Source organism: Coptis chinensis, chromosome 7 (genome assembly GCF_015680905.1).
Source record: "Coptis chinensis isolate HL-2020 chromosome 7, ASM1568090v1, whole genome shotgun sequence".
In the NCBI taxonomy this organism is placed as follows: Eukaryota; Viridiplantae; Streptophyta; class Magnoliopsida; order Ranunculales; family Ranunculaceae; genus Coptis; species Coptis chinensis.
Genome location: NC_141462.1, coordinates 31,266,501 through 31,338,589, shown reverse-complemented (window position 1 = coordinate 31,338,589; position 72,089 = coordinate 31,266,501). Strand labels below are relative to the sequence as shown.

The 72,089-nt window shown below is 39.2% G+C and overlaps 2 long non-coding RNA genes across 3 annotated transcripts; both read right to left on the bottom strand.

Annotated features, from left to right (window-relative positions):
- Nucleotides 1-33,053: 33,053 nt before the first annotated feature.
- On the bottom strand, nt 33,054-35,592 carry LOC147487116 (uncharacterized). Its single transcript, XR_015201976.1, has 2 exons — nt 33,954-35,592; nt 33,054-33,555 (listed from the first exon to the last, which is right to left on the bottom strand). It is a non-coding gene; the product is annotated as an uncharacterized LOC147487116 (long non-coding RNA).
- A 7,509-nt stretch (nt 35,593-43,101) lies between these two features.
- On the bottom strand, nt 43,102-52,343 carry LOC147487115 (uncharacterized). 2 transcript variants are annotated; one of them, XR_015202706.1, is made up of 7 exons: nt 52,211-52,343; nt 52,039-52,103; nt 50,742-50,812; nt 50,352-50,404; nt 49,895-50,269; nt 46,919-49,404; nt 43,102-43,486 (listed from the first exon to the last, which is right to left on the bottom strand). It is a non-coding gene; the product is annotated as an uncharacterized LOC147487115 (long non-coding RNA). The 2 variants fall into 2 exon arrangements; XR_015202705.1 differs by having other exon boundaries at nt 43,103-43,486; nt 52,039-52,343.
- Nucleotides 52,344-72,089: the final 19,746 nt, after the last annotated feature.

Below are 72,089 nucleotides of genomic sequence, written 5' to 3'. Positions count from 1 at the left end.
ATCATCTCATCCCTTCTCTATTCAGCAAAGGATTTCAGATCACAAGGCACAGAGGAAGATCAGGGGATACTCGGAATTTCCCCTACAATTGTTATCAAAAAACAAACCAAACGTGGGGTGATAGAGGCATTTGCGAAACTCACTCGAGTTCAGAAGCAAGAGAACTACCCAAAGTAGTGAGCTACTTTGTAGAAAGAGGAGGTCGCGTGATCAAGGAGAAGAGGAAAAGCCAGAAGAAAAGGGCTCGAGGTCAAGTGTTTTGTGAAGCTTCCAGTGAATCAGTAATGGAGAGGAACACGAATAAGCTGGTGACTAGGGAAGAAATGAACTGAAACCATTTTGGTCAAAAGCGACCCGCAGGTGGTGCTGGAACCTCTGGGGCTGGTGGGTCCAGTAGGCGATCTGAAGGGGGGAGAGGGTCTGGAAGTGGTCCCTTCGACATGGAAGAGATTGAGTTCATTCCTCACGAGCGAAGCAGCTCTCTGAAAAGGAAGGCTGATACGGTTGAGTAGAGAGCTGCTAAGGTTGTCAGGGTTGCGGCGTATGTGATTAGAGGTGTGTCTGGTGGTGAACGAGTTGGGGGTAAAACCTCTCATAGTTCCAGGTTGAGGGATGTTCTCGACCTGAGCATCTTGGATTTGGAGACCTTTGGGGTCGGTCAGAGCTAGCCACCAGTGCCTCGAGAGCACAGCTCGACGGTGAGGTTGAAGGTCCCGAGTTAGGCGAGTGGGAAGTCTGTTGTGGCGGATGACGACTTGGATCGCCAAGTGGTGTATGTGGACGACCAGGGGGTGTAGCAAACTTATGTCAACTACAAGTCGAGTAAGATTATGGCCTGTATGATTGATTATATGGCTCTTGATGGCAACCGCAAGGAGGATTCCAGGACCTTCTTTGAAAACTTGAAACGAATGGATCCGCTCTCTTTGTTTGGTAAGTGGCGCTTTTTTTGGGGCTTACCCATTAGTGCCATTCTTGAATTTCACGAAGTTTCTGTTGTGGTATTTTTGTGTGTGTAGCTTGTGAGCGGATACCAGAAGTTGAAAAAGATCGCTCAGATTGCTGAATCAGAAAAGGAGATTGTAGCAAAGCTGAAGGAGGAGTTGAGGAACACAGCATCAGAATGTTTGCTTGGAGAAGATCCTGATAAGCACCGAGCTGGAAGGAACGAAGTTGGAGCTTAATGCTACGAGGGCGGAGCTTAATGCTACGAGGGCAGAACTTGACAGGGTGACTGGTTACACCCAGCATTATAAAGACATCGCTCAGAAGGCTACTGAAGGTTACAAAGTTCTGGATGTTGATTAGCTCGAGCTGGAGGTAGAGTACAAAGCTTTCAAAGAAGAGCATGAATGCAGGGCTCCTAATACACCGGTGTTACACGTACTGGGAGATACATGTGATGCTCCTATCTTATCTGCAACTGCTCTGGAGGTCGCTCCTAAAGCTGATGAGGTCTCACCTGATATGTCCTTGGAAGGGAATGTTGCTAATACAACCACTGTTGCTGGTGATGGGGACACGATGGAGGGCGTACTGGAGCCCCTGTCCACTAAAAATATGTCTGCTGTTTCTTAAATTGGAGATTTGTGAGTGTTTGCTCGTATGTTGATCTTTGTAAGATGTGATACATTAGAGCTAGTTTCCTGGAGTAACCTGGGCAGTTTGCCTTTCTTAGTAGGTTTTCTTTGTTGTACTTCAAACGACGTGGCTACCTAGATTGTTCTGGGGAGTTCATGGAGTGATGAATGTTGGCTAACCGAGTTGGATTTCCTGAGTAAACTCAGTAACTCGGTTAATAGATGAACTAGGGCCTGAGTTTGGCCTGGCAGTTCGTTCTTTTGCCTTTATGAAATGCATGCTTCTGCTTCTTGCTTATTTCTGTGATATTTTGAATGAGATCTCCCTGATATTATTGTACCTGTTTAGCGTTGTAAGCTTTCCTTGGTAAGAGTTGGTGAGGCTAATTAGCTTGTGATCCTGGTTGAGTGTCCTATTTTTTAATCGATCCTAGTGTTGTAGGTCCAAATAGTGATAGGTATTAAGGCCATGTAACCTGGGAGGTCGGGGGAACGTCTTGTGCATATGAAGCATTTCCCCTGTCAGAGCGTTCTGTGGAGAGAGGACCTTAACACGTGCGTGGCACATGTGGGAATATGAACATTTGGAGATTCAAAAATGGTAGTCGCCAGGTGGCGCACCGTTTGGCGTTTCAATGTATTTATGACATGTCTTGGGAAGGGACACAATGGAACATAAAACGAACTTGTGCGAGAAGTTCATAGGTGTTGGTTCTGCATTTTCTTCAAGCTGTTTCTCCAAAGTTCTTGTGCAAGCTCTTTGATTGTTCCAGGTAGGTGTCTTTCATTGTTTCTTCTTTCATTCTTGTTACCTTGCTGAACATTGGGTTGTCTTTAGAATACTCGATGGGCAGGCGACGTGGAGATACGCATGATGATGGAGGGGCGAGGGAAGCTTCTCCCCTTGTGATGGATGATATTGAATTTGTGCCTCGTCGCCAGTGTGATCGTGGTAAGTGGAAGTCGGTTGCTTCTGACTTGAGGAGCAGCAAACGGTCCAAAGCTGAAAGTCACTTTACTGCTGGTTTGCGTGAGCGAACTGGAGGTATAGTGTTCAGGTCTCCTATTCGTATGGATAGAAACAACCTGAACACGGAGGACCATGGTGTACTGGGCAAAGGAAAAGGTGTTGCTGGAGAGAATGCTGTGACTGGGTCTTTGGGGAAGCGTGTTGGTGACTTGGGAAGCGAGTTCTTCTATATGGGGAAGACATGGAAGAAGCGTATGGTTAAACGCTCTGACTGTAGCTTCCACTCGGCACCCATAGTAACTTGTCTTCTGAAGGGGATTGTGTTGGATGGTGACAAGGAAGAGCTTGGAGATAAAAACTTGGGGATGACTCTGGAGACCATGGACATGGCGTGTTGCTTGGTAAGCTCTTCACCTTGCATTTGATGGATCCAGCGACATCATAGGATGGCATTGTAGGACAAGTGGACGTCCAGAATGCTGAATCACGTGGTGATGCTGACCTTGTCTTCTCGAGATCCAACAGAGATGGGGAGTATGATGTCGCCAATTGGATCAACTCGAGAACCATTGAATCCATAGAGAGGGGCTATTGGATCTATGAAGACCGATCTGGGCAGGTTCATCTCTTTGATGGTCTGATAGAACAAGATGTCACATGAACTACCTAGGTCAACCAAGACATGTTTGACTGTCCAGTTGTTGATTTTGATGTGGACAACTAGGACATCATTATGGGGGGAGGCAAACCTTGTTGAGGTTGGCCTCGGTGAAAGTTATGTCGCTTGAACTGCGTGGGGCAGGTGCTGCCTGGGAGGAGAACTGATAGACATCCTGGAAAGCACCTATGCATATCTTTTTTCCTCTAGTGGATGTAACAGAATCATCCTATAACGTTACATACTGGAAAAGATCAAGAAAGTTGCTATGGGAGCGAGCTTGACCATTGTGGAAAGCTGAAGATCTGCTACACTCTCTGCGAGCCATGAGCTTATGGCGCAGATCACCATCGACGATATTAGTATAATGCTTGATATGACCCAACTCGATGAGGTCTTGGAGGTAGTGCTTTAGCCCCCAACACTCATTAATATCATGACATTTTGCTCTATGGAAGGCACAGTAGGGCTTGCCTGGTCGATCCTCTGGCTGCCGCACTTCAATTCGGTAATAGGCAGCTTTCTTGATCTTTTCCAGTATGTAATTGGGAGATCAGGTGAGTACAGTGAACTCTCAGCTGTTGGGCGTTCTGTTTCCAAACTTCTGTCCTTGTTGTCTGGGTCACCTTTTTAAAGGTGGGGCGTCTTCAGAGATTGCTGCCACTTGTTGTTCTTCTGTTAGGCCTTCACGTTTTAGGCCCTCTTGCAACTTGATATACTTGTCTACTCGAGCATACAGCTCAGATAAAGTTTCTGGACGTTCTTTCAAGAGCGATCTAGAAAGCGTTGTGTTATGTACACGGTAGGCGTTGGTGAATGGCAATGTGGCAAATGACTCTTTGAGGCCGCTTTCCATGCATAGCAGTTCGGTTTTGAAGCGACCTAAGAAGGCACGGATGGTTTCATCTTTGCCTACTGAGAGCTGGAAAAGTGAATCTAGGTCTGCTTTTTTATGCTTGTTGTGGACGTACTGGCTAGTGAATAGATCGGTGAGATTCTTAAAGTTCTTTATTGAGTCTGGCTCGAGTGAAAAGAACCAATCGAGAGCGCCATCTTTCAGTGGGGCGAAACAAAACGGCGGCAAAGGAGATGGTCGAACTCACAGGGCACTATAGAGTGTGAGGCTCTGAATGTAGCGAGCCATGTGTTGACCGGGGCATGTGCTGCCATCGTACATTGCAAAGCATGGTTGGATGAAATCCAGCGGGGAAGGTTTACTGAGTACCTCAGCAGTGAAAGGGGATGCTCGGTACGTCTTTAGCATCTTCTGAATGATCCGAGTGGTGTCCTTCTTGACTGCACTCTGATCGATTATTTGCGACAGCTCGTTAATCTGCTGATTAACTTCGTTGATACCATCTTCTGCTATGGCACCAGGTGGATTTTGTGCGTCCACTTGTGCTTGTAATGCAACATTCTCCTGCCTGAGCAGGGTGATGTGCTCGTGCATTGTACCTAGTTGACTTTCTAAGCTCGGTTTTTAGCCGAGGGGCTTGCCATGCTTTGTGGGCTTGAGGAGTTTTCTTATTGAGTGATTTGTGAAAGTTGCAAAAGTTTCTCAAGAAATCGGAGACCACGGCGGTGCCAATGTAAAAGTGTTATTTAGTTTAGTCTAAACAATATGTGGTTAAGGTAGAGGAGATGGGGATAATAGATTGGAAAGACCGAAGTTAAGTTTCGAAAGGAACTGCTACATATCTATCTCTCATGGGGAGAGTAGAATCAAGTCCGGCATAGTTCATACGGATGGTATTTATAGTCAATGAGCGTGAGGATCCAACCAATATGTGGTTAAGGTAGAGGAGATGGGGATAATAGATTGGAAAGACCGAAGTTAGTTTGAAAGGAATCTGCCTACATATCTATCTCTCATACGGGGAGAGTAGAATCAAGTCTGGCATAGTTCATACAGATGGTATTTATAGCTGATGAACGTGAGGATCCAACCAACATGTGTACTGACAAGCATAGATGTATGGTTGGGATTGAGAAGGAGTGTATGGATGGTGTTGGTAGGAATTTTATAATGATGGGGAGTGGTTCTGATGGTTAAGTATTTTATGGTAATGGATTGTGTAAGTATGGATTTGGTAATGATTGCATCTAGAAGAAGGATGATGTCATTAGATGGAACGTTCTGCGTGAGGATGTGCGAGTTGAGCTACTTTGGAGCGATCTCATAGATCGGGTGCTTGAGCTGATGATGTGCATTGCTCTGAAGCCCCATTTCGAGGAAGGGCGAGGCATGAGGTCGGGTATGGTATTTCCGTTATCTTTGGACATGTGCACGATATTCCTGAATGAGAATATCACTCCCTCCACAGTTCCATAATCTATGACTTCATTAGCAATAAACAAAACATCAAGGGATTTGTTTATCCCCATGAATGCACCACGAAAGCGTGATCGGAAATGAGTGAGTGGAGTACTTTCTTGATTCTAGAAGTCAACATATCTTAGAAATAATCTTGTATATTCCTCCTATCAAGCTTATAGGATGATAATCACCAATAGAAATGATTCCTTCTTTTTTAGGTATCAATGACAAAAAGGTGGTGTTATTCCTCCAATCCATAAAGGCTCTATCCTGGAAGTCTTCCACAATCGCCATTATATCATACTTCATCACATTCCAAAATCTTTTGTACGACCCTATTGGGAACCCGTCTGGTCCTGGTGCCTTGTCACCTTTAAGATTTTTAAGTGCTTGCAGCACCTCCTCTTCAGTAAAGTCTGATTCCATCTCCTCCCTTTGTTAAACATAGAAGGTGTCAAAATGTAGGTCATTGAGTTTCAGCCTGACCTTAGTCTTTTTCCAAGAAAAGATCATTGTAAATGGAAACCACATGATTTTTATGGCTCACCTTTATCCTTGCTATTAGCACCATAATTGAGAGGCATGACAAGCTATTTACTCTTTGTCTCGTATTACTAGCCATGGCATGAAAGAACTTGGTATTAGATTGTCCATCTTGGTAGATTTTTGTTCTCGATTTTTTCTTCCATTTTATCTCATCCAATCTAAGAAGATATTGGAGGTCATCTCCTAACATGGATCTCTCCACTAACTCATCATCAAATAGGGTCGTTATTCTCTTTGTTATCGAGAGCTTCAATTTTTGGCCATTCTTTCTTGATTTTTCTATCAACTTCGACCAAAACCCTATTTTTTACACACTCTAAGCTTTGTCTTCATCTCTTTAATCTTTCACCACCAGATATAGCTAGGAGAGCCTTCAAATGTCATGTTTGATCACCATTCCTTAAAAAGATTGTCGAAGAACTTATCTTCAAGCCACATGAGTTCAAAATGAAATGGTGCCAATTTTCTCAAGGTCTTATTGGTTTCCAAAAGGACTGCTCTATGATGTGAATTGAATTTTGGGAGGGCATGAAGTTTGAGCTCCGATCCGCAAAATGATTATCCCACTCTATGTTCCAATGAATCAATCAAGCTTAGAGAGCATCGGGTTCACTGATTAATCGACTATGTGTAGTGGCTCCTCCAGGGGATATTCTACAAGCTCATGCCTAGGGCTTAGAGCAAGTCCAATGAGGGGCTATATGGGTTGCTAAAGGCAAATATAACACCCCAACCACAAAATGTCATTCAATGGGGCTGCTAAAAGTGTCTTAAATTTGGAAGGAGTAAAAAAACCAAAGTTAAGACCTTAGCCTAGCAACTGCTATAATAAGTTCGGAGGCGGGACGACATAGTTTCTGCCATCCGTGTGTTAAATTTACGGACGCGCAAACCGGTGTCGTCTAATCAAAAAAATTTCAAAAATAATGGACGGAGGGCCGAAACTATGTCGTCCCAGTATCATTTAGCACTTCAAAATAGAAAACACAATTGGATTGGTTTTTATTTTGGGGAATAAAATTTGGTGAGCAAGCTAAAAGGCCTATGTTGCACTTTTAGCAACCCAATTTAGCAGCTCTCCATTGGGCTTGCTTGCTTTAATGGGTTTAGATAACACTACACAGAATTTGAGAAAAAGGGCCTCCTATGGAATGCATTGAGGAAACATAATATGAATCTTTTATTGTCGGATATTCAAGACTATATGTGGGGGTCGCGTTTTAAGTCAGATTCCTAAGACTATGCATAATATGGATGATATGTTTGTTAACTATAAACTAATAGTCTAAACGGTTGGGGATCTTTATAGAAAAACATATAAAAGCATATACCCCAAACAAAATGAAATGATGCATTTTGGAGTGTAAGATGCAAAATGATAAAGGGAATGCTTATGTAACCCGCCATGGAATGTAGGCAATAACCTCGTCATAGTTGAATTAATTAAAAAGAGTGAGAGGTTGGTAGTAGATTTTCTTTATGAGGCTAAAATGATGAGGAATAGGACATACTAGGTTTCTCAACTACTGAAATGATGGACTCTTGCATTTGTATATTGGGCAAAGTCTCCTTATTAGGAGGATTGGAAAAATTATGAAGTATTTCAAAGGCTGATTGGTTCAAGTCTGCGAATGGAGGTTGTATTTCAAAAGGTGTTAAATTGGGATGGTGATGGTTGGGTGATAGTTCTTCATATGATTTCGAGGACTCAAAAGAATTAAAATCATCTGGTTTTGGCATTTCCACAAGATTGTGGTTCATATACTCCAATATTAAGGATGTCAAAATTTGTTCCATCGATAAGTCTTTAACGATCAAACTAAAATTAGATCCACTCTCCACCATAAAATGAAATCGACCTAGAGATGTGGGCATGTATTTGGGATCAATACTTCGGCGTCGTCTATGAAAATGAGCGAAGTAGAGATGTAGTGATTTGGTAATAAAAACTGTTGAAAAATGATTCTTGCATGAGAAGCATGATTAAGCTCTCTCCCTGTTTCTCTATTTTTTGTTTACCTACATATAATCGCCGTAGTAATTTACATTATTTGCATTACCGTTAATTTAATTAAAACCAACTAAAAAGAAACCAAAAATCCTACTCACCAAAAGTTGTAATTCCGGTTGTGAACCTATCGAGCCACTAAGGTTTGGGCGATCCTTACCGACCTATCCTACCAAACCCATGTGAGTAAGGTAACTTGACTAAAACGCACGACTATCTGGACGTTGGACTTTGGACTTTGGACTTTGGACTTGGGTCTTTGGACTTGGACTTTGGAGTGTGGACCTCGGACTTAAGAAAATAAGTGGCGAAAACCAATAAGCGTTGATTAAAATCGCATTTATCAAATGGGCGCCGCACGATGAAGGACTCTGGACTTAACGTAATAACTGGAATACATCCATAAAACCCCTCCCTACCTCCTCATCTTTTAATTTTCATTTACATATACAATACTAATCTTTAAAGTCTCTTTACCGTAACTCTTTACCCTAACTTTTTCTACTAACAAATATCTGTGAGCCAAGTTTTGTTTATTTTCATTAGCACAGTCTAAGTACTCCGTAGGAATTTGAAGTACTAAATAGACAAAAGAGTCTCGGACGAGACTGAATTAGTAAACGCATAAGACTAACACGGAGTATCAACCTCCGGTTTTCAGTCTGAGAGCCACTTTCCTTTTCCGGTACTCTTTTGGGCTCTTTGGTCCTGTTTTTCTAGTAAGCATAAGCTTGGGAGTAGTCGATCGCTATACGAGGAATCGCGGGACGCCAGGTTTCAAACTCTTAAACTCCTCAAACCTTGTCGAGGATATTATTTGCTATAACCTGTTATACCTCATATATTTGTATGTTGGCATGAGAACTCCATGCATGTAAAGGTGGTTCGTCATTACATATTCACGTAACACAATTAATATGATTCGAATATATGTTGATATATGCGTAGCGTCAAACCACCTGCTTAAAATATTTTTGTATGTGTATGTTACATCAATTCACGTACGCGGTATTCAATTGCATGAGTTCATTCTCGACATTTCCCTAGCTCACGTATAACTTACATATAGTTGCACGTATATGTAATATAGATTTGCATGGGTAGACTTTCTGCGTAAACTAGTATATGTTAGTTAGTTACTATTTTGGCATCTATCGTTTGTAATTGCATATTTCGTAATCACGTCTCCATAATACACTAATTACGTAAATTAAAAAAAATAATAAAAATATATAATAAAAATAAAAATAATAAAAAAATCATAGTAATTAAAAATTTCATCTAAATCATCTTATTAACTCCCCGCATAATACACCATCATAAATCATCATCCTATTCCATCAGTGCCTAGGAAACTTGAAAAAAAATTGGGGGTTGCCCTAATTAAAAGAACGTGCTAGCACGAACAACCTCCCTCAATTCTCTCAGGTAACCTAGGCTGCTGGAATATTCACACGTTGTCCTAGCTTCCCTACTCGAGTTAGCAACAGCTCAGGAAGACGTGCTTCAACTCCCTCCTTCCTAAATTCTAAAACCTCCAGTCATTATTCGTTCCTTATGATCCTTAAATTAAAATTTATATTTGTATGAGACTACGGTCTGGTAAACATAAGAAATTAGAACTTACATATTGTCGTCAAAAATACAAGAAACAACTGTTTATGTTATCTCCTAGACATAGTTCCTCCTCAAGTAAAATCAACCTCGTCAAACATCTCTGCATTTGCCATTATCTCCTTTAATTATGGTGAGGAAAATCTCACGATCGAAAACCCCTTCGATTTCTATCTTGCCTTTACGAGGAAGGACTTGCTTCTGTAGATAAACTCGATCGCGATTGTAGGTGATTTTCGTGATTCCGCCAAACATTTTCGGTTTGTTACCTGTTTACCATGGTTTAGACCATGAAAAACTGTACAATCATCTTCGTCGGATGCAACAAGTAGTCACCACTTTTCGCCATCCGACCGTTACCAACGAACAAGTCTTGCTTAGGTTGTTTCCCTTCACCTTAGCTGATAAAGCTTCAGTTTGGCTCGCCGGACAAGCGCCGCAATCCATTGACACATGGGCCAAACTTGTTCAAGCATTCATGATAAAGTTCTATACTCAGAAGAAAACTACATAAATGCTTCAAAAGATTCAATTCTTTTGCCAGCACCCCAAGGAATCCTTTTCGGAAGCGTGGAGCAGATTTACTGGTCTACTTCTCGAATGTCCCCATCATCAACTCGACACCGATGTATTAGTCCGTTCATTCTTTAATGGTCTCTCTGACCATCAAAAGGAAACATTAGATATCATGAACGGCCGGTTGTTTCATGGACAAGGGCGCCTTGAAGCATACACTTTTCTTGAGAAACGGGGCTTCCACCGGCACCCATTGGGAAACACTGATTCTTCTAGATCTTCTAAAGACACTCCTACCAAAGTTACGTCTATGTTCGAGGTCAAACCCGATCCGGAATTAAAAACTCTAATCGAGTCCCTAAACAAAAAGGTCGATGCTCTTTCGGTACAAGTAAATGAACAAAAACCCAAACAGGTCATGGCTGCCAACGCTTCCCCATGCCCTCTTTGCTTAAGTCCCGGAAACGCCGATTCTTATTGTCCTTTGGTATACGAGAGTGTCCTCCCCAACCTTCTGAAGAGGCTTGTGCTTTCAACATCCCTAATGCACCTTGGCGACAACATCCGAATTTAGCTTGGGCACCCCCGTCCAACAACAAGCTCCTCCAGGTGGCAACAACGTTCCCGTACGACCACCCGCGAACTACAATTCCTATCGTCAAGGAAATCTTCCACAATTCCAGCAAAGGGCAAAGTAATTTTCCCAACCCAAATATAGGGTACCAAAACAAACGCAACCTTGTTCCCGCTAATCAAGGATATGGCTACCAAAATCAACCCGTGAATAATAACCGTGAACTAGTTCTGCTGCTCCTTTGGTACAATCTACGGTAGATAAAGCGGTTGAAACTTTTCCCCGACATACATGAATCAACAGAATCAAATCCTAGCTTCTATCCGGTCTCTTCACCTGTTAGCTCGGGATAAAAGTCAAAAGGGCGTGTTCCCCTGGGCAAGCGGTTCCAAACCCTAAGCCTACAAACACTGCCTTTGAACTCAACAATGCACCGGGACCTAGTAATCCAAGCAGGGGTGAGGTAAATGCCATTACCCTCTTCGTTCGGCGAACCATCGACAATAATATCGTATGCCAGACGAGGAATCGACAGACCCCCGACTAACGCCCTTCCAACTCCTACGAACCTATAACGGACGAGTTGTACCTTCAAAATCTACACAACCGTCCCTAGGAAAAGATACCACTGATCCTTACACGCGATTCCGCCCAAAAGCTCCGTTCCCTGCCCGTTTGGTAAAGAACAAACATGATGAACATTTTGATGAGATCCGTGAAACCTTCAAAAATTTGACTATAAACTTACCTTTCCTAGATGCGCTAAAGCATTTGCCGAAGCATGCCAAGTTTTTGAAGGACATGTGCACCACCAAACGACTTCGAATGTACCTCAACAAGCATTCCTCACTGAGCAGTTTCCCTCTATTACCACTACCAATAGTGTGGTAAAGTACAAGGACCCAGGTCGACCAACTGTACTATGCACGTTGGGCGACAAGTATACCGCTACTGCACTTTTAGACCTAGGTGCCAGTGTTAACCTACTTCCCTACTACTTATTTAAGCAGTTAGGTCTTCATGAATTAAAACCTACCAATATGACTCTGCAACTCGCGGATCGCTCCATCAAGTACCCAAAGGGCATAGTGGAAAACGTTATAGTTAAGGTCCAAGATTTTTACTACCCAGTTGATTTTGTCATTCTAGATACTGAAGTAGCCTGTGACTACATCCCTATCATCTTGGGACGTCCTTTTCTTGCAACTACCAATGCTCTCATAAATTGTCGGGACGGTTCAATGACATTGTCTTTCGGGAACCTTTCTGTCGAACTCAACGTGTTCAAATTAATGAAACAGTTTCCCGATCCTATAATGGAGGGTGAGATTAGCCTGGTTCATAGTCTGGAACATGATTATTTCACAAACTCTTTTCCCCCAGACGAGATACACCAATTTCTATCTTTTGATAATCCGGAGTTTGACGATGACTCGTACATAAAGGATGTCCATGCATTATTAGAGTCAATACCACTATTTGACCCTAATCTTTGCGTTAACCGGACGATTGAAGAACGGATTCGCTCTTTTCCATTGAAGAGATGATCCCTCACGAATCCTTGATCCCCAATCCTCCAACTCCGGATTTAAAACCTCTACCCCCTGATTTGAAGTACGTGCATCTCGATCTCGATGGTAGTCACCCTATAATAATTTCTGCTCACTTGACTACAGACGAAGAGGCACGTTTGATTCATGTCATTCGTGAACACCGCTCCGCTATCGGATGGTCCTTAGATGATATCAAGGGAATAGACCCTAGCATATGCACGCATCGTATACATCTTGATGACGGCACAAAGACATCACGAGAACCACAACGCCGCCTTAATCCCACCATGAAGGAAGTAGTGAGAGAGGAAGTTCTACGTTTACTTGATGCGGGTATCATATACCCTATCTCAAATAGTGATTGGGTTAGTCCTATCCACGTTGTTCCCAAAAAGTCCGGCATTCAAGTTGTGCAAAATGAAAATGGTGAGTGCATCTCCACTCGCATTCCTTTGAAATGGAGAATTTGCATTGACTATCGCAAACTTAATGCCAGAACCCGTAAAGATCACTTCCCTCTCCCATTCATTGACCAGATGCTAGAACGTTTAGCCGGTCATGCTTACTACTGTTTTCTTGATGGCTATTCCGGATACTTCCAAATTGTCATCGATCCCGCCGATCAAGAAAAGACAACTTTCACGTGTCCCTTTGGAACCTTTGCATACAGACGAATGCCTTTTGGTCTTTGTAATGCCCCAGGCACTTTCCAACGCTGCATGCTTCACATTTTTAGTGATATGGTGGAACGTTATATGGAAGTCTTCATGGACGACTTTTCCATTTACGGAAATTCCTTTTTAATTGTTTATCCAACCTTTCTAAAGTATTAATGCGTTGAAGAAGAAAAATCTGGTACTCAATTGGGAGAAGTGTCATTTCTTGGTTACCAAAGGACTTGTTCTAGGTCATATTGTTTCAAAAGACGGGATAGAGGTTGATAAAGCTAAAATTGTTAAAATTTCTTCGCTACCTTTCCCACGTACAGTTCGTGATATCCGTGCCTGTTTAGGCCACGCTTAGGTTTCACGGGGAGATTCATTCAGGATTTTTCTAAAGTTGCTTGACCCTTAACCAATCTCCTCCTTAAGGATGCAGATTCGACTTCAATTTCAATTGCAAACAAGCTTTTGATACTCTAAAACCGCTCGACTACCGGCTCCTATCATTCAACCCCCGATTGGTCTCAACCATTCGAATCGATGTGTGATGCTAGCGACTTTGCTATTGGTGCGTGCTAGGCCAACGACGTGACGACAAACCCATTGTCATTTACTACGCTAGTAAAACTCTTTAACGACGCTTCAACATAATTATACCCTAACCTGAGAAAGAGTTCCTAGGCTGTTGTCTATGATTTGGATAAGTTTAAGCCCTTACCTAGTTGGAACATCGACCATCGTATATCTCGACCATGCAGCAATTCGGTACTTACTCACGAAAAGGACTTAAAACAACGATTGTTCATTTGGATCCTTCTCTTACAAGAATTCACCTTGGAAATCAAAGACAAGAAAGGAACCGAAAATGTCGTAGCCGACCATTTATCAAAATTTTGGTTAGTGACATCGATAGTGATTCGGGAAGCTATCGGTGATTCCTTCCCGGACAAATACTTGTACTCTATTTTCTCATCCCATGGTACGCGGATATCGTTAACTACCTAGTTCGAGGAAGTCCCTCCTTTTGGTCACGTCCCCGATCATAAAAAGTTCTTATCCATCTGTAAAATATTATTTTAGGATGAACCCTACCTCTTTAAGTATTGTTCCGACCAACTCATTCGTCCATTTGCATTCCCGACCGGGAACATACCGGCGTATTATCCTTTGCCATGAACAATCTTGCGGAGGTCATTTTGGTGGGTAGAAAACTGCGGCCAAGGTGTTACAATGTGGTTTTACTTGGCCTACCCCTTTTCAAGCGATGCACACGAACATTGCATAGCTTGCATTCGTTGTCAGCACCTAGGTCGAATTACCAAACGAAATATGATGCCCCTAAATCCTATCTTGATTGTGAAAATTTTTTGATGTTTGGGGCATTGATTTTATGGGACCCTTCCCTATTTCTCAAGGTTTTCTATACATTTTAGTATTTTGTAGACTATGTGTCCAAATGGATTGAGGCACTCGCATGTCGCTTAAATGACCATAAGAATGTCGTGAGATTTGTAAAAAAACATTTTTCTCGTTTTGGTGTTCCCAAAGCTATTATCGATGATGGGGGTACACATTTTGTAACAAAATTTTTGGGTTTTAATGAAGAAATATGGAGTTACTCACAAGGTTGCTACTCCATACCACCCACAAACGAGTGGCCAAGTGGAAGTCTCCAACAGAGATAAAGTCTATTCGGAGAAAACTGTCAACCCATCAAGAAAAGACTGGTCTCTCCGCTTATCGGATGCCTTGTGGGCATACCGAACAGCATTTAAGACACCTATAAGGATGTCTCCTTACCGCATTGTTTTTGGAAAACCTTGTCATCTGCCAGTTGAACTTGAGCATCGTGCCTTTTGGGCCATCAAAAGCCTCAATTACAATATCATCGAGGCGGCGAAGCGAAAACCGCAATTAAATGGCTGGAGGAGATTGAGTGATGCTTATGATCTCGAAATCATACAAGGCTAATATGAAAAGAGTGCACGACAAGCACATTTTGGCGTAAGGATTTCAAAATTGGCCAAAAAAGTTTTCTTGTACAACTCCGGATTACACATCTTTCCCGGTAAATTGAAAAACACGATGGTGCGGTCCTTTCATTCAGGTCGGTTTGTGAAACATTATGGGGCAATCTCTTTGCTTAATCCAAAAGATAACAAATAATTTCAAGTCAATAGACACGCGCCTAAAACATTACCACTAATTACGCTCACGGATGTTGAGCGGACTCTTCTTGAATCCGATACACCGACTAGATGTTTCATTTGGCGTACTCAATCTTGTTTCTATAGAGTGCGCCATTTTGGTAGCGGGCCATCTTCTATCTTATGATCTCCAAAGTTCTTTGAAGTGTGTGGTTGCAAGCGCCCGGAACCTTAGTCCCGCGAAAACTCTTTTTAACTCAGTATAAATGTCTTCGCAACAACACGAAAGCAAAGCGTGCTTTTCGGTAAACGATGGGTACCTAAAATTTCACCTCCTTCCTTCTCTTCCCTTTTCTACTCTCTACCTCGCGAACTTCAGCTAATAATTTGGTGCAAGTCTCACTCATCACGAATAGGGAATGGTCGTAGTTCTTTTGCTCGTAAACGACGTGCACGAAGGATGGGCTGGTGTATGCATTGCCAAACACCCTTCTATCTAGGCCCTGACTTCCTGTCCGATACTAGCCAGTTTAAGGTATACTTTTGTCTAACACCAGCTCTGTGCAGGATAATCTTCGTCGCCGCGCCGTTTCTCCCACAGGTTGGGACTCGTCTTGAAGATCTGACGTTAAAAGACTCGCCTTGTAAATATGTTTATATTGTTGCCTTTTCCCTTTGCATTAAGTTTTGCACATGGGATTCATGTCAAACCTCAGATGTTGCATACTTGGAACACAAACGGGCAATGGATTCCACCAGACCAACCCTAGAATTGGTTACTTTGAGTACCTTGGGGCGGTTTGAGGATAGCCATATGTAATAAAGGAAATTTTATTAGACCGTAGCGCGCACGGTCTAGGATGGTACTGTCCTGCCCCTAACCCCATAATACATAGAGGTGAAGCCACAGTCTGGCGGGATTGGGTTCGCTCCAGAGCCGATAGGATAGTTGTCTATGATTTAAGATGGTGACTCCCCTGGACATCCAGTGTTTTTCACGTATATCTCCCTTGTATGTAAATAAAACCTTTGTTTATAAATAAAACACTCTCCTTCTTCTTTTTTTTTTTTTTAAAAAAAATTGTGAATTTCAAGAATGACTCATACAATTGGATAGCATTTTTCGTACCGATCGTTTTGGTATCTCATTCGTCCAATTCGGAGTCCAAACGAGTCGTGGGTAGGCATTTAGATTTTTTAGGTTTAAATCGGGCTTTAGGCTTGATTTGGGCTTCGAGAAAATTTTTGGCCCAACCAAAATATCGATTTCTTGGTCCATTTAAACCCAAAAAACCCGATAACACGCGTCACATTTACATCACTCTTCTTCCTAAAAAACCGGATCTTGCCCCCTCTCGATTTAGTCTCGCACAAGACAGGCCCACACTAAAACCAGGTCTCGCGCGAGACCCTCACATCTCCGACCAAGTTTTCCTTCCATCAGATCATCCCATTTTTTTCCCCTCATCAGTAATCAATAGCCATCCTCTCTACGATCAAAGAATGGCGAAAAACAGACGACGGATTTGTGTGGAAAGAAATTTTGGAAATTTGTTTGAAAACGGGATGTTTTCTCCATTCTTTGATCACGAAATTCACTCTAGAGGATGGGAGAGTTTGTTATATGCCAATGGAGGGCTTTATTCCAAGGATTTGGTGATGAAATTCTACGACAATGGGAGCTTTAATGGCGACCATTTTTGGGTCACCGTCGGGGTGTGCGCCACGAAGTCACACGTGTTGTTTCTCTCGGGATCACGGGCATTCCCCGTCGACGCGACCGCGTCGACTTCGGCAGCAGTCCGTGTACCCACAAACTTTACGACCTAATGCTCGACACGCTTAATCGAGGGAGAGTACAACATCGGCGGAAATGCGCGGCGTATCGGTTTCGGTGCGACGGAACCACCGGCAATGACTCAATGGTTGGGACTGAACGTCATTGGCACCTCGAAGCCTTCGGACATCAACAAGACCTTCCTCCACCTTCTCTGGATCCTCCAGGAGCGAAAGGGTAAATTCTGCATCGTTACCTTTCTTTTTGATATTATCACACATGCCACTCTTAGGTCAGCCCCCCTTGCCGTTCTAGTAACGCAAGTTATGATTAATCTGGGTTTTCTGTCTGCCACCCCACTACTCCCTATACCACAATATGAGAATATGCTTGTTTTCAAGAAATGCATACAGGACCCTTGGGAACCCACAGCACCGAGGGCTGCCGAGCACGCTAGCGTAGGATCCTCTCACCCACCATACTTTGATGAGACTGCCATGAGTAAGATCACCCAACCTATAGAGGCCCTACGTGCTGTGAACAGTGGTCTGAGAGACATGTACACTCGCCAGGTATCGATGAGACGTACCTTGGGCGAGTTAAGGACAGATATGACCACTCGCCACGAAGTCGATGACGCATAAAGATGGGCTTAATTCCAAAGAGGAAATGAGAGCCTCCATGACTGCATTTCAAGACAATATGCTTTTTCGCCGAACCGGTTCAAATGAATGATCATGGCGAGCCAAAGATCGATTTCGTGCTCGGTGATGGATACTCTTGGTGATATCCAGAGCAGTTAGCCTCCACGGGGAGCTCATATCGCGACGTCGCCGGGACTCGGTTCTTCTTCGCGGCCCCGAGGATTTCGCTCTGCAGCACGAGGATCATCAGTAGCTAGATTTATTTTTTCCGGTCTTGTATAATATTTATATCATATATTTTATTTACGTGTTTGCATTTTCCAGCTTAATAGTAGATGGTTCCTAAATATTTCTATCTTGATATATTAACTATATCTAATATTATAGTATATAGATAGGAACATATATTGGTAATAATAAATTATATATATAAATATATATTTTAAATGTCATACTTAAACAACAAATTTTAACGTAAACTAACGTTTTATAAAACGTTCGGAAACCGATAATGAAACTGCATCAAAAACGGTCATGAACCACATCTAAAAAATGGTCAGAAAACGGTAATTTTTTTCTATAAATAAGTTCAACTCTTCCTCCATATTCACTCATTTCATATTCTTCCCTCTACACTTCTTATTCTAAAAAACGTTTTTAGATCACTCCAAGCTCAAGATTCATGGATGCACTAGAAAAGTTTGAGTAGCAGCAGATTGAATATGTTACTCAAGTCTTCATGCTCGGTTGTTTTATTATAGTCATGTTGTTAATGTGGCATATAGTTCTATCTAATATTTAGGTTTGTATTTAATTCCTCGTATCATTATGTTATGTCTCCATACCGTTGTACGTTCTTACATCTTATTGTGATAGTATATCTACATTTTCCTTGTCCTTCTACTTCCGCTATATCAAAAAAAAAAGGGGCACTCCTTGTCACATGCCCCATTCTTCTCATCCACACTACATCCACTTTTGCGAATATCTTAGAAGATACATGTGGCCTAACTACCCTGTGACACCTCGAAAAGTATCTTCTATATTTTCGGATGGGTGCCTATTTATAACAAGGATAGACACCTCAAAAATTTAACTTCCCTTTTTCAAAAATAATTTTTCACCACTCCATCTTTAATGGCCCTCACTCGAAGTTTCGTACCCGAGCAAAATTTTATGGAAAATTTCCAAAATGGTCTTTTTCATCCTTTTTTACACTGAAATATTACGTCGAGGATGGTACCCTCTTTTACACCATAAGCAAACATTTTATTCCAGAGAATTGGTCTTGTTATTTTATAAAAGCGGTTATTTCCAAAACGGACAATTCTTTGTCCGTGCTAACGGATGCGAGCATGAATTGACTATGGAAATCATCTCTGAGGTACTTCAAATTCCTATTACAAACCAAGGAGTACACCTTCAGGATTCACCTTTCGATAATATCCGGCATCTGATGTTTGCAACTATCCTTCACGGCGAATACAACCGGAAAAACCGTATTGTTTATCAGCGATCTTTGCAAAAGAACCAATTATCTGTGATCCAATGGGTAGCTCATAATGTCATCGGCACGTCCAAGACTTCCGAAATAACCAAACCCCTCCTCCATTTACTCTGGGTGTTGCAGACTAACTGCAATGATTTTTGCATTATTAAATTTCTCTGGAATGCGATCGCACGTGCCAGGAAAAAGGCAGCCCCTTTACCAACCATTGTGACACTTATCATGATACATTAGGGGTTTTCTAGTACTTCTCCTCATACACCTCTTCGAACAGCTAACATTCTTACCATTCACTCAGTATGTAGGAACGGATTCTGGAACCCGACGTTGCAAAAAGAACCATGTCGGTGCAGGAACCAACGAAGATTGTTCCACCGACAACATCTTTCTTGAAAATGCATTATGTAACGTATTTAATCCCATGGAAGGGCTTCGCTTTTAATTCAACAAGGACTCGATGACATTATTCAAACGCGTCGAACATTATTATCACCAGTCTTCTTGAATTTCGGGACTGCGGACAATAAACTAAGAGGAACAAGCACAATTCTTGCACAGCCACAACCAATTCTTGGCAAATCACACTCTCATAATGGAGAACGCCGAGATTTACCGAATGAAAGCAAAATGTTGCAACAGGTCATTGTAACGGATTGACGGCATAGAAAATCTTATAAACGGATCCTTCCCACAAAAGGATCCTCGCTATTTTGGGCCAATGAAACCATTTAAATTTTGCAATTTTATATTATTTATCATTTTCTTTTTAGTTTTTAATTTTCATATGGTAATTTGTTTTACTTAATTATTCTCATCATACTCTAATATTTGTTTATCCTTGTCTAAACAGGTCACATTTTTTCACACAATGGAAGCTCCAAAGATGATTCGAACAATCTTTCCATTCATTCTTTGAATTCTCCGGCATATGGACATCTTTTCAGAGACTACATCACTCAAGTTGGTTGGAACTCTCTCATTCTACACGGAGAGGACATACTCCCCAGGTTTGGCAACTTATTTTATGATAACATGGAAGATCTACCGGCTATCCGGGTTTCCCTTTGAATGGTTTTATACTACGTATTGGTAACACCAACACGCTTTTTATGAGCCAACAAGGTGGCTATGGCTCTAGACCTTCCTCCTCTTCACCCGGATCTCCCCATTCAATACATGATAGAGAATGACCTTAATGATTATTCTAGGGAAGATTTTTGCCCGGTATGGCGATGGCCTTGCCCACGCCAAAGAACGTGCCGGCCGGGCCGATGGCTGGAATTCACTATTCCACTAGCGGTATGACCATGAATGTTGGAACCGCCATGTTATTTATTCTTCGAACATTATGGGGATTGGCATTTTTCCACTGCATCAAAAGCGTGTAAGATATTCCATGCATTGGCCAAAGAACATACCACCTTCGACATTCGAGAACTAGTAATTGAGAATCTTAAGAAGGCTCGGTCTTTTCGGCAACACTATATCACCCCGCCCGCCATAAAGATGAGGATAGTGAGGACGATACTTCGAAGTTTGCGGCCACCTTTCGGATGGGTAAAGGTCGACTCTATGTGTCCAACAAACAAGATAATTCGTTCTTTTTGCGATTTGGGACATGGACACATACGCAAAGGTATCTTAAGAAAGTTCGTTCTTTCCCTAATGATGATAAAATGATAGCTCATCTAGACAATGCAAAGAAGAGGAAGTGGAGTGAAGTCCGGAAAGCTATGATAGATTGGCGGGATCTTGAAGGAATGGCATTTCTACAGTGGACGAGGCAAGGAGGGACTATCCCCAGTTCAAGGTTGGGGCAATGTGAGTTGATGCATGTACATATTTATTTTACGTTTTGATGTGAAATAAATAAATAACCTAACGGTGTGCTACTCTAACTAACAGTGCTTCTACTTTTATGATGTATAATATATAGTGTGTTACAATAAATTTCTCGTGGAAGATGTCAACCTTATTTTTGCTCAAAGCCTCTCGTGTATACTCTTTCTTCCTCTTAACACTTTGAGGACCACGGTGTCCGATTTGTTTGGGGTGGTGAGAACCTTTTGCAAAAATTAGGCATGTATAGTTGTATATAGTTTACTTAATGTCTAAATAAACGATTTAGTGACAAATTCTCGTTTCCTTTCTATGATGAAAAATATTTAGAAATCTCCCCTAGCATCGAATCGGGGACTTGTTCTTAGAAACTTAATTTAATAATGTGATGCAATAGTTTTACATCTTTTCATGAGCATTCATGCATGACTATCATTAAATGTATACAAAGAAGTTAAGTTTCGGGACCCACGGTTAGACAACTTAGTTTCTATATCCCGTAAGAATCTAACCAAAAGCCTCAAAATGTGTGATATATGAGTAATGACACAGAGGAGTAGTTCTTCCGAATAGAGAAGTTCACACGTCTACTTACTTGATCACTACCCAAATCCTAGGCGAGAATTTAGGCCTTCTTTGGATCGATATAGCCAAAAATTTCACACCTGTAAAAAAAAATTTACCGCTAGTCGCCCTATTGAACCTTTCATTAATCCTTTTTACTTCACCAAAAAAATCATTACCCATCTATTAACCACAAAAAAAAATAAGCCTACCTAGATGATTGAGTATGAGAAATAGGATGAAGTGCAGAAAAATGAAGAGAAAAACCTTGTCACAAATCAAAATCAGTTACCTGTTCCAGAAGAAAAGAAAAAGAACAAAATAGAAATATATTTCCAAAAATCAAAAGAAATGTCAAGGTTAGAATTCCCCCAAAAAAAAATCAAATCAAAAGGGAATACAAAACTTGAAAAATCCAAGTATGGAAACCCATGTTAGAAACAGGAAAGAAAATAAGGATTCTCTAGTATAAATATCTCGAAGACCTTATTCTCTCATACTTATCATTTTTGAACTTTCCATTCCATTTTCTTCTACACTACCACCTAAGCCCCATAACACCTAATAAAGACCTCTAGCTCAATTAGGAATCGGATAGTGTGATAATAAGTAGTAGTTGTGACTTCTCGACCTCGGCTCCTCTAACTGTCATTGAGTGTGTGAGGAAACGTGTGCCCACTGCACACTGGAGATAGCAAAGCTTGAATGGAAAAATAAGAGAGAAATTATGTTTCGACGCATACCTGTGAGAACCTAATTAAGGACGATATCCAAATGATCCAGAAACGGCCTTGCTCATACATTTCATTATTAGATTATCGCGACGATGCTCACGTAGATGTTTCAATTATTTTATGTATATTAACTTGAATTTCGAAAGAATAAAATCCTTGTTTCCCTGCTAGTGAGATGTCTAGATACCTGAGATTAATTAAGGAAACAAGCCTTTGTTATTGAGTCGTTGTAGTATAAATGAAGTTTGTGAGTATCTTCTCTGGAAAACTCTCACGAGGCTATAACTCGTCCACTAGGGAATTCCTAGTGGTTCAAGGCCTTGTTGCATACGGTCAATGCAACCGCACTCTGCGAAATGAGATTTAGCTTAGGACAACACATTTTGACCACTTATCGTTTTAATGTCTCTTCTTTGCTTGAGGACAAGCAAAGTCTTTGTTTGGGGTGGTGTGATAAGCACCCAAAACTGTAATATTAAACCCCGAGAGACATAGCATTTTGGTCGATTATGTGTTTAATAATCATGTAATAATTATATTTTCGTACTTTTGCAGGATTCCACAATTAAAATAAATATAGTGATAAAACATGCTGCCAAGTACAGGAATACGGGAATATTTGGAGTTTCCCACTCAACCCCCGTGAAGCCCAACAAAGCCTGACTAAAGCCGAAGTTTCCAAAAGAACAAAACCAGTGCAGAATGGGTCCACATATAAAGAAGCATCAAACTTCCGAAGCTCAAATCGGATAAATCTAGATGTCGACGTTGGCTAGTGAAGCTGCCAAGTGCAGGAATACGGGAATATTTGGAATTCCCACTCAATCCCCGTGAAGCCCAACAAAGCCTGACTAGAGCGAAGTTTCCAAAAGAACAAAACCAGTGCGGAACGGGCCCACATATAAAGAAGCAGGAAACTTCCGAAGCTCAAATCGGATAAATCTAGATGCCGACGTTGGCTAGTGAAGCTGCCGCCATAGCAACCCGGTGACGAACTCGCAAAGGACAAAAGTCGTAAAACGCAAAAAATCGGCGCCATCGGACACACTTTGCGGGCCCGAGGAAGGCGGGATGAGTCAAGATAGGCAGGTGGCAAAGGATGGTTTCAATTTGATACCACCCGGCAAGAAAGAAGATATCGCACAATTCAAACCAGGTGGTTTGAATTGACATGAGCTAAAAACAAAACCTTAAATCAGCAAAAAGACAAAAATTAAAACAGTTAAAACAAAGTTTTGTTTCGAACCATTCAATTAGCATAAAACCAAAATCTAAAACATTCACGGATAGCACTCTCAGATCGGCCTATATATATGAGGGGTCAGCCTTCATTATTACCCCTTCAAAGATATTAATGCTTTAGCTTCCGCTTAGTTAGATTTTTCCTTCAGTACTTACATTCTGCCATTTCCATTCTAGCAGCTTAAATACTGTAAGTTATTTTACCCTTAATAAATGATCATTTCTTTTCTAATTTAATTTTTGTCCTGCATTTATTTACTTAATGTGTTCAGCAAGTTTTATTATTCCTTCTATGACCATGAGCTAATCCCCTCGGGGGGAGGGTTATCGCCGCCGTGTGAAAATCCGGATTGACTTCGTTAATATTCTAGAATCACTACTTAGAATTAGGCATAGAATTGACATCCGGTCCCAAAATGATCGAGGACTGTACAAAGTTGAATTAGCGATGCTCCAGACAGGTCTCGCGCCACGACCTAAAATGTCTCGCTAGCGACTCTGCAGTGTCGACAACTCTCCAATCCGGTGATGTGAAATCGAGCCAGGAGCTGAAATAAAATACTAGAGATGAGGTATTATTGAAACTCCTTATGCTAGTGAAATGCAACCTAGAGATGTGGGCATGCGCTGGGGATCAATACTCAACGTCGTCTCCGAAAACGAGATGAAGTAGAGATGTAGTGATTTGGTAATAAAAACTGTTGAAAAATTATTCTTGCATGAGCATGATTAACTCTCTCCCTGTTTCTCTATTTTTGTTTACCTACATATAATCGCCGTAGTAATTTACATTATTTGCATTACCGTTAATTTAATTAAAACCAACTAAAAAGAAACCAAAAAGTCCTACTCACCAAAAGTTGTAATTCCAGTTGTGAACCTATCCGAGCCCTAAGGTTTGGACGATCCCTTACTCGACCTATCCTACCAAACCCACGTGAGTAAGGTAACTTGACTAAAACGTACGACTATACGGACGTTGGACTTTGGACTTTGGACTTAGGTCTTTGGACTTTGTGGACCTCGGACTTAAGAAAATAAGTAACTGAAAACCAATAAACGTTCGATTAAAATCGCGTTTATCAACCATCTCCTAATCCCCGCAACACCTAATAAAGACCTCTAGCTCAATTAGGAATAGGTTAGTGTGATAGTAAGTGGCAGATGTGTTTGATCGACTCCGGCCGTTGTTGTCATTGAGATTGTAAGGTAAAGTGTGCCCACCGCACACTAGAGTAGCTTAAACTTGAGTGGAAAAATCGAGTGTTCTATCTTGACTATTATTGTGAGAACCTACTTGGGGACTTATTATTCCGTTTTTGAAAAACTAACCCGCTAGACATTTCATAGTATTACTCATTGTATATATGTTGTTTTAGATGATTGATTTAGATATATTTGTTTTATTTTGCATATATTAGGTATAGTTAATTTAGAGCATGAATAAGGAAACAATAGTTTATTTCAAGGCCCAAAATTTCGATATCGGCATTGCCAAAAGAGATATATCGGATATATCGGATATCTCGGTTCTTTTTTGACAAAGTCAAAGTTTTAAAATATCGGATATGAATCTCCGGATAGGATCTCTCGCCGATAACGGATATATAGTTTATTTCAATATTAAATTATTAACAATTGGTCAAAAGTATAGGTGATATATATGATTATCTCGGAAATATCGATTATCTCCGGCGATATAAACTTTCATATCGGAAATTCGATATATCTCGGAAAGGTTCAATATTCGGTGGATATATCTCGGAAAAATCGATATCTAGGGAATACGGTTTATTCCTTAGTGGTTTAAGGTGAAGTTTGTGAGTACCTTCATTGGAAAACTCTCACGCGAGGCTATAACTTCGTCACTAGGGAATTCCTAGTGGTTTCAATGATATGGTCAATGCAATCGCGACTCAACTAAAAGTAGAGTAGATAGAAGTCCATTTTTGGTCACTTATTCTAATTTCTCATCTTTGCTTGAGGACAAAGAAAATGCTGTTTGGGGGTGGTTTGATAAGAGCCCAAAACTGTAGTTTTAACCCCTTAACCATCATACTTTTAGACCAATTATGTGAGTAATAATTAAGAGTTAATACCGATTATGTGTTTTATGCATTTCGGGCTTCAAAGTCCATTATGTGTAGAAATGTGCCACTTTAGCGAGATAAAGGAGCAAAGGTCGGTTGCTAAGGAGTTCTGTGATTAAAGGCCAAGATTCAAGAAGACAAAGCCTTTCTAAAGCCTGGTCAAAAGCTGAAAAAAGTCGGCGTAAACAACAACACAAAGTCGTGAGAACTTCGGGCGCAGATATCTTTAGACTCGGACACCGAATTGGGCCTACCTTATGCCAAAATGACCGGCTCGGAAAGTTTGTTAAAGCCAACTGCAGTTGAAGAGGCCTTTTAGACTGAAAGAATTGGATTTTGGGCCTGATTCTCTGGCCCAAAACATGGCTCCAAGCCCATGCACGATTTTTGGATCTGAAAGTATAAAAACAAGAGCTTGACTCTTTGTTAATGGTAGCTAGTTAGACTTAAAACAATAGCTAATTCTAGATCTAGTTTTTATTTAATTAAATTAAGTTTAGTTTATATTCAATTCTTGTTTTAGATTAAACTCTTAGAATCATTGTTCTTAATTAGTTTGATAAATAAAATAGCTATTTGTCAATTTCGATTCTTGTCATTTACAATTGTTTAGATCTAAATTCCCTTATTACGTAGATAGCTAGACCTAGATTAGTTAGATTATTAATTTAGTATTTGAATCATTGTTTTATTATTCATTAGATTAATAAAATAGTGTTCTTGATAATCTAGTTTCATTTCCATTAATTGTTTAGTTTCAATTCGTAGATTCAATTACTTGTCATTATTAGTTTCAATTAATTCTTGCATGATTAGTTTCCCATTGAGTTTAAATAAGCAAGTTCAACTCTTTATATCATGTCTTGTTTGAATTCCATTGGGAATGATAGCGTGATGAGTCTCGGCTAAACCTCTATTAGAGGGGGTTGAGAAGCCTTGATGAAAGCTTGATTCCGATTATCGTAGAGTCGTCGTAATTTCCTTTCCACGCTAGAAACGATTAGTTCACCATGGGAATGGGTGTAATCGTTCACATGCTAGTTATGAATTGGTAGAAATGCCATGTGTAATTAGGGATTAGGAGTAACCAGATTGTTCTGCGTAGCAGTTCAATTCGGATTACGACGATTCATCGTTAGTAGGATTAAGTCGAGTTAAGGTGGAATCAATCCCCCTCTAACTCCTTATCATAGAATCGACATAGCATTCCCATAGTTGTTCTAATAATCGACTAGTTGCATCTTGTGGGTAGTTGCATCGTAGTCTAGTTGCCATTTCGTAAATCTCTCATTAGGCTTTAGTTAATATTACTTATACGTAGAGAACATTACCATGCGGAAGGACTAGGAGTGGAACGAATCATCTACTCCACTATATCTCATAAGATTGATAGTAGAATCTTTGATAAATATAGGCACATAAGATAGTTTTAGTTTACTTACGTTTTAGAGTTTCATCGTTCATTTCGTAGGTAAATTATCTTTTTATGTTTATCAATGCGCGAGCGTGATGTTACACTACTCGCCTCGCACATCCAACCGGTCCAAGTAGGTTGAATCCCCAACTCTTGGTCGTCAAATATTGGAACTTCAACCTCCAAGTTGGGTTGAGATGCGCAAGCGTGATGTTACACTACTCGCCTCGCACATCCAACCGGTCCAAGTAGGTTGAATCCCCAACTCTTGGTAAGTAAACCAAAAGACTAAACTTCCAAAACTTAAACTTTGTCTGGGCTTTATACATTCTAAGAATCGAACTTCTTATTTAGTTTTCCTCATTCTGAACTTCTAGAATTAGATTGGTGTCCTACGTTGTTTATGAGAACAGAGGATATGAGGGGAGGGGTGGGTGAGCTTAAAACTATGCATGAAAATTAACTACGCTTAGCTAATTAACTAATGATTAATTATACAAAATACGTATAAGCTTGGAAAGTGTTCGTCAAAGAAAGATTGGAACTTCAACCCCCAAGTTGGGTTGAGATGCGCGAGCGTGATGTTACACTACTCGCCTCGCACATCCAACCGGTCCAAGTAGGTTGAATCCCCAACTCTTGATAAGTAAACCAAAAGACTAAACTTCCAAAACTTAAACTTTGTCTGGGCTTTATACATTCTAAGAATCAAACTTCTTATTTAGTTTTCCTCATTCTGAACTTCTACAATTAGATTGGTGTCCTACGTTGTTTATGAGAACAGAGGATATGAGGGGAGGGGTGGGTGAGCTTAAAACTATAGAAGCGGTAAACATAAAAATTAACTACGCTTAGCTAATTAACTAATGATTAATTATACAAAATACGTATAAGCTTGGAAAGTGTTCGTCAAAGAAAGATTGGAACTTCAACCTCTAAGTTGGGTTGAGATGCGCGAGCGTGATATTACACTACTCGCCTCGCACATCCAACCGGTCCAAGTAGGTTGAATCCCCAACTCTTGGTCGTCAAAGATTGGAACTTCAACCTCCAAGTTGGGTTGAGATGCGTGAGCGTGATGTTACACTACTCGCCTCGCACATCCAACCGGTCCAAGTAGGTTGAATCCCCAACTCTTGGTAAGTAAACCAAAAGACTAAATTTCCAAAACTTAAACTTTGTCTGAGCCTTATACATTCTAAGAATCGAACTTCTTATTTAGTTTTCCTCATTCTGAACTTCTACAATTAGATTGGTGTCCTACATTGTTTATGAGAACAAAGGATATGAGGGGAGCGGTGGGTGAGCTTACATCAGGTATAAGCCTACAGCAAAGCATCTCCTGTCCAAAGCATAAAAACTAACCTAAGGTGTTACGACATGAACTAAAAGCCATGGAGTACTTTGAACAGTCAATCACTTATTTTTTCTAAAAAGAACCATCAATTATCCGGTGAATTAGTAAATTTTCTCCCCTGAACAACTTTCCTGAACTTCTCGTGAAAACCCAAAATCCTTTGGTTAAAATAAACTTTTTGTGCAGCAGAACTATGACCTTAACATGTATATTTGAGGGTGCTAGACACTTCGAAAGAGTGACTTAATCAATTCAAACACAATATGCAATCAGTTGATAATAAAACTACAAACTGGACCATGTCATGCCCAATTGAATCATATCATTTATGTTTGACACATACAAATCATCCAATTTTTTTTTTTTTTGTTTATTTTATTTTATTTCATAGTCGTCCAAAATGGAGACCATGAAATTGGACAAAGAATCCATTTATCAACAAATTCACACAATATTTATCATAATATTTTATAACACAACATTATATACTACGCTACGACATGTGTTTGAAAACTACTTAATAGCGAGTAAATTGTACCTGTCTCCCTGTGCATGCTCCACAAAATCGAGATTCCATTGAGTTACTCTCTGTATTGCGGCGTATCCTCCAATTGCAAAGGCTCTAAGGAGATTCAAAGTCACAACAGATTGCCAATATTATTACAATATATCATTATATTGAGATAAATAAACTTGAAAGAAAAAAAACAACATATGAAACTTAAATTCGATAAGGTAAGACATTGTAATTAGGATTTTTTCAGACCAACATGTTTACTCTCCAATGATTATAAATCAATGTACTATATATATTTACTCTGTAGTCCTGATGTAATCCAGTGCTTTTATGCCGTCTTCAATGCTGATTAAAGTGGTCGGTAATGGGAAAGAGGAGGCATAGTCATCCATAATATCAGCCATTACAACTCCTATTCTCCGCTTTGAGAGAATTCAGATTACCAGGCAAACAGAAACGTGCAAAATCAGGTTTTGCACCAGCGGACACATTAGCTGCATCTCCTCCCCAGATTAAGGGGTATGATGTTCCATTGAGCACAAAATTGTTGATGGCGTTCCCTTCATGTTTGCAAAAGCACGTTATAGAAGGGAATCAAATGGTAATGAATGAATAGCAAAGGATGTTGTGGGGACTTACGGTAAAGATTTGTCCATTGCCAAGCACAACTTGGGACACAAATTTCCTATCGATGGTCCGGGCAGCCATCGTTAAAGACCAAGGTGAGAAGTTGAGACTGCCCTCGAAATGGTCCAAATAAGTTTCTGCTGAATTTGAGGTCAATATTCCTTTCCTCATTGCATGGAAAGAGCCAATTGCTATTGGGTCCTTGAAGTATTCTCGTGGCTCCTCAGACCCAAGAGAAACTGATATGACGTTGACTCTATCTGCTATTGCATCGTCGAAAGCAGAGGAGGCATAGTCATCCATAATATCAGCCATTACAACTCCTATTCTCCTCTTTGAGAGAATTCAGATTACCAAGCAAACAGAAACGTGCAAAATCAGGTTTTGCACCAGCGGACACATTAGCTGCATCTCCTCCACAGATTAAGGGGTATGATGTTCCATTGAGCACAAAATTGTTGATGGCGGTTCCCTTCATGTTTGCAAAAAGTACGTTATAGAAGGGGAATCAAATGGTAATGAATGAATAGCAAAGGATGTTGTGGGGACTTACAATAAAGATTTGTCCATTGCCAAGCACAACTTGGGACACAAATTTCTGTCGATGGTGCCGCGCCACCAATCGTTAAAGACCAAGGTGAGAAGTTGGAGATCGGCCCTTAGAAATGGTCCCGGCGTTTCCTGCTGAATTTGAGGTCAATATTCCTTTCCTCATTGCATGGAAAGAGCCAATTGCTATTGGGTCCTTGAAGTATTCTCATGGCTCCTCAGACCCAAGAGAAACTGATATGACGTTGACTCTATCTGCTATTGCATCGTCGAAAGCAGAGGAGGCATAGTCATCCATGATATCAGCCATTACAACTCCTATTCTCCTCTTTGAGAGAATTCAGATTACCAGGCAAACAGAAACGTGCAAAATCAGGTTTTGCACTAGCGGACACATTAGCTCCATCTCCTCCCCAGATTAAGGGGTATGATGTTCCATTGAGCACAAAATTGTTGATGGCAGTTCCCTTCATGTTTGCAAAAGCACAGCGTTATAGAAGGGGAATCAAATGGTAATGAATGAATAGCAAAGGATGTTGTGGGGACTTACAGTAAAGATTTGTCCATTGCCAAGCACAACTTGGGACACAAATTTCCTGTCGATGGTCTTTGGCAGCCAACTGTTAAAGACCAAGGTGAGAAGTTGGAGACCGCCCTCGAGAAATGGTCCGGCGCTTTTCTGCTGAATTTGAGGTCAATATTCCTTTCCTCATTGCATGGAAAGAGCCAATTGTTATTGGGTCCTTGAAGTATTCTCGTGGCTCCTCGGACCAAGAGAAACCGATATGATGTTGACTCTATCCGCTATTGCATCGCCGAAAGCACCTAAGATATCCGCAAGATTACATCTACCACCATACCGAGGAAGTCCACCTCTTACTTCACCGCAATGAGTCCATAATAGCTAGCACCTTTTACAACATTTCCTCTAGCTGTTGAAGTAGTATGGGATCTCGTGGTCCCTCGGAATCTCTTGAAGATTTGAAGTCGAGCTATCATATTCACCCCTCGCTATTGTATAATCGAGCTCCAATGACCTTCTTATCAAAATGAAACTTTATCGGTTTCTAATGAAATTTGATTTTGAGTAATCATACAAACATTGAATAATATTGCTACAGAAACAGAAGCAACCACTAAAAACTCAACTCAGGAGGGGAAAAAAATTGAAACTTCAGTGTTTTCTTTTTTATATTCTAAAGAACTCAAACACTTGTAGCACGATTTCGTACCTTGCTCAAAAGTTGGTAGGCTTGGTCCATTGATTCTATATCACCTCTCTTTGAACCTTCTATGCTTAGGAGAGTCTATGCTGGCTACGTGAGGAGAGTCTATGAGTGTTTTGAGGTTTTGTGTATTTTGATAATATGAAGAGACATATTTTTTAGAATTGGCAGAGATATCTCGTACGAACATAAGGTTCGGAGACCAAAGGGAAGAGAGGGTGTAAACCCAAAATATAGTTTCGGTGGGGTTAAATTTTGTGGGACTCTTTGGTTTTGCAGTTTTTTTCTCCCCCTTTCTCGTAATCCCCCTGTCGACGTGGATACCCTCCAGCGCTCCAAAAGGGACTGCTATTATATATATATAAAGATTCGCCAACTATAGTACTCGGTGATTCAGTTAAGACCATCTGATGGTATCACAACATAGGGCACTCATCAAATTGCATTGGGCAGTCTCCGGCCCAAGCCTGACAACTAAGTCCAACAACGATAGCCCAATATACCTCCCCCCGCCTCAATTTATACCGGCAGCCGGTATCATCTCTCTCGCGAGATTGTACCCCAAACCAAAAAAATAAATAAATAAATAAAAACTTCAAGTTTTCTATCATGTTCATACTTCGAGTGTTAAGTTGTGAATCAACAATGGGAATTGAAGTTGGCGACTTCACCCAATTCGAGTAGTGTCCCGTTTGAGTATATACTCAAACTTGATTAGGTTGATTAAATTTGATTGGGTGGAAGATTGAATTAATTAAACTTGATTTGGGTGGAAGATTGGGTTGATTAAACTTAATATTTTTTTGGAGTTTGGGTGGAAGATTGGGTTGATTCAATTTGAGTTCGAGTTTGCCCAAGCTTGATGAAGTCATTTTCGAGTTTGAGTTCGAGTTTGAGTTGATTAAGTGGAAGTTGATTTTTAAAATGAACATCGTGACAAACAAACCGAATTTTTTAAGTTCAAACGACCCAGCCATGTCGCCCAAGAGAGTCCCCAAACGACCCTGCCATGTCGCCTAAGAGAGTCTCCAAACGACCCCGCCATGTCGTCCAAGAGAGTGTCCAAACGACCCTGCCATGTCGCCCAAGAGAGTCCCCAAACGACCCCGCCATGTAGTTTAGCAAAAAACCAAAAATTTTGTTTCAAACAAAAAGTGCAGACCACTTGAATGTACACTCAAACTACGCGGTGAGGTCGTTTCAGTGTATACTCAAACTACGTGGTAAGGTCATTTCAGTGTATATTCAAACTCAAACGACCTGAGGAGTTCGTTATGGGGAGACCAGTTGGATTGGTTGTTGAGCTTGGACTTTGATGGCAAACTTGTAATATGGCAAATTTATAATATATATATATATTTTTTTGGGGGTTGCCCAATCCAATTTGATGAGTGATTGAGTGCCCAATTCAGGATCCGAGTTGTAAACATTACAGCATTTGGGTGACTGGCATACTCCCACAGTCCCCCCGATTGTTGAAGTATATTAGTATATCGTCAGTCGCATCATGGCAAAGATTAATACAGATGTGCTGGAACCTGTAGAGAAATATTTTGTAGCTACGGGGAGTTCGTATGTTGTTGTTTTCTTGCTTACTTTGAGATGGTCCTATTCACAGAAGTATTCGAGGTTTAAAGCAATAGTGCGGAACACACTATGACCGATCATTTACTCCCTCTGTGCTCTCAATCTCAACGCAAATTTAGTCCAGTCCACAACCTTCACCAGAGAACCAAGCAAGCTACTGCTTGGTGCTTACTCACGATTTTAACATGCGAAAAACTAGAATCTGTAACTTTTTGTATGCATACACACAGGCCATTCAAACAATTCTCAATTTCTGAATGTGCTTTGTTAATACTATACTTGATTTAAGTATACAGTTAAAAATGTCTGATATGATACAAAAGCCCATCACTATAATAAAACTGATGGACATTAGTAGAATAAAACCAACTCTTTTAAAGTGGAACTTGTTTTCTCTATGTTGAAAAGACTGCAACTTCACGGACATATATCATACTGCCAACTATTGACATGTTCTATCAGAATTTTCCCAGGCAAGGGAAATGAGTACAGTTAGATGTAGAATTAATTAGATTAAAATGGCTTTTAAACCACCTTTCGTAATGTAAAACCCTTTTTCTCTACGGACAAGTTTGCAACTTCATGGATATCACCATTGAAATGGAACTCCACAGCCATGAAAGTAAGAGCAGAGGCTGGAATATACCATATGATCCTGGGTGCACTACCTCTAAACAAACCCTTTGCACTTTCCACCCTCCAGATCCTCGTAATCGCATTCAACTAGCCGTTGTACCTAAGAAGAGATAACAGAATTAAAGGACATTCCATTGGATGATTCATAAGAAAGAAACAAAATCTAGAAGGCATACAACAGACCAAGGTCAAATATAACTTGTTCGCAAACTACAGAAAATTCATTTCTAAAATATAGGCGATATAACTGTGATATATCCCAGTTCACTCCATGTTTTTTGCCTTTTAAAATCCTTAATACATTCCTAGCTTCAAATAGAAACGGGAAGGTTCTGAGCATATAAAACAACATTCGCCACCATCCAACATAAAGGTCTCAAGAGAAAACAAGTAGATTGGGCAGCATGGTGGGGAAATTAGTTAAATTATCTAAGAGTAACTAGACAGAAGAATTTCAAGGTTCGATACTGTTTTGTGAAGATATAATTAGATCTGTACCTTAGAGTTGGTTCTTGTACTTGGAGTCATGCATGTTTCAATTACATCCAAAGTGGTAGTGAGATATGCACTAAAGTCTGCGAGAATCAGTAACACAATGAAGAATTGTTCAATGCATGAAGTAATAGTAAATTAGAAACTTCAATAAATAGATGCTGAGGAATGTAGCAACCCCTACAGAATATAAATATCCGTTGTCATGTGCCAAAAACAAAACTTACAGCCAGCAAAACCCCTAAGACCAATCCCTCAAAAAAACTATTAACATGACAATCTGTATGTGGCAATCATTTCCTCTTCCCATACTCTGTTAAATCTTTCAGTGCTTCATAGAAGGCTACCAGGAGATGATAGTAATCATTTCAACTCGCAACGCAAAGTAAGAAGTAAGAACCCAACGGTGCTGCTAAAAGAAAAGGAGCTTCAATCTGGGAACGTCAAGGAAGAGTAATGATTTTGACTTTTTTACAGATAGAAGAAGCATAATGTATCTTTACTTATGTGAAGACATTTCAAACCCAGCTCAGTATAACAGTAACAGATTTCAATGCAAAATGGCCCGATGTGTTAAATTCTTATGAAGGTTTTCAACTCTATCTTGATAAACCCCACCACAAAAACATGGAAAGATGGAGGCACAATCCTTTCACCTAATTTGTAAGTTAGATCGCGAGGAAAAAGTTGTGATCACCTCCATCATTCCATAAATCACCTCTGACAAGACAAAATCATGATTCCATAAGGCAAACCATTATGGTACGGCTCTTCCACATTACTAGCTTTCTCCCATGCACGACCATCAATGACAATAGCCAAACACCCAGTGTTGAATCCACTAGGCTTAGAAAACCAATTAACTGCATTTATAACTCAAGAAAATGAAAGATTACTAGGCTCATCTTGAGTCCAGATAGCATCTATGTTCTATCCTGTTGCCACTTCGCAATAAACATATATTAGACAAACCACAAGACAGAAAATGGAACGTCCTCACCAGTAAGGGTGTGCACGGGTCGGGTGTGGGGCTAAACCGGCGACCGAACCGACCCTATCGGTTTATATTTTTCTGGAACTAAACCGAACCGAACCGGCTGTATTATACTAACCAAACCAGTATAGACCAGTATCTGCGGAAAGCAGTCACAGTTACAGTATCAGTGTACACTCACAATATGTGGTTATATCTTTCCCACCGTTCACAAATAATTCCTTTCCTAGAGTTCACATACACTTACCAATTGATACTGAAGTTAGCCTTATGAAAGTAAAGATTCGAAACTAAAGACAAAAAGAAAGTGGCTGCCCAGAAAAACGGAAAATGGAAAACAAAAAATGGTCAAGCAACAATCTGCTTGACATATAAAAAAAATGCGAACGAGGATAGTAAAAAAAATTACTTTCCCCGTTTCAGGACAGGCTAATTTCCAAGACCCAGGACAGCAATCTAGGGCGTTCAAGTGTAACAAAACTTCCACCAACAATCCGAAGGTAATCACAAATATTTTAGTGGAGTTGCCTTGTTGAGCAATTTGAGGTTAGATGGGACTGTCGTTTGTTTTTGGACATAAGATGACTTGATGTACTTTCTACATTTGGTATGGCTGTTTTGTTTATTTTTACTATTGGAAGTGTAGGTTTTCTCGGCCTGCTTTACTCTTCTTAACGCCTTCAAGCCAAGCCCCAATAATAAAGATAAAAAATAACTGCCTACCAGAAATGGAGGACATGGATTTAAAATTTACATCATTTAGTGAGATTCCAAGGATAGAGATACGTAACTAAACAGGATGAGATACGGCATACTTTATATTTCCAGAAAATGATGCTAGTACAAAAATCTACAAATATGACACTCTCAGCACTGAGCGCAATTGTATTAAACAAAAAACAAGTTATATATGCTTTTCCAGAATGAAACAGTTACAGTTACTGTTGATCAAATTGACAAAGGTTTTGCATAATGAAATTTGCCCTTAGCAAGGGCATAACTCAAGAATACATACACATAGTTAGTGCCGGCCCTGAGGACAGTCCACACAGGCGGCTGGCTGGGGCTCCCAAACTTTCAGCCCAAAATAGAGCCCCCAGTCACCCAAACTTGCCCAGATCCAACTATATCCCAATCAAAGCCCGTTTTAAGTCTACTATCCAACTCAAAGCCTATTTCACGTCGACTCAATATTTTCAATATTTTTAGGCCCAAAATTGGTCCCTCTGCCATGCCAAGCCCCATTAACTCTCTAGTCTCTACTCTGTGCCATATGTCCACATGTAATAAGCCAGACCACAAACAATTTTGACAGGATATTTAGTTGTGATTATTTTTACAGCTACATTTATTTGTACTGTCCTCCAACTTTCATGGTTGACTAAAAGTTACCATAGTGCTTATATTATACTTTCAAACCATAAATAAAATAAAGTTTTTTTTTAACAGTGCAAAAACAACAACTAGATCATTTTCTCCATCAAATTGAGGCGTTTTTTTTTTCCTTTTTATTATATTACATAGGCTCCAGAACTCGCCTAGGGCTCCTCGAAACTCAGGGCCGCCCCTGCACATACTACATGGAAATTCAACACGAACATATTGATGTGGAGTGAAAATAGGAGCATGTTCTGCTATTGAGGAGTATCAATAGAATAAGAGGAAACTTTATTTCGCAAACCCCTATTATGAGACAGACACAAACACACACACAGAAGAGAGAGACCATCATACGCAGGAACCATTTTACAATAGTTTGAGTAGTTAAGAAGCTGGGAAATGGTTTTCCAGGAAAAAGAAACCTTGAGTCCTTGAATTGAAGTTGCACCATAAAAAAACACATCGTAACATAAAGAGTTGATAATAGAAGTAGTATTTAAGTTCCTCTCCAGGAATATTTCTTTCCAGAAAAACTTTAAAATCGATTTCATCTTCATATAAAAAAAAAGTGTTTGGTTCGTGGTAAAATACTACTAAAAGACAAAAAAAAAACAACATTATTATGTGTTTTACTTATCCTAGTTTTCCTATAAATTACTAATCTCTTTAAATTGTAATCTAGAAAAACAATATATCTCGTCACCCTACGTAAACAAGGGAAAGAATGGTATAGGGGAAGATGATGCGGTTTTGTAGTCAAATTGTATTTTGATTTTTTGAAATGTTTACAAAGACATGTCATATCTCATAAGAATGTCAAATAAAAGCTTATTTCACTGCGAAATGCATATTGACACATTGGAACACACCCAGAGGCATGTATCACCTAAGTGGGTTCACCTGTGTATGGGGATGATTTTTTTACCTTGAGAGAAAAAGTGACAAACGAGAGTCATACCCACAGTCCCACACAAAGAAAGAAAGAGAAATGATTTAAATAGATACATACAATGATATCGAAATATAAGACTATGAGATGGGCGAATAAAAAGTAAGGAAAACCTTTATTGGAAAATTTAGAAGTGAGGAATCTTTCAGGAATCATACAAAAGCAAAGAGGAACCTCAACCTAAAATTTCACAAAAAAAAAAATCGAAACAGGATGATGTAGTAATAGAAGTAGTCATTAAATTGATCATTAAGGTCTTTTAAAAAAATACTTCTTTCTAGAAAACTTTTCTAAGTTGCGTGTCATCTTCATATCAAAGAAGAGTTTTCTTTATGGGAATATACTGCTAAAAAGGATGAACAAAAAGATAGCTTATATCGTATTGTATTATAACCTAATTTTCTGAGAAAGCACACTACAGCCTCTTTACATTATGATTTAGAAAGATAACATAGCTCATCACCCTTAAGAAACAAGGGAAAGAAAGGTATAGCCGTATAGGGGAGACAATGCCAATTGTAGTCAAATTGTATTTTAAAATGTTGGGTTAACTAGTATTACCTAAGAGTATTAAAAAAAAACCGTTGACCCATCATCCGGTAGGGTATCCGGTCTTCACCCGCCACCCAAACCCGCACCGACCCGAAAACAGACCCGACCTGCCCCGCCACCGTTTCTACGCTGTCAGGCTATGGGTGTAGGTTCTATGCTCAAACCTGACCCGTCAAGCCGCCCGACCCGCACCGTGTCAAAAGCCGTTGGCCCAACCCTGTTGACCCGCACAATTTTAAGACTCTAACTCTAATATTTTTGTATTTTGTTTATATTTTCTTTTAACTTTTGTAGGAATTTGGGAGATATGAACACAAACTTATGAGTTCAACATCAATTTCAAATATTCAAGTTTGAACATTGGGCAAATATCAAAAGTTCAAATTCAACTTTCGAATTTTTGAGAAGATGAATCATTCATCCTTGTATTAATTTCAAATTTTTTTAGTTTATATTTTATTGTTTTGTACTATAAATTCTTGCTCCCATCTTCATTTTATCATACTATGGAAAATAATCAATTTACAAATGGTAAATCACGAGAAAAAAGTTTCAAATTTACATATATGGTTTTGGGTTCAAGTTCAAGTTTTTTTTTTTTTTTTTTTTTTTTATTCAATTTTTTTTCTCTATGTTGTGAATTGGAAATATATTACTTGCAGAATTAGAAAGTTTTTTTTGGGTGAAATTGGGTTAAAATGATAATTTCCACCCGACCTGGATGACCCGCCCAAAACCCACCCGTAAGCTGACCCAACAGGCCGGGTGATGGTACTAAGATATGACACTTCAACCCGCCCCGCCCGCCCGGGACCACTGGTTTTGTATCCCCTAAACCCACTCCGCCTTGACCCGCGGTTGACCCGGCCCGCCCCGTATTACACCCCTAGTATTACCCCCCCCCCCCTAAACACACGGTTAACTTGGTTTGACCGTTAATTTTCAAGTCAAACAACTGAAAATGACACAAATGCCCCCACCTAATTAAAAATGAACATTTTCTTTTTGAAAATAATGAGGGCATTTATGTCATTTTCAGTTTTTGACTTGAATGTTTGACCCAATTAACGGTCAAACCAAATTGACCGTGTGTTTAGGGGGGAGACCCTAATTTCCCATCTAGCTTAGTGGGGGGGGAATCCTAATTGGCTCATCTAGTGGTGGGGTGGGGTGGGGTGGGTAACACTAGTTCACCCTAAAATGTTTAGGAAGAAATTTCTATCTCCACCATATTAAAAAGAGAATTGCTAGCGTCCTGCCTCTATAAAGGGCGAGGACAGTTCTACCCCAGTTCAAGACAAAGAAAACTACCTGATGACTTTTTATTAACCAATCTCTCTTTTTTTACTGGAAAAGCAAATAGATTTGAAAAAAACTTATTTCATCTTCTCCCAACAAGTGAACACACTGCCCACCACTTCTTTGCTCCTCCTCCATCCTCCAGCTCCCACCAATACAAACAAGGAAAAGCACCACCAACATCATAATCCATTTATAATTTATCTTTTTTCAGTTCTCTTGTCTCTCTCTCCTCATCTCACAGTCACACTCATAGACTCATCTTCTTGACAACACTACATTTGATAAAAAATGATAGTCAAGAAGAACCAATGTCCATTCAATCAAAGCAGTTACTCATTCTTCTGCATCTTGTTATTTGTTAATTGATACAAAGATGCAAAATTAGATTGAAAGAAAGTTACCCAATCTCAAACTCAAAAGTTCCATCATCAATCCAAACTTTCAAAAAGAATGAAAAACAGGCCCATGTAAAATGTTTAATTCTTGTTTTAGATGAAAGTTTCAAAAATAAAAGAGAAGAATGGATTGAAAGAAAAAAAAAATGTTCTATAAATAACAAGGCTAGGCATAACCAATTGTGTTCCTAATTTGTTGATTCCATTAACCGTCCGTTTCCACTAACTCCATCTTCTAGAAAGAAACTTTGATCTGAAGATGATGTAATTGAATATGGTTGTGTTCTTATTTCCTGTAGCTTCCTACGTTTAGGTCTGCTTTTTCTGTTTTGTTGACCAATATTAAATCATTTTAAGTTCAACCGGCTATACAATTGTCCAGTTAATATTTTTTGGGTTTAAGTGGGGTAGAACGGTCCTACCCCTTATGGGGGCAGGACGTTAGCAATCCTCTATTAAAAAACTGCAACATACTTGAAAATACCATATTGATCATATAGTCTTCACATATAAATTAACAGGTTTAAATACTAATATACAAAACTCCTTGGATTTATGGGGAAAAAAATTACCTCATCTTTCATCAGTAGCCCAAATTGTCTGAACCATCTGGGGGATGATTATAGTGCTTCATAGAAGTTAACCTAGAGATCAAAATAATATTTTGAGCACTCTCAACTCAAAGCAAGCACCAACAATAACTGCGTAAAAATGAGCTCCAAACTGAGAACTTCAAGAAAGGGTAAAGATTTTGACTTTGATACAGAGGGAGCAAATTGTATCTTTACTAAAAAGAGAGCTATCTGATGACATATTAAGTGGATATGTTAATATGGCAAAATATTTCAACGCGAAGTGGCAGGATACATTAAGTTGTTTTGGACGCTTCTAATTCCGGCACTCCATAAATCACCTTTGAAAGAAAAAAAAACTACAATTCCGCATATGATGTTGTTATGGTATAACTCTCCCACATTTTGCTTTACTCCAAGCATTACCATACAACCGTACATATATATCAATAGCCAGAAATCCAGGTGTAATCCACTAGGTTCGGAAAACAACTAAATTACAGTAATACTGCCAATCCATGTTTGTTACTCACTAAACATTAATTTGGGTGGAGGCTGTGAGATCTCATTTACTTCATCTCTTCATCACGCACTTAGGCAATACTAAAATTCAACAGAACTAAAAATTTACTAGGTTCATCCGAAGTCCAGTTTAACATCTATGGTCTATCCAATTGCCATTTAGTAAGAAACATTTGCCTTCATTAGAAACACACAGGTTTCAAGTAAACATGCATACCATCAGGTAGGGCAGGGAATCGGGTCGGGTTTGACCCGAATCCGACCTTACTCGAACCCGAATAGTTTGGGTTCGGGTCGATTTTTGTATCTGTTTACTTATTCGGGTCGGTTTGGGTCTGTCAGATTCGAATTCGGGTTTGGATATATTTTTGGGTTTTTTTTTGAATTTTTAGTGTTATCCGATCGGGTTAGTCAGATTCGGTCAGGTTCGGATATTAAATTTCGGATATAATCGGGTTCGGGTTAGGATATTATGAAACTATTCGGATTCGGATTCGGATATAGCCATATCCGACCCGATCCCTGCCCTACCATCAGACCAGCAAATGGAAAGTCCCTTCCAACACAGTTTCAGTACTACTGTCCACCCTGGATAAGTGGTTATTAGTAAATGAAAATGGACTTCAAAAAACATGGAAGGAAAAATGGTCCAGACAGTTATAAAAAAATATATAATATTAAAAAAAAGGAAACCAAGACGTGTTATTTCATAATAAATGCAATACTACAAGACTGGAATTTAACTAAGGCATGGTAGTAAACATGTGGTAAATTATAGTTTAGAAAAGGCAATAATAATGTCACAAACAATCTTGAATATATCTATGTAATAAAATTGATAATTAAGATATTGTGGTAAATCACATACCTAGTCATGGAGATCGATCAAATTTTATTTGATACAGAAGTTGCAGAGACTACTGTGATTTATTTATCTTTTTTCAACAATTAAGAAAATGGAGGTGAAATAGAAAAAGAAAATAGGTGGTATGTGTGCAGTTGTTGGTGTTGCATTGTGCATTCCATTAAAGTTCTTGATTGAACTTTTTGAAAGTTAAGAAGGATTGATGATATAGGATATGGTGTATTTGAGACCGTAGATTGGTTTGGACGGTTGGATGAGCGTCAGAGTTTAAGAAATTCGTTATTGCTTCTTCAAAGACCACAGAGATTGATGACGTGTAATGTATAATTTGTTTGGAACCGTAGATTAGGTCCGTTTTGGACGGCTAGATAAGAGTAAGAAGAAACGCACTACTTTTAGTATTTGATTGGTCAACTAAAGTTTAGAAAGATTGATGACGTGGGATGTAATGTATTTGGGACCGTAGATTGGTTTGGACGGTTGGATGAGTCTTAACGTTTAAGAAATTCGTGATTGGTTCTTCAAATACCACATAGATGGATGGCGTGTGTAATGTATAATTTGTTTGGGACCGTAGATTTGGTCCATTTTGGATGGCTGGATAAGAGTAAGAAGAAACACACTTGACCCAAAGTTGCCTATAAAAAGAGACTCTGCTCCACTCGATTCTCACCATTTTACTCTCAATTCTCTCTCCTCATTATTTTACTCTGGTCATTTTTTTGTCAGCTGTTAGTATTTCATTTCGTCAACTTCTCTATTCAATTCCTCATCTTTTCGTCATTATGTCGTCATCGAGTAAAAAGACAAAGACAGTTATTGCTACACAAAAAGGGAACCAATTAAAAATTGGGAAGTCCATCTCCATAACTATTTCCCAATCCACGATAGCAGAATTTCAACCCGTTAACGGGGTGGGTTTGCAGTTTGGGCAAAACTTGGACCGTCAAAGAGTAGGATCCGCCTGTTTTTCCGTTGGAAAAACTTGGGGTATGCAATGGTGGATCGGTGTCCGTAGTTAAGGGTATTGATCTGTTTAACCTTCCGAGTTTGGAAGGTTCTCTTTCCACCAATTTCTTTGGAGCAGCTGTTAACAGTTACTATGGATTTAACGTCCAGAGTTATCTTTCAGTTATCAATGCTATGAACGTGGCAATTACTAATGTTACTGATGTTAGGAACTCAAAGCAGTCAGTCGACGAGATGTACAAGGTTGTAACAAATACGACTATCGAAAGCTCTAAGTTGAGCAACGATTTCAAGATAGCTCTGGATTGCTATATGGTTTGGGTGGTTTCTCATGCTCTTGATTAGGTGATGTTTTTAGTGGAATGTTGTTTTAGGAAGTTTACTGTAAAGGAAAGGAATTGAAAGTTTTGGTTTGTATCTCATGCTCATGATTAGGTATTGCTCAAGTGGAATGTTGTTTTAGGAAGTTTACTGTAAAGGAAAGGAATTGAAAGTTTTGGTTTGTATATCAATTTGGTATATGGTTGTTGTTAGTCATCAATAGTTCAATACCCAATATTAGTATCAGTAATAAAAAATTTATATTGTTTTTTTTTTTTTTTATAAACATCTTAATTATATTAGTGCTTAAAGTAGCAAAGGAACATAGTGGTTTTCAAGCATACAAATTGGAAGATCCGACATAGGTAACTGCCTGATAGCCCAGACAGCTAGACTGTGTGCATCCCCATTAGAAGTTCTGCTGAGCCACTCAAAAGACACAGACTCTAGGTTACTAAAAAGGTTTGTTATAGAAGTGTACAAAGCAGTCAAAGTCCAGCTGCAAACACCCCCATTGAAAACTTTAATGACTTCCATACAGTCACCCTTAAACACAAAACTGTAGCTTCCTAAGTAGCATGCCAGTAGCACTGCCACCTCTGCAGTCACCATTTCTGCTTCTGTTGGATTTTTAGCTCTGAATCTCCTACAAGATGCTCCCACCAACTCTCCTACATCATTCCACGCCAAACAACCAGCACTAGCCCATCCAGTTTCCCTGTAGAAGGCAGCATCAAAATAAATGATTATGCTATCATTTGGGATAATATGAAAAATAGAATCTATGTTGTTTATTTGGTGCTGCAAATACTCAGGAGGGTTAGAAATATCTTCTCTGAATGCTAAAAAGCATTTGTTAGCCATGGTAGAGCATTTTCTGAGCAGTTTAGCCCTGTAAGGTGGTTTGTGCTCAAACTTTACTTCATTCCTTACTTCCCACAGGGAATGCAGCATAACACAGCAAAAAATGCCCGCCTGAATGGTATGCTCCTCTTTACTTGAGCACCATATTAGGAACTTGTCCAACCAAAGTCTGACAATGTCACCAGTTAGGTTTAACATTCTCAGCCCTAGAGTGGATGCAAACCAGGCATTTCTGGACCAATCACACCCAAAGAAGAGATGTTCAGTTGTTTCCACATCTCTTAAACAAAAGGGGCAGGCAAAGTCCCCATGCATATTCCTTTCCATTAAGAGATCCCCTGTAGGCAGAGCTTTCATGTATAGTTTCCATATGAACAGTTGAATGTGGGCAGGCAATTTTACTTGCCATATCCTAGATATGGTCTTATGATTAAAGGTGGAAGACTGTCCTTCCCAGCACTTCTTGTTTAGAAAAGTATAGACAGACTTAACAGTGAGCCTCCCTTTACTCTCTTCACTCCACTTCATTTTGTCTTTCTGAGCACCTTTTGGTCTAATCACCACCTCTTGTATTTTCTGATTGATAAGAGGATGGAAGATAGAATTCAATTTAGTTGTGTCCCATCCAGAACCATTGGTCAAGAAGAGGTCAGCTACATGAAGGGTATCAAGTTTGGGTTGTCAACTCCCAGTTCTTGGAGTGTGATAGGGATACCCTCCTTGCATAGCCAAGGGTCATGTAGGATAGATGTTGTATCTCCCTTTCCAATGGCCCAGATGAGACCCCCACTAATGATATTGAAAACCTTGTGAACTCCTTTCCAGAAGAAGGATGCTTTGTCAGGTGGTACTTTGACATCCCCAATCCAGTTTTTGTGATAAATGCTAGTAAAGGTTTTTGTCCACAAGGATTCCAAATCAGTTGCAGCTTTCCAGGAGAGTTTTGCTAACATAGCAATGTTCATATCCCTAGCCTTTCGAAACCCTAAGCCTCCCACCTGCTTAGGTTTACACAGGTGATCCCACCCAATGGTGTGAACACTATTTGAGTTATAACACCCATGCCACAAGAAATCCCTGCAAGCCTTGTCCATTTTATCACAAGTGGAGACAGGTAATAAATATGTAGACATGGCATATATAGGGGCAGCTTGAGCCACAGATTGAATAAGGGTGGCTCTCCCAGCTTGGGAGAGGACCTTGGCCTTCCATCCCTTAATCTTGTTGTGAATACTATCAACCAGATAATCAAAGTCCTCAGTTTTTTTCCTAGATAACATGATGGGCACACCCAGGCATTTATCTTTAGGATCAAACAACTTCATTCTCCAGAATCTTTTCTGTTTAAACTTTACCCTAAACTTCACATTTCTACTAAAGAAAATGCTAGATTTCTCAAAGTTTATGAGCTGGCCAGAGGCCTCATAATATTGTTGCAATATGGCCTTCAGCTGTCCACTATCATCAAGATTAGCTTTGGAGAAAATGATCAAGTCATCTCCATACAACAGGTGAGTTATAGCAGAGGAGTTCCTTTTTATTTTAATACCATGAATGTCTCCCCTACTCTCAGCCTTTGTAAGCATCCTTGCCATAGCCTCTGCAACCAAGATAAAGAGATAGGTAGATAGAGGATCTCCCTGCCTGGGCCCTCTTTCAGGGACAATCTTGTCCAAAGGGGATCCATTCAAAAGAACTTTGAAAGTCACAGTAGTAAGACACAGCAAAATCAGGTTTCTCCATTTAGAGTTAAACCCAAGTTTCTCCAAGATACCATCAAGAAAAGACCACTCGACCCTATCATAGGCATTTGCCATATCCATCTTCAGGGTCATCCAACCATCTTTTTTTGTTTTCATATTTTTCATACTATGAAAAGCTTCGCAAGCCAAACCAATATTATCCCTTATACTCCTCCCTTTTATAAATGTTCCTTGAAAAGGGGATATGATCTTATTAATATGGCATTTAAGCCTATTAGCAAGAATCTTAGAAATGATTTTATAGCTAAAATTGCAAAGACTAATAGGCCTATACTTAGCCATATTATCAGGGTTGGAAATTTTAGGAATCAATGCAATATAAGTCTCATTAAAGATAGGATTGAGAATCCCAGATCTGAAGAAGTCTTGAACAAAAGCAATGATGCTCTCCCCTATGATGCCCCAACAGTTATAGTAAAACACACCTTGGAAGCCATCAGGCCCAGGGGCCTTAAGACTTCCAAATTTTTTTACCACAAGCCAAATATCATCACAAGAGGGAATAACAGTAAGCAACTCATTTTCTCTATCAGTAATGACAGGATGAAAAAGATCCAATATACTTGTGTTAACATCAGGGCAATCAGAAGAGAAAATGTCATTAAAATATTCATTAGCAGCAGCACCAACTTCCCCTCTTCCAGATCTCCAGTTACGATCACTATCTTTTATTTTTTCAATTTTATTTTTTCTCCTTCTGTAGATAGTCGAAAGATGGAAGAATCTGGTATTCCTTCCCCCTTCCTTTATCCAATGATTCGTGGATTTTTGTTTCCAATAAGATTCCTTTTTCAAATACCATTCCAGAAGGGTAGCTTTCAACTCTTTAGCTTTACTAAGATTAGCCTGGTTAAAGGGCTTAGATAGGACCATTTTCAGCTTTTTTTTAGTTCTTTTAATATTTTGAAAGATGTTTCCAAAAACATTCTTATTCCAAGCAGAAAGGTCAGCTTTTGTAGCATGCATTCTATGAATAACATTTAAATCAGACCCATCATGCATAGCAGACTTCCAGGCATTATCAATACAAGGTTTACAGGATATATCAGACAACCACATGCTGTAAAATCTAAAAGGTTTAGGACACATCTCATCAAGCTTATTCAAAGTAATATGCAAGGAAAGATGATCAGATGATGCATTAGCAATAGTCCTAACATGCGCATGAGGGAACACAGTTAACCATTCAGGGGTGGCCAAGGCTCTGTCAAGCCTTTCCAAAATATGGTCACCAAAGTTTCTGTTGTTATTCCAGGTGTACTTGGGTCCCTTGAACCCTAAATCCACCAACCACAGGTCATTTATCAAACTATTAAAATCATTCATATATTTAGTAATTCTCTACTACTTTTCATCCAGAGAAGAAATGACATTGAAGTCTCCAAAGAGGCACCATGGGCCAGGGACCAAAGGAGCAATATCCCTAAGTTCAGTCCAGACCCTACCTCTATGACAAGGAACAAGATCACCATAAACAAAGGAAAAAAAGAAAGTTGAACTATTCAAATAATTTGAGATTTTACCTGTCACTTGGTTCTTTGTAGCCCCAAGTATTTCCAGGTCCACATCTTCCTTCCACAACACTGCAAGTCCCCCACTGAGGCCTTCCGCAGGAACAGAGAAGCAACCCCCAAACTTTAACATCTTACTAACTGTACTAATCCGTTTACTGTCCACTTTTGTTTCTGATAAACACACAATATCTACTTCCAGAACCCCAATCTGGTCCTTTAGATGTTGAATCGCAGTGGTGGAACCCATACCCTGGCAATTCCAAACGTAGATCGTCATTTAGGTGAAAGCGACTGTTTAGGGACAGTCACCGCGAATCCAGGAGGAGACTTGGACAGACCTCCACTGCTTTCCATACCTTTAAAGGCTTCATACATTCCATCACCTCCAATACCCGAGGTTTCTCCCCTTTGTAAACCATTTTTCTCAAGGTAGCTATCATGGTCACCAAGATACTGAAGTCTATGCCCAACTAAGGAATCATCCATGGCTAGTGGTTGTGGTTGCTCAGCATAGCTCTCGATATCTGTTTCATATCCCACCATGTCATGTGATTAATAAACTGTTATCTCCCTTTGCTGGTTTTGTATTCCTCTAGTTTGGCCACCAGCATTGGACACCGTCAGAGGACGGTTGTGGATGTTTTCCATATTATCTACTACCTCAGCAATAACAGACCCCTCCCAATCTGTAGAAGAAGAGAAAGGGTCTTCCATTTCATCCGAATTGGGTGGGGATGGTTCAGATGAGGTTATTGGGCTATCCCAATCAAACTGAACCTGACATTCATTTGAACCACTTGAAATAGGAACAATGTTTGCCTCCTCAGGGATCAGTTCGTGCCCTAGCCCTCTTCTTCTCAGATCATCAGCATGCCTTTTTGCACTCTTTGATCTCCCCTCTATCAAACGCACACTCCTTCTGACCCACTTCCCATCTCTATTTCTCACCATTTCCTCTTTCTCTTGCCAACCAGATAATTTCCTCTTACTTCCAATATGTATACTACTTCTGCAGCACCACCACTCTTTCCCCTACTCCAGACTTCCCACTCCTTTTATGAGATCTCCCTTTTACTCCTTTCGAAGCCATGATTTTAAAACCCCTACCACGTGTAGGCCGACTGTTGAATTGAAAAACGTGTTTTTGGTCAGGCGTGCTGGCAATAGCTCCTTTTGATGCATCTGCCTTATCAGTTGGGAAGATAATTTTCTTGAAAACCGAAGGATTTAAGAGATCTGTAAACCCTATCTCCTTATTCTCCTTCCTAGCTGTGTTACTATCTTGGCCTAGATTGTTCACATCCAGCTGATGGTTTAAACCTGACCCATTAGGTGTACTTGCTTGTTGACTCACTAGAGAACTTGAATGGGCCAGCCTACCTTGATCAGAGACTACCAAGGTACTTGGCGTGTTGCACTGACTGCTTTCTGAGCCAAGGCCCAATTCCACATCTGTTAACCCATTTGGTTGTTCTGGACCAAGGCCCAACAAACTTGACCCACCATTTTTGCTCTGTGGACTACTGCCTTGTTGACTTAAAAGGACCGTTATATGTCTGTTGGTGTTTTTATCCATTATAGATCCGTTGGGTCTGAGCCAGTGGACCCATCAGTGGTACTAGCATCTGTACTTCTGGCCTTGTCACGACTCTCCCTAGTAGATGGTGATGTAGACGCTTGCCACCTGTCCTGTCTAGCTCTACCAGTACTATTCCGACCCCCATATTCTTAGGCTTCACCTCCTGTGGCCGGTATTTCATCAGGACGAAGTTTTTCCAGTGTGCCTGAAATTGAAATAATCTGTTTTCCTGTGTAAGCAATACCATTATAAAACTTGTTAGCACGTAGTTGACTAGTAAAGAACGATCTGATATCTTTTGGTGATCCCCCACATTTTACCAGATCATATCTATGTTGTGCCCGAGTTCTACATGTGTATTGGTCATGCCCAATAACACCACAGAAGAAACAGAAACCATAAAAATTTATGTTTTGAATCTCAAGCGTGTCCAATTATGTTGAATGCAGGCAGTTTTATAATTTTATAGGCCATTTGTTTTTTTTCAAATAAAGCAAACTCATGTCTTACGGTGCTTGTATGGAAGTGTCAATTGCAAGATTTGTTTTGTGCTATGTTTCTCGATCTGTGCACATCCCTGCTTAATATATGCCATAGAAGTCTTCATTTCTTTCTCAGTAAAAAATATAGCAATAATGGATATACGTATACGAAAGTCAGAATGGTTTATACGGATTTGAATCCCACACTCCAATATATGCACTCTCAGACAATGCGTAATTGCACTGGTTTAAACAAACCTTAATTATTAGAGATAAACTATCAATTGCCCTCTTGAAATTTTGAATCCAACCCAAACTCGACAAACGTGACAAAGTAAAGTGCGACCAGCAGGACTGAGGTCCTCCATATAGTGAGCAGGACCACTAGTATGGTGGTGATTAGCGTAACTAGACAGACCACATGTCCACAACACCTGTAAATGGAAATTCCAATTAGTCATTTGCAAGATCAAATAACGCCTGAATAATATTAGTACTGGACAAAGTTGTAATTTATGATAACTTGAATTGTCTAACAATGGCAAACACATTGGGTGGAGAAATTGCTGCAGAAAGGAATTGCACAAGGGATGAATGCGAGCATGTGTTGTGGAGGGAAAAACTAAATTAGACTCAGCTACTGCACCCAAACAAGTACGCAGTAGCCACCAAATTATTAACTGTAATAGATCCTTAAGCATATAAATCCATAGCTGTGAGCAGATCAGATCGGTCTTTATTGTCTGGTATACCACATGGGTCAATCTCATCCTTAATACCAATAACCAACCACAAACACTTAGAGCCATAGCTAGAGAGCATAAGATATCACATGTGCTATTTGCTTATCCTATTATGTTATTAATAGAAAATATAAAAGAATGAAACTCAAGAATAAACCATAAGATCAGGTAGTTTACGTACCAAATGCATTGCCGAGATCTTTCCCATCTCCAAACAAACTGGCACATATAATCATGAGGATGTAATTAACTTCAGGAGAGTAAACCTCCCCTTCTTTTGCGTAGAAGCACGCACCAGCTTAACACGAAAGTGAAATAATCCAGCACAACTGATTGTTTGATCATAGAAAATGTGGCTGATATCAATGCCTGGCTTTAAGCGTACAGTTGCTGCCAGTGTGGCAACAATGAACATTGGTCAGTAGAGGGTAGAAACTTGTAAACAGCATAATCGTGAATTAAGTGATCATTGGGGTGCTTGATTAGATATGTCGTCTGCCGGCATATGTTAGGATCAATGAAGGATCTATTGTGAACAGAAAGGCCATCTGTTGCGCTGTTGGGGCAAATGGTGAAGATGCAATAAGTTCGACAGAATAACATGAAATACCATAAACTCTGCAAGAAATTCACTTTACCTGAATTGAGTGCTTACTAAAATGACCAAGATCTGCCAACAGTCCTTGAGAATCTAATCCAAAAAACAAGCAATATCATTGTTGCAAGTATTCAAATACGACATTGGGGGGGGGGGGGGGAGGGAAGGGGAGATGGGGGCGTTATCGTATTACTTGGCAGACAATAACAGTGTCCTAGGTAATGATAAACTTCAGATAATATATGAAATAATATCTTCCCTCCACAACCTTCCTTCCCATTTCTCATGAAGAAATGAAATGTACGATGTAATGTGGTGATAAATGCTATAACTATTCATGGGTACAGAAATAATGTATAATGCTATAGATCCCTACCACTGGAGTAGTTAAGGTCCTGGCACCATGACTGAAGAGAAAAAGGAAACTCACTCTTGAAGTGCCGAACTTTTGAAGCAGAAACAAAGCGATCAGAACTACTGCAGAAAGGGCTTCAACAAGAGCTGAAAAGTTTGCAATTCAAATTGGAAAAATGAAATATAAACTCCCGTAGAAGGATTAAGATCTCTTCGAGAAAAAGAAAATGAAAATAATATAGAAGTTGCAGTCCACTATTTGGAAAGAAAGGCTCTTTGATGCTGTCATAATCCCCAAATTTGTTTATCTATTCTTGTATTTTCTAAGACTTTCCTGCTCTCTTCACTTTCATTTTTGCATGATAATTCAATCTAATTCCTCATACCAGAACAAACATAGTTTTGCATCAAGTACTTCCATTTACAAACTGAAGGAAACGGTTCTCTTATTCCTTTTATTCCATCTATTACAGATAACACTGTAAAAGAGAAGCTAAGGGATGACACCCTATTATTGGTTGCAATTGGGGATCCATAAACATCAAAAGATGAAAAGACCCAAATTCATCCAAATGTCATAATTAACATTCATAATATGAGCTTAAAAAAGACCCAGTATCTATTCATTTACTTATTAGCTAACATCATTACTATTATTAATTTGTTCTTATGAGTCTTTAGGCAATAAGTCAATAGACCAAAGTCCCCAAACCAAATCTCCGCTGAGGAAAAAGGAATCAAATGAGTAAACAGAAACCTAAAGCCGAGACAAGTAGACAACATTAAATAATCCTCAATACATTTTATTAATTAGTACTAAACAGAATGTTCCATTAAAATTCATTAAAGAATACAAACTGGGTAATTTAGTCAAAAAATTCCAAAACAACAAATAAAGATTAGAAAAACAAATGAGACAAACAGGACCATACAGACCAAAATAATAATAATAAGTGGGCATCACAGACGCTAGCAATTTGTACATGCGTTTGCGTATCAATCAGAAAAAAAATGAAAGTTATTGGTCTAGATCACCACATTATATGCGATTAGGACCATGATATCAATTTAATTTTGTTATGTAGCGGAGTTAGTTCTAAGAGTGAGATAGAGTGTTGATGCAGTGAAGGACAATAGGATCACAACTATTTACATGGGCTTTTAATGTTACTTGTGCCTTTCCATTTAAACTGCTTGCTATTAAGAAGATGAACATGCACAAAAATCAGTGAACAGGAAACAACTCAAACAAGATTAAAACTTTGCAAGAAACTAATCTAAACGCAACATACCCATCAAACAATACAGAGTGAAATAATCAAAACAGCGTTACAATTGACAGAAAGAGAATAGTTTCCAAGCTGAGAACTTACATTGGTGGTATCCTCACTCCAATGGAAGGAGTGAAAGTGGTGCGTGTGGTTGTGATTGTTGTTGCCTTGAACAACGATTTCAGACAATGGAATCGGTGAGTTAGATGTAGTAGTAACTAGTGAGTTGGTTATCAAAAAAAAAAAAAAAAAAAAAAAGTGTCTATGCACGTACGTTATTTTACTCCGCACACTAGTCTTTCTTTGAAGAATGTGCAGGAGTGAAGAAGTTGAGACGATGAAGAACAAAGTGACTTTCTCTTTTGGTAAGAGCATTTGCAATGCAGGGGATATGAGTATTTATCGATATTTAATTTCTGGATATTTATGGTGGATATATTCCTTTTTTAGACATATTTGACATTGTTTCACGTGCAAATATTCGTAGATATATCCAAAATATCAACAAATATCGTGGATATTGTAGATATTTTTTGATATATCATAATACATTATTTATATTTATTTGAAATATAATGGTAAATATTAAATAAAATTATTATATACACAAAATATCACTAAATATCTCAAAATATCGCAAAATATCTCCAAATATCATCGAAATATCACCTATATTTACAGTCGTATATATCTCTGAACATATCGTGATATTTATATATCTGAAATCTGAAATCTAGATAGATATCGCCAAATATCACGATATTTTGTACTATGTTTGTGACTATAGTCACCAGTTTTTGGGAAAAATGGGTGTCCAATGCAGTGGTGAATAACTGGTGACTATTTTCCCCTGAAACCTTCCACCGAGATACTGGCTGACTTGTTAACTTCGACCGGGATCTTGGATTCCGTCTGGATTACAAAACTCACCAGACGAATCCAACATCCCGTCTCGCTATATTTCTTTTTTTTTCAGACGGAATCAAACATCCCGTCCGGAGTCCTAACGGCTAGTTCACCAACGGTCAGAACGTCACAATGGTCAAAAAAAGTCAAAACAAAAAACTTTGGTATATATACAACATTTGTTTCATTTCAACTCACACTTCCAACAATCATATATCATATTTCTTCTTATTTAAAATCAGTTCTTCAAAAAAACAAAATATCAAATGGCATCATCTCAAGCAAGTAGTAGCACTCAAGCAAAAGCAAAAACTCACTTTAGCATGTCCGAAGATCAAGCTTTATGTCTTGCTTAGATAAAAATTAGTGAAGACTCCATTGTTGGTACTTTCCAAAATGCAAAAGGATTTTGGAATCGTGTAACAAACGAGTTCAATCAAGCACGTGGGTCGGATAGGTCTTCCGATTCAATTAGCGGTAGATGGAAATATATTTCAAAAATGATGAACAAGTTTGTTGCAATTGTGAATGCGGTGGAGGCTCGACATGCAAGTGGTACAACAATACAAAGCCGGGTAATTACAACTTTGTCGATTTGGAATTTATTGATTATCTTAGTATTAGTCTAATTATTTCCGTCTTAGTCTAATTATCTTAGTGTATTTATTATTTCCATTTTAGTCTTAGTCTAATTATTATCTTAGTCTAATTATTATTTTAGTTTAATTATCTCAGTCTTAGTGATTATTTTAGTCTAATTCCACAATTTTATTTTTTAGTTGTCCGAGGCAAAGATGACGTACGTACCAACTACAAAAAAACGGCTTTTTCACTTGATCATTGTTACGTTAAACTCAAGGATAATCCAAAGTGGAGTAACATTTTTGAGGCAAGGTCAAGCCGCCCCACAAAGGAAAAAGGTCGCAAAAATGATGGTGAAGATTCAACTTCTAATTCACCAAGTGTTGGTGGAGTTGAATTGGAAGGTTCTCAAGAAATAGAGCGTCCTCTTGGATTGAAGAAAGCCAAGTCCAAGAGGAACCAAGAAATATCAGTTGGTATGTTGGAATGTTACTTTACACGTTTGGAATGTTACTTTACACGTTTAAAGGATACATTTGTAAAGGATGCAAATGAAATACAAAAATGCTTAGAACTTAGGGAAAAGGAACTTGCATATGGTCAAAGAACTATGATAACAAGAGAAGAAAAAAATCAGATTCAAATGGAAAAAAATCGGCTTCAAAAGATGCAATATGAAGCTAAGATTTTAGTGACTGATACAAGTGTCCTCTATCCCGATACCGCTTTTATAATCGAGCAACAACAAGCTGAAATACGTGCTGAATGGGCAAGGGCTAAAGGTGGTTCTAGCTCTAACTAAGTTTATGTAATATCTAGTATTTTATTTTAATTAAAGCACCATGTATTTTAATTAATGCACTATGTATTTTAATTTCACTGTCTTTTTAATTAATGCACTATGTATTTTAATTTCATTGTATTTTTAATTAATGAACTATGTATTTTTATTTCACTATTTTTTTTAATTAATGCACTACAAATGTTCTTTCCAATATAATTATTTTCATAGAAATACAATTACCAATAAAATTAAAATACATTATAATATAGTTCATTAAAACACAACTCATTAAACACATAAAAACTTATTGGAATTACATAGGAAATACATTAGGAAATACATTAAGAAATACATAAGAAATATATTAGGAAATACATAGGAAATACTTTGGAACTTCATAGTTCACGTCAGGAAATACATAGGAAATACACTTTCATTTCCATTTTAATTTTCGCCTCCTTCTCCCTCCTCTGGATCCGACCAATTTGGATCATAAATTGGTACCGGATCTGCTGTTTCTTCAATGCCAATCCAATTAAAAATATGCTCAACTAAGTCCTTTTGAAGATTAGTATGTGTAACTTCATTTCTGATCTTATTTCTTGCTTCAATCATCTGATAGACAAAATGAAAACCACCTTCTTCCTGAAATAGCGCATGTATTGTTTCTTTCCTCTGACCTTTCCAAATCCAAACTCCACTTTCATGTTCATTCTCAACAATCATATTATGTATTATAATGCATGCCTTCATTATGTCTCCAAGAACAACAACACTATGACAACGCGCAGAAGCCTTAACAATATGCCATCGTGCCTGCAAAACTCTAAACGTTCTTTCAACATCCTTTCTTGCAGCTTCTTGACGATGAGTAAAGATATTTTCATGCTTATTTCTTGTATAACGAATGGCTTGAACAAATGTGCCCCATTTTGGGTAAATAGCATCAGCAAGATAATATCCCATATCGTAGTCATTACCATTCACATTAACTGCAACAGCAGGAGCCTCACCTTACTCTAATGATTCAAAAACATGAGAACGATGAAGCACGTTAATGTCATTATGTGAACCTGGTAAGCCGAAGAAGCAATGCCAGATCCAACAGTGTTTGTCTTTTTTTTTGCACGCAAGTAAGGAAATTTATTAAAGAAGGAATTGTCAAAGACAATACAAGTTACATACTGTATCAACCAAAACGATAATATGTCCTAAAGGGACATTCTATCTTAGAGACAAAGTCTGGTCTACTAGAGTACCATACTGAAGTATCCTTCAATAAAGTGGATCCCTTCCTTGCTCTTTGCGATCCGCTTAAAGTTGCATTCTCTCCGGACATGTGATAGCTTCCAATGTTGTAGCGGCGGCAATTGCTCCTTCCATCTCGAAACCTCCATGGGATTTGCCGCCATTGAATGCTTTTACAAGCAGCCTTTCGAGTCGACTTCAATCCATATGCAACCCCAATCCATCTCCACCGCTTTCGGCTGCCATGACTATGGTCATTGCATTCGCATGATGATATCTATCTACCGGACCCAGCGGCGGAACCCCAACCACAACTAACTCCTTATTCCTTATTCCGCATAGCATACCAGCCCCGCCCTTTACTAGGAACTCCCTGGGCAGATCCATCGGTGTTGCATTTGATGACATTGCCCACCGGAGCGACCAATGCACTTCTTGGATCAACGTGGCCGGCGCTTTTCACATGTCACGCCCCGGCCTATCAAGAATGCGAAATTCTTGCATGTCATTGTGTTTTCGCCTTGTGACAACTAGCCGAAACCTTGATCCCTTCAAAGACTTTCTCTCGTAATGAAACTCAAGCGGATAGGTATGTCCTCGAAGTGCTCGGCCCGAAGTTTTCCATACCCGCACCATAATGTGGACAATGGTCGCGTTCCACAAGTCTTGAACGATAGAGCTTCTCCCTTTTGCTATTCTCTCAGTAAAGCTTTAAAGCTATGATCCCGAATATTGATTCGAACAAGTCTCACGCCCATGCCCAAATTTTCGAGCCTTTGCTGCAGTCCCATAACATGTCTTTGGCGTTTTCCTCCTCTTGATGGTAGAAGTGACATCATTGAAGCAAGATTTACCCCTACCTTTTTACCCCGTCATCCGTTAGTACCGCCTTGTGCAAAAGCTTCCATGCAATACAAGCATTGCGGGGTGTAAATGTATCGCCCAAAGCTTCCTATGCCAGAGATCTTGTTCTTCTTCGTCTAATAGCTTCAAACGCCGACCGAACCGCGGAAACTTCCATCTATTTCTGGTTTCCAAATACGAATATCCTCTTCCCCACTAGGGTTGTGGGATGGAAGACAAGTCTATGCCCGTGACGAGTGAATACTTCAAACGCATTGCCCTCTAGGAACTTCCATTTATTGTCTTCTATAACATCTGCGACCTTTGCCTTGAAACCAAAACCAGTTCACCTCGGGAGCAGCCCCATGACCGATTGTTCCCGCCCAATTATCTCTCCATAGATCCACCTTGTCGCCTTTGTCGATGATCCATCCAGTGAAAGGTTTTACTTCCTGCAGAGCACCCCGAAGGCCTGGCCAAACCGATGATGGCTTGTGATAAGTGAGGTAGCTTCCATCCTTTTTAGTGAATTTTCTGTTCATGAAGGTACTCCAATCATTTTGTTTATTTAAGAAGCACCATGCTAACTTGATGAGTAGCGCCTTGTTCAGCTCCTTCAACCTTCATATTCCAAGCCCCCCTTCATCCTTGGGTTTACAAACACTTTCCCACTTAAGAGTGATCATTCGTCTCTTCGTAGGATCCCCTGACCATATAAAATTCCTTATGGCCGCTTCTCCGTCCTTGATGCTTTTCTTGGGCCATTTATACACCAACATGTTGTGTATCGGTATACTTGAGAGGATAGCCTGTGCCATAATCACTCTCCCTTGAAAAGATAACAACCTGCATGCCCACCCAGAAGCTTTCCTTTTGATTCTATCAACTAGAGGTTGGATACATCTACTTGTAACTCTGCCTTTAAAAAGTGGAACTCCAAGATAAAGCTCCAGGAGCTCTCCTTCTTTGATATCCAAGAGCTCCTCTACTTTCCTTTTCTTAACACCTATCATATTCCCTAGAAAGATTTTGCTTTTCGCAGTGTTAAAGAATTGTCCCGCTGCTTGGTGATACTCTGAAAGTGCCACCTTCAGTCTTCTGAGCCCTCGGATGTCACCATTTGCAAATAGAAAGAGATCGTCTGCAAAAAGAAGATGAGTAGGCCCAGGAGTATCTCCGATGGTCACCATCTGCTTCACGAGGCCCACCTGAAAACAGTGGTTTATTCTCCTACTGAGAACATCTTCCGCCAAGTCGAAAAGGAACGGGGACAGGGGGTCCCCCTGCCTCAACCCTCTTCCAGCCACAAAGAACCCACATGGTCCTCCGTTTATCATAACCGATAGCTTTGCACTGCTAAGAATTGTCTCAATCCAATCACACCACTTTTTGGAGAAGCCAAATCTCTTCATAACCTCGGCAAGGAACTCCCAGCTAAGAGTGTCGAACGCCTGCGCTATGTCCAGCTTCAGCCCAATGTTACCCCCCCTTCGATGGTGCTCAAGCTCATTCATCATTTCGACGCTTAAACGGATGCCCGTGGAGCTATTCCACGCCTTTGATAAAGCCGAAGTTGTTCACAACCGATCAACTTGGTTGCCATTAGATTAACCCTTATAGACAAGATTTTTGTAATAATCTTAAAAAGGAAATTACTCAAACATAATGGTCTATAATGATTTACAGCTTTGGCATTAGTTACCTTTGGTAGGAGCACCAAAAAAATTGAGTTCATACCCTGCGGCAACTTGTTGTCTTTGAAGAAAGAGATAATGGCTTTGCTGACATCCAGTCCTACTATATCCCAAAAAGTTTGGTAAAATGCACCTTGAAATCCATCCGGACCTGGTGAGCTATTAGCGTCCATGTTAAACACAGCATCCTTGATCTTTGTCTACAACGGCTTCAAGTACCAAAGTTGGTTCCTTCTTGTACCCTACATGTGTTCTAGCCCATCCAGTTGGATAATTCTTCCACACCCAGTGCATACAGTCTATTGATCCAAGCATCCCTGGAAAACATCTTGCCGCATTTTCAACTAATATCCTAGAAGTGTCTGCCTCAGTTGGTCATCTCAAGTACTCTTCCTCAAACGCCGTGATTGTTGCCTTGCACCAACACTTCATAGATACATTTGCTGTGGAATCTCCAATTTGTAAATACTCATCCTTTGAATCAGAAGAACAACCAGTTGCTAATTGTGCAACTGTAGCTAGTCCCTTCTATAACCCAGAAGTTGCTTGCCGACCCAATCCATCCACCTTGTCTTTGAAGTAATCGTCGAATGCTGCAACAGTTTTCAACATATACATAAAAAGCTCTCTTGTCATCCTGTACCTTCATCTAAACTTATGAGGAGGCCACTTACAAGGTGTTGTGAAGTAATCCCTCATTATCTTTTGTAACCTGAAATCACCACCATCTCTAAACGTGTAATCTCTGCCCTTCACAAATCCACCGCGTTTGTCTATATCCACATCTTCAATTTCAATGGCTGTTTGAGTCATTAATGCCCCAACAGTGGATAATAAGTGCAACCTCCTCCTCCTTCGCCTCATCATATCATTATGCTCATCTCTTACTCTTTCCATGTAGTCATCTTCAGCGAAAGTACCAGAAGACGACCCAGTAAAACCAAAAGATGAACTATTACTACTAGATCCTCTCCATAACCTTTGGTTAAATGCAATTCTTTCTTCTCTAGACATTTTTTCTATTTTTAGCTTGGTTGAAGGGAAGAAGATGGTTGTTTGTTTGTTTGATCTAAAAAAAAGAAGAGTAAAACGAAATATGAAAGGTAAGGTCACATGTGATAGTTAGATTTTGGTCCACTCTCCAATTGACAACACATTTTATCAAATTTTTGTTCACTCTCCAAGTGACAACACATTTTATCCAAATGTCTATCCAAATGTACCCTCAATAATTCCAATTTATGGGCCACCATCCATAATTCCAATGTATGGAATAGTAAAAGGCGCAGAGGCATGGATTTTTAGTCACTAGACGGGATGTTACATTCCGTCTCGGTCTAAAAATACTAGACGGGATGTTACATTCCGTCTCGGTCTACACCATACACTATTCCTGTCAGAACCAAACCACCTGCAAAAATGAGTGATATTCCATCAAAATTTTCTGTCATAACCAAGACATAGGAAATGAGTGAAATGCAATTTAGAAACATACGAACTTATAATTCCTGAATTTTTTTTTGGAAACATACGAACTTATAATTCCATCAAAATTTTTGGAAACATACAAACTTATACTTTGAAAACATACGAACTTATAATTTCTGAAATTTTTTTGCCATAACCTCATTTGTTTTATTGACATATTCATATCCAAAATCTGCTATTATACTTTGAAAATAATAAATAAGACAAACAACAATCCTGAACAACACCCAAGTCTAACACAGAAACTCTGTAAAAAAACAAACTTATAATTTCTGAATTTTTTTTGTCATAACCTCCTTTGTTTAATGACATATTTATATCCAAAACTCATCAAAGAAAAACCTGCTAATAAAAAAGTCGTTACAAATAACAATCCCAAATGCCATAAGACAAGTAATGGCACACAGTTATTACAAACTACAAAAAAATATCTACTGAGACCTCCTCCCCCTACGAGAAGGCTCGGTCAAAGAGCTCTCCCCCCTACATCATTGTTGCCTCTCTGGTTGAGGTTGAGCTTGAGGTGTGGCACTTCCAGCATTCTCCAACTCTTGCACACATCTCTGAAGCTGCAAAGTTCGATTTCGCTCTTCGTGTAAGTACTCAAAACTGCGACGAGAGGACTCCATGAAAGACGCACGCATGGCATAACTGAAAGAGCTATAGTTAAGGAGCTCCGACCTTACTTCATCCTGTTTAACAAAACAAATGCATGTTAGGGGTTATAGTGAATAATAATAATAACAAATCATGAATAAATTCAAATCATACTAACCTTGGCTAACTGCTCAAACTGTACTGACAAATATGCTACCACTGCGGCATCTACTGGTGGAATAGGTATGCTCATATCTTGCCCCTGAGAAGTAATCATGCTCCAGTGTCAAAGGTCAGACTCGTCAAATATCTGTGGAGTTCTTTGCGGGATCTCAATATCATGAAACACCCTGGGTTGTGATTGTGGCAACTCCACTCCTTCTGGGAAATGAATGTCAGGCCTCAATGCTTCAGAAGTAACCCCTTCAAAATTGGTGCCCCGGTATAACGCACCTAGCAAGAGACCTCAACCAACCCTCTTCCAATACAAGTCATAGTCTCCTATAAAAATGAAAGCTGATGCGTCTGGCCAATCATTTGGATTTGCTTTATAGTGTGAAAGAGTTGCAGGAAGAATATCAGAGGCTGTCATATCTATGGGTGGTGGGTAAGGTATAAAAATCTCTCCAGATACTTGACGCCAACATCTGTCCCCAAGGTACCATGAAGTTACTGACCCTACAAGTATCATTCGCCGCTGAGAAAGAAACCTTGCTCTATGACACATATAGGATAGTCTACGGTACTCAGTGTTCTCTGGAACATCTGAAATATCCGCATAAGGGGTCTGAAATATGAAGGACTCGGCCCAAGGTTGCCACTCAATTCGGGTAGCTCATAAAAGCTCAATCTGTTGATGAGTGCTATGAATATTATGCGGCAGATCCCCATACCCCCTCTGCCTATGATGAAGCCCCCATGCTTGAATACGTGGAATCAGGTCATGAGTCTCATTCTCTTCCAACCCTCTTCAACACAGGATGCATCACCCGAAAATGTTCATACCACCAATACTAAATCAATAGATAAAAAAATCAATATATATAATATATATATATATATATATATATATATATATATATATATATAAACATTTCAACATTAATAATTAGATAAATAAATGAAATGAAACAATAACTTAATAAATAAGACTTACCGGTATAATCCAAACAAAGCCGCACAAATTGCCTTTAGCGGCTTTCGTCTCAACTGAGAGGTCTAGCCAGCGGTAAAGGTATGCCAAGATGGATTGAGCCCAGTCATAATCCCACATCCTCTATATGTCTGAGACAGCGGCCATCCACCCGATACGTAAATAACTATCAGCGTATCCGAATAATACCGCGCCAACAAAGTAGAAGAGGAAGGCACGTACATATTCGTGGATCGAATCCTCACCAATATGATAGTTTTTTGGCTTCTCCTTGAGCATATTCAAGTATCTCGAAGTAAACCAACTCATACTTATAGCTCCTCCCTTAAACTGCTCAGCCGATAATCTCAAAAACCCGTCTTCTTCATCATCTTCTACCAAATCAAAACTTTCAAAGAAACTCATCGCCGTAGTAAAAACCTCTAAATTTTCATCAATAGAAATGACATCTCCATAACCAATTGGGATACCCGTGAGCATTGTGAAATCAAGAGGGGTAATCCCAAGCTCACCCCATGGGAAATGGAATGTGTGGGTAGATTGTCACCACCGCTCAACTATCCCAAACAACAACGCTTAATCATTTTGTCTCAAATTAGAATTCAAAAAGTTCCCAAATGGTGTGGCGGCTATAATGTTGGTAACCGTGACAAAATTAGGATCCATTTTTGATTTCATACAACGCCACCACGACGTAACATTTGAAAGTGCACAACGCACTTTCCATAGGTGTACTTCCTACATTCATCCAACACGCAATACGATATAATTACAACTATTTTTTTTTTAAAACAATGCGACAAATTCAAACTAATTACACAACAACAAACTTGATATAAACTAACATAAAAAAAATAATTAACATAAAAAAAAATCTAAAACTTACTTGAGACTCTGCCACTCGATTTGCTACATGTCGGACCGATGTTGACGCTAATGGTGGGTGTTCCTCGATTTCACAACGCGGTGGAAAATTGAACCCAAGTTCAATTTTGTCCTCCTCGCCCACATCTTGCGTTCTTGACGACGATCCTTTTTGCCCATTTTTTTTTGGATATTTTAACATTTCAAAACCATCGGGAATGCTCTTCATGTGGTGAGGTTGGTGGGGATGCATTGGGAAGTGGAGAAGCCATTAGGAATTGAAGTTTGTGAAAAAAAGTTGTTAATGGAGGCTATAAAATTGCAATGGAGGCGGGGAAGAAAGTGAAAATAGAGCCTGTTCGTGTCTGTTCATATTTGACTCATCAGACGGGATGTTAGATTCCGTCTCAATCAAAAACCTCCAGACGGAATCTAACATCCCATCCGAGATATTTTATTCACCTTTGCATTGCACAGCTTCACCTTGTTTTTCACCAAAATGGTGAAAAGAGGGTGAATAAGTGCTGAGGTGGCGGTGATAAGGGGGGGATTATTTTCACTTGCATTGGGAATGCTCTAACTAAGAACAGGGTGACTTGGTGACTAGTAAACGTAAAGGAAACAGAAGCCACATATGTTGTTCGTGTGTTGTGTGACAGCGTTGGGCCTTTGGAATTGGAGATTCTGGTCGAGTACCCTGTTATTTATGAGTGCTTCTTAATGTGCATCAAATTGAGTAGACTCAAATGGAATGAGCTCAATTTGTTGCTTTTGACTTGGCATCTTTTTCATTGAGATTTGGGCTTTTATGAAAAATTTTGCTCAAATTTTTTTGTGTTTTGTGCATTATATCCTCAGCCCTTAGTTTGAGTGGATGAAGGGTGTGGATTGGTGCACATTGAGTGCATTTGACTTTTGGCGCATCGAAGAAAACGTTGTTGTTTATAGGATCTTTTTAGTGGGTTTGTTTATCGAAAAAAAAATTCTTTTTAGTGGGTCTACACTCTATTGTCTACACACTAGTACTTGCCCGTGCCGTATGGCACAGATATGCGCATCTTCAGTGCAAAGGCGAGGAGCAATGACGGAGGTCGAAATGAGGCAAAAGAGTGATGGAGCATCTCGTTAGCTTTTTTGGAGAAGAAAACAAAATAAGGGATCTTATAAGCCTGTTTGAGATCACTAAAACTGCATACCACCAGATAATCTCACATTCGTCCACGTCATAAGCCTAGAAAACAGGGTTAGAGGCTTAAAACCGTAGGATTGAGGCCCTGCAAGCCCCCCACTTTCCTTATTTGTTATATAGATTTCCCCTTTTACATTTTAAATCATTGGTAATTACAAATTTATTAGGATAAATAGTCAAAAAGGATAACAAACTTTACCTGAAATTTCAATCGAGATAATATAGTTTTTTTTTCCCCGTTAATTAGGGTAACGAACTTAACGAATTGGTCAAGGGAATCCGTCAACATGCCGTTCAAGCGCATACGTGGTAGTTTAATTTCACATTATATTTTCATGGTACAAAACTGAAAATGACAGAATTCCGAAATAACGAATCAAAAAACCCACCCTTATTTCAAAAACACTCTCAAAGACAATAATTGACTTTTGTCCGAAAAAAACAATAGTACCCGGTATGCACAGGTGTCGGTGCATACCATCTCTTAGTATGCGAGGTATGCACAGACGTCTGTGCATACCAAACATCACAGAGAAAATTTTATGCACAAGTGTCAGTGCATACCACCTCTTGGTATGCGAGGTATGCACAGACGTCAATGCATACCACATATCACAAAGAAAATGGTATGCACAGACGTCAATGCATACCACACATCACAAAGAAAATGGTATGTACAAGTGTCAGTGCATACTACCTCTTGGTATGTGAAGTAAGCACAGACGTCAGTGCATACTAAACATAGAAGGGTAAAATTAGAAAGAGTAAAAAAAAAAAATCAAATAAAATCTTTCCTTATTATTAATGATTAAAACGTGAAATCTGATTTTTCTAGTCGTTATAAGCCAAAAAATGTTCTTATCAATGGTTTCAAAACCCAACTGTCCTAGACTATGATTAAAATTGGAAATTGGGCATTTTGACTTATTTCTTGAATTAGTGAGGCCCTCTCAAAATTAATTGATTTGGAATTTCCCCCACATTCACACTTGATCTAATGGCTTTTGTCAAAAATTATTTGGTGGCTTCCAAATTAAAAAATGGATGGTCTAAAGTCATGCCACTAGTAACACTGTGTTAGCTCAATGAGTTCACCGGTTTTAACTTCTAACTCAAAATTTGTCAACTGGATGTTAGACATCTCTACCCATGACAACTGAACAAGGTTTATCGAAAAAAAAAGGTTTCAATCCATTAGTCATTAGTGGACCTGGAATTGGTCCAAACAAGTAGTTACACCAAGCAATACTCTTGAAAATGGAGAAGTGCTAATTATTGGAAAAACAACTTTCAATTCTAGTAAGGGCCATTAGTTTTTGCCTCTTATAATACCTTGAGGTCTTATAACCTCTTATAAGATGTAGCCCAGTGATTTTGGACATTTTTTTTTGTTTGTTTTTTGCCTCTTATAAGAGGCATTCTACTATAAATGTCTTATAAGAGGCTCCAATTCTATAAGTATCAAAATTGGATCTACTTCAATTCTATAAGTCTTATAACTTGAAAAATGACTCAAACACCCCCGTCCATATACCCCTAGCCTCATTTATCTCTTCTTCTCTTTTCATTATCTTCTTCTCCAAATAACTCCATTGCCCTAGCCACCACCACCACTGCCGCCACTACTATCACCATCATCACCTCCACCACCACTACCACCGTATTATTAAGACTATTACTACCACCACCACAATCACTACCACCACCACTACCACTACCACACTACTATTAAGACTATCACCACCACCATCATGCTATTAAGACATTCACCACTTCCACTACCACCACCACAATCGTGCTATTAAGACCAATATCATCACCTCCACCACCACCACCACCGTGCTATTAAGACCACTACCACCACCACCCACCGTGCTATTAAGACCAATATCATCACCACCACCACCACCGTGCTATTAAGACCAATATCATCACCACCACCATGCTATTAAGACCACTACCACCACCACCATTAATTAAGGTAATTTCCTAAAATCGATATTCTAATTATCAAAATTGATTTGAAATCGAAAATCAAACTATACGCTTGTTTCAAATTAATCTATTCGAGTTAAATGTGATGTAAAGCAGGGTTATATTTGTCAAATAACCATCTATAGGATGCCGTGTATTTGTTTTTTCTATTTTTACAAGTGTTTATAAGAGGAACTTAAAATGAAAAACAAACCACTTTATAAGACCATCTTATAAGACTCTCTTATAACACACGGGTTATAAGACCCTCTTATAACTTAACCCAAAAAAAAAAACAAATAGCCCCTAAGTTTCTTGTTCTCTACTGATAAAGTTGATAATTGTCGGTTTGTGGCACCATACCCATGAACGATGACAATCCTTTTCCTTGAAGCTCATGGGTAATAAGTAGTAACAATCCTTGAAGCTCATGGGTATGTTAGCAAGAGTAACCATGTTAACAGATGAGTGAGTGATTGAACAAATCAAAGAAGCCAAATTGGGAAACTAGCCCATGTACTGTTTCTTTGAATTGGTTGAAATTTATGGATATTAAATTTGGACAATGGTAGTGCCGGCATCGGCAATTGGGGTGGTGGGTGAATATTAAGAAGATGATGATATGATGAAGAAGATAACTGTTGCGCCATTGGATTGGTACAATAAGAGGGACGATCCAAATTATGCCATGTGTCACTAGTTAAATGGTTTCTTCAATCTTAGCCATTGATCTATTATTTAAGGGTTGTTAAGATGGGACCATCTGTCAATTAAACTTATAAATGGTTTATAATGAGAAAGTGGGGTATTTTGAATTAGTTAATTTTGTAGGGAGTATAATTAATTATCCCAAAAAGACAAGGTGAAAATAAACTGCCACCTAAGAGCATCTCCAATGGAGTGTGTAAATCTACACCTCCACATAGGCCCCATGTAGGCGCCACTAGGATTTTACACCCTTATTTCTAAAGTAATAAATATACACCTCATGACTCTTCCAATGGGGGTGTGGAAATAAAGAGTAAAATGACAGACGTTAACCGTTGCAAGTTTGCAAAATAAATTTTTAAGTGGCGAACGCACATCACTTTAACTCTCGTCCGTATTCTAAAAATCTGAAAACAAGAGTAGCGACGGTCATGGGCCGTCGCAAATGAAATATTTTAAGTACCCACGTTTGTTGAAGTGACGTCCGTGTTTCTTATTAACTAATAACCTTGGGAGGGAATTTCCACCAAATTTTAACAACTAATAGCTATTGTATACGGTTTACACCTTCCATTGGAAAGGGTTTTTTTCAAAGTGGGGGTGTAAATTTCACACATTATACACTTTACACCCTCCATTGGAGATGCCCTAGGAGCATTCCCAATGCAGGTGAAAAAGAGGGGAATGTGAAAATTTTCGCCTCCTTTTTGTTCAAATCCAGTGCCCAATGCAGAGGTGAAAAGGAGGGTGACTATTTTCCCAAGTCATTACCAGGGTGAATGTAACGCCCGTATTTAAAATAAGTATTTTATTTATTAATTTATTAATTAAATTATTTATTTAAAAATCGGCTGGATTGGATTTGAGATTTGTGGGCCTGGTTTCTGGGCCCGAGTCTGTGTTGGGCTTGGGTTTCAGACCCAAGTATATAAACACATTGTTCTAGAAAATAGGGTTCTGGAAGAATAAAAAAATATTAAAAATGGAGGCAGAGCTAAAAACCCGTTTGCTGGAGCATTGGAGCGCGACGACTCGGACTAGGAGGATTTTGTCGAGCTGTTCATTATTGTGAGTAGATATTTTATAGATTTTTATTTTATAAAATCTTCGTTACTGTCAATTTCTTTTATGTTAAAATCTGTCGCGTTATTTATTAAACTGGTTAGTTATTAGTTTATTGTTTTGGTTAAACTGTCGAAATACTGTTGAGGCTTATTGGGTTGTCAATGGAGGCGCGAGCCTCGAGCCTCGTCCAGTCCCAAATACACTATGAACCATGGTACTGTTGTGTTGTGGGGTTGGGAGTATATGAGTGTGAAACTGTTGGAACAGTTCAAAAACTCTTTGGAGCTTTGTCAATGGAGCGCCAGCCATCAATCTAACTGCCCTCTAACTGTGTTGGTTTGTTTTGTGGGTTGGGTTGTTGGTTAGAGGGATTACGATTGGTGGTGGTTGGAGGTTGTCATGGTGCTGTCAAAGCTCCCAAATGGATCGTTAATGGCGTTACTGCCATTACTGTGATACTGGGACTTGGGTTTTTATGCGTTTTTAAAATAGTTTGAATTGTTTTTGTTTGATTTGGTGGGTTGTTGATGTATGTTTGTATGTTGGAATGTGGATGGGGGCTGTTGAAAGCTTGTAGCAGCAATTAATGGCGGTCCGAAATTGTAGATCTAATTTTGAGGATGGATTATCGAGTAGGTAGATGGAGTTTTTGCCTTTGTTAATGTTGTTTGGATTTGGAGGGGGAGTCTAACCGACTTGATGAAATGGGAGTGGGTGGTGTAGCGTTTTGGTGGTGGTGGTGGAGGAGAGAATTGGTGGAGAAGAAGAACTGTTGATCGGTTTGGGCTTGGGCCTGGGTCGATTTCAGTTCTTGGGCCCTAGTTTTGTTTTGTTTGGGCCGGTTTGTTTTAGTTGGTTTGGTCCATTTTCTTTTTAAAGTCTTTGGGCCAGAACTTAGATTGTTTTGTTGGGCCGATTTCAGTTTAATTTTTTAGGGCGAACTTCGGTTAATGTTTTGGGCGATTCGGTCCTAAAGTTTTGGGCCAGTTTCTAATATTGCTTGGGGCCAGTCCATAGGACTTAATATAGATCCCAATTGGGTCAGGTAGAATAAATAAGTTGGTTTTAAACTTTCGGGTTTTAAGGTTTGGGCTTGGCCAGTTGGGTCCGAACCATTACCTTGGTCATGAGCCCATGAGCCATGCACATTGCCCTTAGCCATGAACCATGGCTATGACCCGGAACCTGTCGAACATGGAAACGACAGTTTGACTTTGACAATGACAATTTGACTTCGACCATGATGTGTTGACTTTGACCATGACATGTTGACTTTGACTTTGACCGTTGACTGTGGAATGTTGACTTTTTCCAGTTTTTCTCATATTTGATTTTATGGACTATTGTAATAATAAAATATGGTCGAACATTATATAACGTTGTTTGTCATTATCTAATTAAGATTTGACGTGAGTAGTGTGTAAAGTATATATATATTGAACTGTTTAATTGTGCTACGTTTTATATTGTAAATTGTATGGACAAATCAAATGCTAAAATGCTGTGGAAGCTTATATAAATTTGGTGGTCATTATCTAATTAAGATTTGACGTTGATATTGTGACATTATATAATATGTTGGGATATATATATTAAATGTAATAATTTTAGAGACATAAATGTATAAACACTGCATTACGTTATATGTGAGATACTACTATGAAGTAGTATAGTATGTGTGGATATTTTCCCACGGGATTGTGGCGTAGTGCAATAATATATTGGCACGTGAAAGAATGAAAGTGGTTATGAGATATAATTGAGATATTTCTAAATATTGTGGCGTAGTGCAATAAGGTAATTGACCTGCACGTGATATAGTAGAATTATTATGAGTCATAAATGTATGACACCCGAATAAATTACGTAACGAAAATCCTAGAACCTGACTACCACAACTCATGTGATTTGCCCTGTGTGGGCGTATATGATATGATTGGCCCTTCTAGCGTTTCAGTGAAAGCTGAATGGCCTTCGGGCGTAAGTAATGTGATTGGCCCTTCTGGCGTTTCAGTGAATCTGAATGGCCCTTCTGGCGTAGCCGAATAGTGGCTTGATTATTCCGTTCGCAAAATAGAACGAGACGCGCGATGGCATTACTTACATAATGGCTTTCGTGTGAGGGTTACCTGGTGTGCGGCATCCCGCTCAGGGTAGTTACGCATGGAGTGGTACATTATGTAAGGGGAGGCATGTGGATGTACATGTTCGGCGTTGGGTAGCGATTGTGGTAGCCAGGGAAACTAGGTAAGACATAGATACGACGTGATTTTAGGGACACACAAAGAAATCCTTAAATAATATAATTATGGTAATATGTTGGTTATTTGTTTAGTTAGAACCTAAGGCGCCTCGATGGAGGAACTACATGCCTTATTTATTTATGCGTATGGTTTGTTGTGTGGTTAGTGGGAAGTTAAGGCGCCTCAGTGGAGGAACTACCTGCCTTATTTATTGTACTTAAGGATGTTGTATTAGTCGTTAAAAGTTAAGGCGCATCGGTGGAGGAACTAACTGCCTTAAGGATTGTGTATGTATATGTATAATTATATGTTGTATTTTAGAGCCACTCACACCAGCATTTTTATAATGTTAACCCGATTTGCATGTTTGCTTATCGGGTGTGTTCATTAAATGAACATAGTTGATAAGTCTTGACAGGTTTAGTGTTGAAGAAGGTTGGTTGCTGCTTGAGGTTTGCATTAGCGTTGCATTTCAGGATATGTTTTGTTTTCCCTTGAGGTGATATAGAGTTTCCGTTGAGACAAAGTTATTTGTATTTTCATTTGTAAATTTTTGTAATGAAGAGTTTAAGTTAAAATTTTTATTGGTTTTTAATTATCCGCATATTTAAACTGTTTATGGGTTTTTGGAAGTGGAGAGTGCGTCACACCTCGGAGATCGAAGAGTCGGGAACAAATAATGTTTTTTCCTATTTCTGTCGAAATTCGGGGTGTGACAGTGAAACCTTCAACCGAGATAGTAGATGGCTTGTGAACTTCGGACGGGATGTTGGATTCTGTCTAGTTTACAAAACTCAGCAAATGGAATCCAACATCCCGTCTCGCTATATTTCTTTTTTTCCAAACGAAATCAAACATCCCGTCTGGAGTCCTAATGACTAGTTCACCAACGGTCAGAAAATCAGAACGATCAAAAACTGTCAAAAATAAAAACTTTGGTATATATACAACATTTGTTCCATTACAACTCACATTTCCAACAATCATATTTCTTCTTCTTCAAAATCAGTTCTTCAAAAAAAAATAAAAATCAAATGACATCTCAAGCATCTCAAACAACTCAAGCAAGTGGTAGCACGCAAACAAAAACAAAGACTCACTCTAGCATGTCCTAAGATCAAGCTCTATGTCTTGCTTGGATAAAAATTAGTGAAAACTCTATTGTTGGTGCTTTCCAAAATGCAAAAGGATTTTGGAATCGTATAACAAACAAGTTCAATCAAATATCTGGGTCGGATAGGTCTTCTGATTCAATTAGCGGTAGATGGAAATATATTTCGAAAATGATGAACAAGTTTGTTGCAATTGTGAATGCGGTGGAGACTCGACATGCAAGTGGTACAACAATACAAAGCCGGGTAATTACAACTTCGTCAATTTGTCAATTATTGATTATCTTAGTCTTAGTCTAATTATTTCCATCTTAGTCTAATTATCTTAGTCTAATTATTATTTTAGTCTAACTATATTAGTCTTAGTGATTATCTTAGTTTAATTACCATCATTTTATTTTTTAGTTGTCCAAGGCAAGGATGACGTACCAATAACAAGAAATATCGTCTTTTTCACTTGATCATTGTTATGTTATACTCAAGGATAATCTAAAGTGGAGTAGCGTTTTTGAGACAAGGTCAAGCCGCCCCACAACGGGAAAAGGTCGCAAAAATGATGGTGAAGATTCAACTTCTAATTCACCAAGTGTTGGTGGAGTTGAATTGGAAGATTCTCACCAAGAAATGGAGCGTCCTCTTGGATCGAAGAAAGCCAAATTCAAGAGGAACCAAGAAAAATCAGTTGGTATGTTGGAGGGTTACTTTACACGTTTGGAGGATACATTTGTAAAGGATGCAAAAGAAACACAAAAGTGCTTAGAACTTAGGGAAATGGAGATTGCATGTGGTCAAAGAACTATAATGGCAAGAGAAGAAAAAAATCGGATTCAAATAGAAAAAAATTGGGTTCAATTGGAAAAAAATCGGCTTCAAAAGATACAATATGAAGCTAAGATTTTAGCGACCGATACAAGTGTCCTCCATCCCGATACCGCTTTTATAATCGAGCAACAACAAGCTGAAATATGTGCTAAATGGGCAAGGGCTAGAGGTGGTTCTAGCACTAACTAAGCTTATGTAATATCTAGTATTTTATTTTAATTAATGCATTATGTATTTTAATTTCACTGTCTTTTTAATTAATGCACTATGTATTTTAATTTCACTGTATTTTTAATTAATGAACTATGTATTTTAATTTCACTGTTTTTTTTTTTAATTAATGCACTACAAATGTTCTTTCCAATATAATTATTTTCATAGAAATACAATTACCAATAAAATTAAAATACATTGTAATATAGTTCATTAAAACACAACTCATAAAACACATAAGAACTTCATAATTCACTTTTGGAATTACATAGGAAATACATTAGGAAATACATAGGAAATACTTTGGAACTTCATAGTTCATATTAGGAAATATATAGGAAATACATAGGAAATACACTTTCATTTACATTTTAATTTTCCCCTTCTTCTCCTTCCTCTGGATCCGACCAATTTAGATCATAAATTGGTACCAATACAGCTGTTTCTTCAATACCAATCCAATTACAAACATGCTCAACTAAGTCCTTTTGAATATTAGTATGTGTAACTTCATTTCTGCTTTTATTCCTTGCTTCAATCATCTGATAGACAAAATGATAACCATCATCTTCCTGAAAGAGCGCAGGTATTGTTTCTTTTCTCTAACCTTTCCAATTCCACACTCCACTTGCACGATCATTCTCAACAATCATATTATAATGCATGCC